Source organism: Magnolia sinica, chromosome 11 (assembly GCF_029962835.1).
Source record: "Magnolia sinica isolate HGM2019 chromosome 11, MsV1, whole genome shotgun sequence".
Classification (NCBI taxonomy): domain Eukaryota; kingdom Viridiplantae; phylum Streptophyta; class Magnoliopsida; order Magnoliales; family Magnoliaceae; genus Magnolia; species Magnolia sinica.
In genome coordinates this window covers 61,276,363-61,348,451 of record NC_080583.1, presented here as the reverse complement: position 1 = coordinate 61,348,451, position 72,089 = coordinate 61,276,363, and the positions used below count along the sequence as shown (strand labels likewise).

At 41.2% G+C, this 72,089-nt stretch overlaps 2 protein-coding genes and 1 long non-coding RNA gene across 3 annotated transcripts; 2 read left to right on the top strand and 1 right to left on the bottom strand.

Annotated features, from left to right (window-relative positions):
* The first annotated feature begins 32,042 nt into the window (after positions 1 to 32,042).
* Positions 32,043 to 33,212, top strand: LOC131218127 (peroxisome biogenesis protein 7-like). Its single transcript, XM_058212809.1, has one exon. The coding sequence runs from the start codon at positions 32,043 to 32,045 to the stop codon at positions 33,210 to 33,212; it is 1,170 nt and encodes a 389-aa protein (XP_058068792.1).
* Positions 33,213 to 36,355: 3,143 nt separating this feature from the next.
* Positions 36,356 to 37,288, top strand: LOC131218126 (peroxisome biogenesis protein 7-like). The gene has a single exon (XM_058212808.1). It carries the CDS (start codon positions 36,356 to 36,358, stop codon positions 37,286 to 37,288), a length of 933 nt encoding a protein of 310 aa, XP_058068791.1.
* Positions 37,289 to 41,541: 4,253 nt separating this feature from the next.
* On the bottom strand, positions 41,542 to 49,734 carry LOC131218391 (uncharacterized). The gene is made up of 3 exons (XR_009157688.1): positions 49,521 to 49,734; positions 42,566 to 42,650; positions 41,542 to 41,804 (listed from the first exon to the last, which is right to left on the bottom strand). It is a non-coding gene; the product is annotated as an uncharacterized LOC131218391 (long non-coding RNA).
* Between the last annotated feature and the right edge of the window lie 22,355 nt (positions 49,735 to 72,089).

Genomic DNA, 72,089 nt, shown 5'->3' with positions numbered 1-72,089 from the left:
ATTTAATAGAATGATTGTAACAAGCCCTTTGAAATATATGATTTAGCCGAAAATGAGGAAATTTTGAGCCTTAGGTAGGCCACAAACATAAAGATCACAAACAAGCAACTTGGCAATGGTTTTTAACCATCCATTTATATGGCCATCCTTTAGATGGTTTAGATTAGTGTTTTGGTGTGATTTTATTGATGTAGCTGATATTTGCTTTATTTTGAAGTATCATTAATGTGATACGTGTATGGTGGATATGTGCATAGAAACACCTTTGTTTACACATACGACTTTCCAAGGGAGTGCAAAAAGGCATTTCTCCCCATTTACTTCCAAATCCTCTCTGGTAGTGAGGATTTCAAACACACATGTGTTTGGATGAAAGTAAATGCATATAAATGAAATGGATGACCCATATTGAAGATTCCCACATGATGGACGATCCACAACAAAGGTGGGACCTACATGATGGATGGGGTAAATCAAAGATGGGTCCCGCATAATGGATGACCCAAATTAAAATGTAGCCCTGAATGATGGATGATCAAACCCATGGGTTGACAACCCCAAGTACAGGGCTGTGATGTAGTAATAACTCCATGAGACTGAGGTCGAATTCTCAAGGAATGGGAATCACAAGATAGAACTAATATAAAGGTAAAGGGTGTCTATGTTTTTAATCCAACGAAGTAGAAAATAGTTTAAAAAATAAATAAATAAAAGACTAAGGATCCTGGAATCCACTCATGGCAATAACAATATCTCATTCATTAATTTAATGTATAACTCAATTGGAATCGAAGTCCTATCATATCCAATTGGAAGATAATTATGTTAAACCAATCATCAACGCCAATATGAATATGAATTCAATTAAACGATTCGCTCATGAATTACTCAGATCTTAATCATATGGAATCAAAAGCATCTAAAGCACCTTTAAGCATTAATAGATCAATCAATTATATAGATTGAATCATTCTCTAATTTAAGCTAAATAATTATTAAATCAAAGCATTCATTGTACCCATAGTGCACAAAAAATGCGGAAATAAACAACTCAAAGATTTTAAGTAAAATCCAAATCTATTTCAATCAATTATATAGGTTGTTCAAAATAGGAATGACCAAAGATATTCTTAACTTAAAACATATGATACCATGATTAATCAACTTTAAAGCTAAAAATATCAAAATGAAATGAGGATATAATCCTCGAATACACCAATTAAGCATATAATAAGGTTAGAATTCTCATCTTTTCCTATAGTACTCATAAATGAGGTTGAAATCCTCATGTTTAACTACTGGGTATCAAAATGAGGCTTAATCCTCTAATTTATCATTCAGCCCAAAGGGACCTTCTAAGGTCACCTATCTAAGATGTTATTGTTTCCCAAGTATCTAGGGAGGGACATCATGGTGTAGGCTGTTGGAACATGTAAGTGGTTAAGATCTTCAACACTAGAGAAGTCTCTTGAATCATATTCGGACCCCTCCATATCATTCCATTTTACCACCATATCCTTGCCATTGGATCTTAGTTTGCTAGGGAAACTGGTGGCAATATGTCCATAACCCTCATAGTTATAACATTGGACTTGATTAAGTTGTTTAATAAATTTATCTTTACGATTCTCAACCATCTTGTCCCTCTTTTCATAGATCTTCCCTCTATTCAATTTGAAGATTTTCTTAAATTTTCTTTCAAAATCCTCATCCTCATCCTTATCATCACTAGTTTTATTATTAGATTCAACAATCTTATGCTTATGAGATGTTTTAAGGATGCCTAGTTTCTTTGCTCTAGATGAAGCCTTAAAGTGTAGTTCATAGGTTTGTAGGGAACCTAAGAGCCTGGAGCATCGATTTGGAACCCCCTAGATTCAAAACCCCTTGGATTTTAAATCCAGATTTGAAATCTCCTAGATTTAAAATCCTCCTATCATGTTTGACACCCTAGATTCAGAATCAACTTTAATACAAAAGTAGTTATGTATGGTATATTTACAGGGGTTTAAATTTAATTACTAAATCAACTTTAATATCTCTAAATAGTGAACGTATGTAATGTTTGACATAATGGTTGTAATAAGCCCGTTAAAATATATGCTTTGCCCGAAAATGATGAAATTCCAAGTCCCGGATGGGCCACAAGCACAAGATCATGGCCGAGTGACTAACCAACGATTTTTAACTATTGATTTACATGAAAAATGTTTGGATGACGCTGATCATCATATTAAAGTAATTATATTGATGCAAATGATAATCTAATTGTTTTGGGATATCATTATTGGGCCATGTGCCCAATAGAGTAATAGCCTACCGACACACATGTTACACATGCAATTCTTGGAAGGATTTTAGTTGTAATCCAAGCTTTCACCATGGATTTCAAACCCCCTCTTTGAGGGGATTTTAAACCCACTAGATTTGAAATCCCCAGTTACTTTATGGTGCTAAACAACCAAGGGATTTGAATTACCCTCAAATCCCCCGAAATCCATAGTGTCGAATGACCCCTAAGAGTTCTTCCACATTCATCTCGTCTATATTCCTACACTCTTCTATCAAGGTTATCTTGGGAGTGAACCTATTTAGAAGATATCTAAGTAATTTTCTATATATATGACCATCAGGGATCCTCTCTCCTAAACCGCACATGGAATAGTAAATATCATTAATTTTATAACTAAAATCGATGAAAGTTTCAGAATCTTTCATTCTAATATTTTTGAATTAGGTCGTTATGAGCCGAAGCCTCGATCTCTTTACTATGCTAGTTTCCTCATGGGCGACTTCCAATATGTCCTATGTTTCCTTACCCATTTCACATTTGTAAATACATTTAAATTGATCGGGACAAAGCGCACAGTAAATAGCATTGAGAGCTTTGACACCATAGGTATACCACACTCTCTCATCGGCACTCCATTTGGATTTATCTTTGGAAGCATTAATGGTTCAATCATCAACAATGACTTTTTCTACGGGTATAGTCCATCTTTATTCAACAATTGTCCAAACCATAGGATCAAGGGATTTTAGAAAAACCCTCATCCTAGCATTTTAATAAGCATAATTAGACCCATCAAAATATGGTGGTCATGTGACGAGACACCCATCTTGGGTAGGCATCATTCTAAGGCTCCTTGGATCAACTCAAAGTGGTTAAGCCCTCCAAGAGTTAGACCTACTCTGATACCAAATAAAATTTCACATGGTGGGATAGGATACCATGGCTATGCGTGGAAGTAGAGGTGGGCATAGGACCGAGTCGGATCGGATTGGGTCCAACTCGACTCGGACCGAAATCTACATGGCCTGACCCGAACTCAATCCGATCCAGGATCGATTCCGGGTAATCTAACTCGAATGGATCTAAACCACTGCTGGCCTGATCCGATCCTAGTCCCACTCGATTAGGAAAATTGAGTCGGATCAGACTAGGCAAGGTTCAGATTCATTTTCGATGAAAATCATTATCTTTGTTACTATTTTCGGTGTGGTCCATTTGAGCTTTAGATATGGTTTTTTTTTTTTTTCAAATGCTCTAAAATGATCACGGAAAATGGATAAAAGGTATAATAAATACATCATTGTGGGGCCCATGTAATTGATCTCATTTAAGCCATTTGTATAACTCAGAGCTCGAGGCGCGTTTATCTACATGTTACTGTGTTGACGTGCACAGCACAAAACTATCACTTACATGTGGGCACAGATTGGATACTGATAAGGTCAGTACCAAATTGCTACTGAAGTGACACCACCATGCTCTGTGGACCCCACCATGATGCGTGTGTTGTATCTATACCATCCAACCATTTATAGAGATGGTTTTATGGCATGATAAAAAGAATGAGATAAATCTAAAGTTCAAGTGGACCCACCACAGAAAATCGTGGGATCAGTCACACCCACCGTTGAAACATTTATAGGTCCCACCATGATGTATTTTTTAGATCTAACCTATTCATAATTTAACATAGAGATAGATGAAGTGAAAACAGAAATATAAGCTTGATCGAAAACTTCTATGGCACCTAAGAAGTTTTGAAGGGTGGATGTCACTGTCCCCATTGTTTTCTATGGTGGGGTCCACTTGAACTTTAGATCTATCTTATTATTTTTCTCATGCCATAAAACGATCTCTCCAATTGGATAGACGGTATGGATACAACACATGCATCATTGTGGGTCCACAAAGCTTGGTGATGTCATTACTAACCTTGTCAGTATCTAATCGGCACGACACGTACCTATAGGCTAGAGGCTGCAGCGTCAGTGCTCGTCTTCTCACGACACGTACCTACAGGCTACGGGCTACAGCGTCAGCGTCAGGCTATAGGCTGAAAGGTTTGAAATATCTGGCTTTGGGGAGTGTTGTTTGTATCTAGACACGTGCATTCTAAACACAGTCACTTCAAAAGTGCCTATGTGCCATGCATGCGAAAGATCCATACCATTTATTAATCAGATCCGACAACAAATAATACTATCCTAAAAAACAAGGGATGGAAACTGATCATATAGGAATAGGACACAAATACATGTGAAGAAAATAGTCGAAAAAGAAAACTAATGGTCAATATTCAAGATGGACATTTGTCAACCGCCTGGTGAGTTGCACTAGCCTGATTTATTAAGCAAGGACACATTCACCGATCGGCCTACATGGCTGAATGTGAGTCCACCTGGCTGACTTGTGTGTGGCCCACCTGCATTAGTTACTGTATACAATTCATCTTTTTTTTAATGATATAACATGGTTTGCTTCCAAGAAATTTCCTTCAATGGGCATTATTCATTTTAAAAACCTCCCTCTCCTTTTTAAAATAAACCATGCTTGAGAATACATGGTTATATAGTTTTGGAGAAATGATACAGTAAGTGTGTGGAAACCTCACCGTATACCTACTTTTATTTGATTTAGTTATCATCCCCTCACTCCAGATCGGGTCGGATCAGATCGGTCCGAATCTAATTGGAACAGGTTTTCAAATTAGATCGGTCCGGATTGACCACAATCCGATCTCGATCTGAAAAACTGTCAGATCTGAATGCCCTACTCGATCCGTAGCGATCAAGGCCATCGGTTCGGTTCAGAATGGGTCGAATGGGGTCGGATCCATCGGTTCGGGTCAGACATGCCCAGCTCTACGTGGAAGCTTAAAAGAGCTAAGGAATGAAGGTTATGTCCTAAGAGGGAGTTTGATTAGGACCAAATAAAATTTATGTATTTTAACACATAATTGTTTACTTCAACTAATATGTCAATTTAAGCTAAGTAAGGTAATTAACTCTAAGACTTCCAAGCCAATAGAGGGTCCAATCACATAGACTATACTAGATATACCAATTAGGCAACTAATCTAAAATTAATAGTGTACATGTGTGTATAGGATGTGCTAACTATTAACTCCTAAAATTCATATAATCATTCATACATATAATTCATTAGACAATCACATAAAAGTAATTAAAAAACTATTTAAATGACAATCCCAAACATAAATATTTATAGTGGTTCAATTTCTTTACTCCACTCCTTATGGATGTACTCTCCTTAAGTGTACCGGATTTCACTATTGTAGGTTTTAAATCAGGTTCACTTCTAACCTTTACAGCCCTACACATGGACTGTGGTCCTACATAAGAACTTATCTAACATACACTCCCACAGAGGAATGTGGAATATGAGTAGGAAATCTCCTAAGATTCTATTGCACCAAAAACCCATCATCTTGTCTAAGAATGAAATGCTCTTCTATAAGAAACCGATTTCTAATGGCTAGTTAACGACTATTTAACGGCTCTTTTGATGGGATCATTCTTTAATGGGATCGAACAATTTATCATTCCATCGAGAAAATCCAAGAATTTATCTGTTTGGTTGTTGGACTCATTCTTCGATTGGTTCGAGTACTCCTTTGATTCCATCAAGTCCCATTAACAGCCTATCAATGATATCGAGGACCACTCAAAAATTACCATTTTGGGCATATGATTTCACAATAGCATTGCACATCTTTTATCCTTATTTATCATATTTCAATTAAGCTTCCAAGGCTAATGGTTTATCAACAAGGTTTACCTATTAATGTTAGGTTCATCTAGAGGTTCAATGGTTGTTTTGGGGTCAAAGTTAAGGTCACTGAGACACCTTATTATATATGTTCTTTGCTCCTTGATGCTCCACGTCTTCTTGTGTCTTCAGTCTTCAGGTTCAAAGGGCTCAACCGACTTCATGATATATGGACTCACATTATTAGCAAAAAAGTTGCATAGATTAGTGCACGAACAATTTGGACTATTGTAAAACAAGGATCGCATATGCCCATAAAACATGTCATGATAGATGTTATAACCATTACCACTTTCAAAGATGAATATGGATAAGAGAGCTAAATATGGCAATGATGTTGAAGCTCTCAATGTGATTTACTTTACTATTTCTCCCAATGAATTTAAACATATATGTACGTGTGAAACGGGAAAGGAAGCATGTGACATTTTAGAAACCACTCATGAGAGAACTAGTTGTTTGAACCCAAGGTTTGACATCCCCAAGTGTGGGGTTGCGATGTAGTAATAACTGAGTGAGACTGGGGTCGAATCCACAAGGAATGAGGAACACGGCCTAAAACTAATCTAAGTCTGATGGTTTGTCTGGGTTTTTAATTCAATGATAAAATGAAGTGTTTTAAAACAAATGGATAAAAGATTAAGGATCAAGGAATCCACTCATAACAATTGCATATCCAATTTACTGATTTAATATATATCTCAATTGGAATCGAAGTTCTATCATATCTAATCGGAAGATAATTCTGTTAAATTAATCATTAACACTAATAAGAATATAATTTCAATTGAACAATTCTCTCATAAAGTACTTGGATCTCAATCGCAGGGAATCAAAAGCGTTTAAAGCACCCTTGAGGGTCAATAGATCAAGCAATTATACAAATTGAATCTTTTTGCAATTCAGGCTAAATTTTTGTTTTTTTTTTTTTTGTTTTTTTAAAATCAGAGCATTCATTGTACTTAGAGGCAATAATAAATCTAAAAATAAACAACTTAATGACTTTAAAGTAAATCAAAATCTAATCAATCTATTATCATCATTCAAAACAATATAATTGATCAAATAAACTAAATATTAAAATTGAACTACAAGCTTCGTTCCTTATCCTTAGCTAAGAGATTAGCCTAACATGGCTTATATCTTAGAAAGAAAAAAAAAAACTAAAACTAAAAAGACAAATTAGAATTGAGGGTAAGAAGAAGAAAAACGGCCCCATGGAAGCTCCACCACTCCTATGTCTTTCTCCTAAGATCTAATTTATTACTAGGAAGATCTTTAACAACATGTGCTGAAATGGAGCTCACTCACTTACTTGTAAGTATATAGAGTCTGTTAAGTCTGAAGCCATTTCCTTGTGTAGGAATGAGATTTAGAGTTTGAGTTAACAAACTCGCTAAGACCTTTCGTAGGCCTTCGATAGGAGAATACGTGTTTTTGTCCTTTTGGAGGACTTAAACGTTAGGTTCTTGTGTAGAACCTTGGCCTGTGTGGCCTAAAGAGTTAGGCTGCCTTGTGTAGGCTCCGAAGTAGTGATCCTTGTGTAGGACTTGTTGCCTTGTGTAGGCATATGATGCCTTGTGTAGGCTCCTAGTTGTGTCCTTGTGTAAGACTTGTTGCCTTGTGTAGACACCTAAGGTTGTCTTGTGTAGGCTCCTTAGTTTAACCTTGTGTATGTTGTAAAGGTTCATGGCTTACCTGATTTAATATCATTGGATAGTGAAATCTGGTACACTCTAGGAGAGTGCATCCACCGGGACTGGAGTAGGCACGTAGCCGAACCACTATATATGATCGTGTTTGGGATTATTATTTGCGTATTTATTTAATTATGCTTATGTACCTTGAATGATTATTGACAATGCATAATTAAATGAATGTCTAAGTTTGATAGGAATCACATCCCACGTACTCACACTATCTCTATAGGCTAGTTGCTTTACTTGTAAATCATGTGTAACCTATGTGAATGGACCCTCTATTGGCTTGTAACCTTTAGAGTTACTTTGCCTTACATATCTTAATTGATAAATTAGTTTAAGTTAGGCATTGTTTGCTTTTAATAAGTAAATATTAAATAAATAAATAAATAAATAATCTTATTCACCCCTCTCTAGGACACTTGGACATAATTTCATACTTCAATTAGCAATTCATCTGCAATTTCAATTATAGTCCCAAATAGCTCCTTTATGCCTTTCACCAAGGTTGATATCACACAATATTGTTATGGTTTTTTAATAAATATAAATATGCTTCAGCATCACAAATATCATCGTTCATTACAGACGTTTACAAGTCATTCTCATCACATTGCTATATCCACACAAGAAAAATAAGAGCTGAAAGCCCTTCGGTATATTCTGAGTTGAAATACATTCTAGGCCACGATATATATAAGCTCTTAATTATATCTCTTTAGATAACCCTTGATTCTAAAATTAGATATAAATAAGAGAATAAACTAAATAAATTTAGCATAAACAAGTAATATAAATAATCTATATGCTAAAGAAGTTAATAAGACTATATCAAGTCGAATCCAAAAGATACAATCGAGTGAACTCGCTAAATACAATTTGTAAGACTAATAAAATAGAGTCAAATCATAATAGAAGATATTTACGTGGTTTGCAGAATTTTCTATTTGGGAATCTTCCTCCTCCATGGAGAAGCTAAGAGATTCTATTGTTCATAGAGGTATCAAAAGGTACATGTATAGTCTTTACAGCCTTTTGACCTCCATAAATAAAGGCATTAAGAGACACAAATGTATTTGATAAGCTCTATGGCCGTCTCATACAATGAGATGTCAATGTATGCTTAGTGCATATAGAATGCATAATGATGCATGGGGCAAGCATGTATGTTAAATGAATAGCATGCAAATTGTTGATGCAGAAATCTGGTTAACCCTCGCTAAACCTCCAAGTACCTACCCACGAAGAAGACAAAGGAGACCCTGGCTACAGCAGGGGGACCCTTCGATGCCTAAGTCGAAATCAAGCAAACTAGGACCAGTCGTGTTGAGGGTTTACTGGTGCGTACCTTTCACTGTAGATGGGGCCTCTATTTATAGGCCACAAGTCAATCGAGAAACGCTCCATAAATTATGAATGTGCGTTTAGAAGCCATTTCTTAACCGTTTTACGAGATCATCGATGATGATTAGATCAAGTGGTCAAGATCTGAAGACGTATGTGGTAGGAGACAGAGGTTGACCACTCAAGCTGACCTTTACAGTTGTCTTGAGGGAGAGCTCCCCGAGCTGGGCTCTTTGGTGGGCTATGGTTGAGCTTCCCTCCAATATTTGTAGTTCATGCTATGGGATCATGTCTTCAACATTGAATCCTTATGCCCTGACCAAATTACCAACCTGCCCGTGAAGGCTGTGACTGAACACTGAGACCGAGCTCCCTTCGCATAGATGAGATTAAGGATGACCATCCTCTACATCTTATTGTACAATACAGGAACTCCCTTACATGTCTCTGAGATTGTGCTTCAAAGGCTTCTTTAAGATATCCAAACAGGAGCTCCGATATAGATGGGACCGTAGCAGGACTCGATGCTCATCCTCTTCCAAAGGAAGCGGAGGTATTTCATCTTCTGGTAAGCAGAGCCGTTGGATAAATAGATCTCAGCACAATATATTACTGCTTTATGGTAATTGAGAAGCTCATTAGTCATGATTGGCACTAGCCGACCACGTGACATGCACATATATCCGAGCCAACCTCATGTTTTTTACCTGTTCATTTTCACCCGGGCAACATATTAATATCAATAGAATAGCAATAAAATATCAGTAATTATACTAAACTAAATATTAAAAGATCATTACAAATAGGAAGTTAGGGTAAGTCATTAACTGCAGACTAATTAAATGGCCATAGGATGCAGAGCGGACCGCGAACAATGTAAGCCGCATGAATTATAACTGGGCCACGTGCCAGTAAACAGAACATGGATTTATGGACATGGAAGTACCTGCGCTGGGAACTTAGGTGGGGCCCACTGTGAAGTTTGTGAGAAATCCTCTCCGTCTATCTGTTTTGTAAGTTCATTTTAGTACATGTTGCCAAAAATGAACCTTAATCCAAAGCTCAAGTGAGTCGTGCTAAAGGAAAATGTGGTGAGGAAAATTCCTACTGTTGAAACCTTCCTGGGTTCAACAGTGATGCCCAGACGCCATCCATACCGTTGATAACGTCATTCCTATTGGGATGAAATGAAAACAAAAATATTAGCATGAATCAAAACTTATGTGGCCTCATGAATATTTCAATTATGGACGTTTAATTATCAAGTTTTTGGCTCACTTGAGCTTTGGATATGGTTCATTTTTGGCAACATGTCCTAAAATGAACTTACAAAATTGATGGGCGGGGAGGATTTTTCAGAAACATCACAGGGCCCCACCTGAGTTCCCAGCGCAGGAACTACCTGCGAAAGCCTTTCTCAGGAGAAATCCGCGTCCGTGGATTTATCGGTGGCCTACAGTCTAATCATCACATGGGCTTAAATTTAGTTGGCCGTAAATATGCAAAGAGCCGTGGACCACGAATATGTAAATGGTTGTTTAATGGGCCATGGATAACGAGGAGCATGGGCCGTGGGGCATTAGCATGTAATAAATGCACATTGGAAAGAGATACCTATTGAGCATTCTAAGCAGATTCTTTATACTGATAGATGTTTGCTGGATGATCATCAAGATTGTAATAGATGTTCAGTATCCCGAACCGTTCATTAGACGCTAAACAGATAGCCATTCGGACCACTCATGCTCTATTTGAATGGGCAACCGTCTAGACTCTAAATCATCAAGGGCTTAGATTTATGGTTCACGGCAAAGATGGACCAGAGAAAGCCCGATTGGAGGCAGAAATGATCCAGACTGTCAGAACCTTAAAACAACCGCATCTCACAAACTGGGATGAGTTTTTCGGCATATTATATATGATTTTGCTGTAAGAGAAGCTACTTAAGCCAACCAACCCAGCTAACCGCGTGGGGTTGCCCACGCTGGACTTACTATGAATGGGCCGTGAAATATAAATGGGCTGTGAGCTGTGAATGGGTTGTGACTTGTGAGCTGTGAATGGGCCGAGTGTTAACCAACTTGGCCGTGGGTCGAATGAAAATGCCATGGGCCATGAAGATCATACCACATTCTAGATATGATTTAGGCCCAGGACCGTGCAGCATGTTAAGCCATGTCTTAGACCGATAAATAGGCCATGATCCAAACATCGTGCGGACCTGGTTATGGAAGTGAAATGAGCTTAGATCTGGTGGGCCACACAACCATCTATTGGGCTGCACTTTCATCTAGTGGGACTGGAATCTGATTAATCATCAAATTATATACTTGGGTCCATCGAACAGGTGGAGATGTTGAGATGCGATGAGCGGCCATTCCGATAGACAGATACATGACGTGTTAAATGGTCCATCTGGTAATATGGCCGGATGGACGATTCTCATTATACATGCATTGATATGGACCTGGTTAAGACTTAGTGTGCTCTGTGCTTTGGAGAGTTACCATAGCATGTCAGTGGAAGCAGCTACTGTCTGTGAGAGATCAACCATATCACGCAACACAGGCAGTTGTTGGGACATTCAGATGGATGATTGTTGTGTGGACCAGTGCTCGGTCCCAGTTGTGATGAGCGGCTAAGTGTTGGTCATGGTCCGCTTGATCAACGATCTCCGCTATTTCTGGTGATGAGTCTCTGGATGTGGCTAGTTTGATGGACAACGCTTGTAAGTAGTCTTTGAATGATTTGGGCAGGCTTTAAACGATTTGGGCAGCTCGTAACTGATATGAACTGTAGGCGATCAGATCCACGGCTCTTTGTTTAAATCATTAGAATCTATTCATTACATGGTCCATCAATGCCATCGACAGACCACTGACCAATACCACGAGCAGTTGTTGATGCCATTCACAAATGCTCGATTCCATTGAGAAAATCTGAAAAATCCATGTTGGCTACTGGACTGTTTTAAAGTTGCCACTTGATCGCATTGAAGGATCTCCAAAATAAAATGAACATTATAAAATACAAGAATTAAATATATTTAAATATCAATTTTGGAAGCATTTCGGATGGCAATATGATTGTCTGATCAAAGAATCCATTATGCAGAAATGATATTATCTTGATTGATCTTGACTGATCTTGTTAGCTTTTGAAGAATATTGCTCCTTTTTTATGAACTAAGCCTTTCACAATGCCTAAAGATTGCAATTCATTGTCAAAAGGTGATTGTCCACGCAATTGAGATGTTACGCGCAGAATAGATGAACACATTCATCTGGTTGTGCGGCCACCTTGTTGCGCGCGGCACAACAGATACACCCAGTACCTGGGTATCTTTGATGTCTCTAATGTCTTCTGCTCTGCTCCCAAAATCTTCGAATGAATCAAATGAAGTTGGCATAGGGGTATTTATAGCCTCTCACACGTGCGCACTCCTCTATCCGCGTATTACATCTCTGTTGTGCAGGAAGTGGGCCCATTGTGCAGAATATAACAGGTCATTGTGCAATTACCATTTTTCTCATTGTGTGTCGTGCAATGAATCATTAGCAACATATCTGATTCTCAAATTCCTTTTCTTAATTTTGTGCTCCAACACCGTCGATGCCATTAAAGTTCCCATCAAGCGCGTGTGCAAAGTTGCATAAGTGCATAATTAGTTTCCTATTCCAATTATGATAGTATATATATCAGGTGTAATTCGGATTAGAGAGTGATTAAGGTGTATTAGGGCTTTCTAAAACATTTCTAAGGGATAAGGGTATAGCTAGGCTTTAAAGGAAATTCGAGGCTTGGTCGAATCAATAAGATCATCTATCTCTTGTTATTCTACTTTCATAGTACATTACTCGTCGCTTTGTGCCATTATTTTTTCCCGCAAGGGATTTTTCACATAAAAATCGATTTGTTCTTATTTGGGTTTGTTTGCATGATTACGTATACTTTCCTTGATTTCACTCTGGGTGCTTCTGTGGTTCCCAATAAGTGGTATCAGAGATGAACGACATCCTAGTTCTGCAAGGATTGAATGAAGCTCTCTTTGAAAAGTGACCAGAAACTATGTCATAAGAAGAAGGAAACAAGTTAGGTAAGAAAACTAATATATCTATTCAATTGTGTCTAATAGATAATGTCCTTTATAATGTTATGAGAGAGAAAACTATAACAAGTACATGGACGAAACTAGAAAAAATCTATGCGAAGAAGTCTTCTGAGAATTACTTGTATATTAAGTTACAGTTGTTCAATATGAAGATGAAGGATGAGCTAACGTTGATGACTCCATTAATAACTTCAATAGACTTGTTCGTAAGTTGTTGGATGTGGAGGAGATGATAAAAGATGAAGATCAAGCACATATTCTACTAAACACTTTTCCAGCATTGTGTGAGTCGTTCAATGACTCTCTGTGCACAGGTAAGATGACCATTAGTATTAAGACCATTATCCCAACCCTTCATTCGAAGGCGATGAGAAAGAAAAGCAGTGACGTGGATGCTTCTACAAATGTACTAGTTACGAGAGAGAAATTCTGAGTGATATAGTGGATCTTCACAATCAAAGTCCAAATCTAAGGGCAAAGGCAAATGAAAGTTGACGTGTTAGAATTGTGGCATGACAGAACACATGAAAAAGGAATGTAAGAATCCTAAGTTAATGAAGGAGAATTTAGAGACTTCTTCTAGAGAGGCCAACACTGAATCTAGTGAGGAGATGAATGGTAGTAACGTGTTGAATGCATCAAAACCTGGGTACTTTGATAGATAATGAATTTTAGATATATGGGCTTTTTACCACATGACCCCTCATAGGAGTTGGTTCACCAATTACAATGAGTGCAATAATGACTAAGTGTTTATGGACAACGACAGTGCATGTAAAGTGGTTAGTGTTGGATCGATGCGTATCAAGATGTTTAATGACATGGAACGTATCTTAACCGAAGTGAGACACGTTCCTGTTTTGAGGAAGAGCATGATATCTTTGGGTGCACTCGAGGCATTTGGGTGTAAACTCATCGGGTTCTATTACCTTAAGTTTTCAAATGGGGCATTCGTAGTCATGAAAGCATAGAGGAATGATAACCTTTATAGGTTGATTGGGAGCACTTCATTGGGTTGAGCTGCAGCGGATGTAATTGATTCCACGTCTGCACATATGTGGCATATACGTTTAGGCCACATAAGCTAGCAGGGCATTAAGGTACTTTCTGATCATTGTTTAATTGTATTTTTTAAAAATAATGATTTTAGTATATGCGAGTATTATATATATGGTAAATAGTCAAGGTTGTCTTTTAAATTTGGGAAACATATTTGTAAGAGGGTTATATACTATGTGCATTCAGATGTATAGGGCTGTCTTTGTATTTTCTAGTGGATGATCGTCATAGTTTGTTACATTCATTAATTGCTATTCCAAAAAGTGTGAGTTTTTTTTATGAAAAATAAATCTAATGTTTGCACTAACTTCAAACAATGGAAGGCAATGATTGAAAAATAGTTTGGGCCAAAGATGAGAGTATTGAGGATAAATAACGGTGGGAATTTACTTCTAAGGAATTCAATCGGCATTGTAAACATGAAGGGTTTTTAAGGCATGACATAATGCACCACACACTAAAGAAAAATGGTGTGGCTAAGCGAATAAATCGGACTCTCTTAAAGAGCACCTAACGCATGATGAGAAATGTTGGGTTGGGTAAGGAAATGTGAATTGATATCATTAACACACACCTGCTACGTATTGAATCAATCCCTTTCTACGACTATTGATTGTAAAATTCTATAAGAAGTATAGAGTAGTCAACAAATAGACTATTCATGGCTGAAAGTATTTGATTGCGATACTTACTCTCATGCATAGTTAGTTAAGAGAGATAAATTGGACCAATGACTAAAAAGTACATCTTTGTTAACTATGTTAATGGTGTGAAAGGGTATAGACTATATGACCAGGTCACATGAAAAATTTTCCTTAGCCGTGATGTTAAATTCGACGAAGGATTCTTGGTCCATAAGGATAAACACAAGGAGGCCAAAAAGTTGGTTGTGGACATTCAAATAGATAGAGATAAGACACAGTCTGATACTGAGATGCTGAGATGCAGACAGAGGTACAGAAACAGGCGGAGCAGCCACCTGTGAGAAGGAATCCACTAATGGATCGTAAGTTATCCATGAGATACATGGATGACTTGAATATTGCATTTTTCCTCATTACAGATGAGGAGGGTCCATTTACTTTTAAGGAGGCTCTTAATGATGTAGATAGTAAAAAGTGAAAAACGATGCGAGATAAACTCTTTATAGAAGAATGAGATGTGGGAGCTTCTCATGCGTCATAAAGCGATTAAATGTAAGTGGATCTTCAAGAAGAAACATAATAGATACAAGGCAATGTGTTAGCGAAGGGATATACTTAAAGAAAAGGTGTTGACTTCACTGAGATCTTCGCAACTATGGGGAAGTATCTATTAGATTCAAATTGACGCTGGTTGCCCAATAAGATCTTGAGCTAAAATACATGGATGTAAAGACTGTTTTCCTACATGGGGAATTAGAAGAGCAAATGTATATGAAGAGATCTTTAAGTTTCAAAATATAAGGGATAGAAAACAAGGTTTGTAAGTTGATGACATCATTGTAAGGACAGAAACAGTCTCATAAGCAATGGTTGAAGAAATTTGATTATTTCATGATGAGTCAGAGGTTTACCAGGAGTGAGTATGATTATTATGTCTATTACAAGAAATTGAGTGATGAGAAGTTTATTATCTCGGTATTCTATATTGATGACATGCTTACTGCTAATTGTAGCATTTATGAGATCGACATACTAAAGACTCAGTTATCAGGGACATTCGATATGAAACATCTAGGCCCTGCAAAGAGGGTTCTCACCATTGACATAAATAGAGACAGGAAGAGAAACGGGATATGGTTATCTTAGGAAAAATACCTTAAGAAGGTATTAGTGAAGTATGGGATTGATAAGGCAAAGCTGGTCAGTGTTTCCCACGCAGCTCATTTTAAGCTTTCTTCTTAACAGTGTCCTGAAATATATGAAGAAAAGTAAGTTATGCCTCATATACCTTATTTAAGTGCGGTTGACAGTTTGATGTATGTCATGATATGTACAAGATCGGATATTTCACATGCAGTGGCTGCTGTTAGCATATACATTTACAACTCCGACAAGCAACACTAAGAGAATGAAATTGCTAGTTCGATATATTTGAGGTACGCAAGACGTCTTGACATTTAAAAAATGGGGGACAAGTTAGTAGGCTGTGGACTTAAATTACACGTGCAGTGTGGCTAACAAAAAATTGACTTCTAGTTATTCATTTGTGCTAGCGGGTGGAGCAATCAGTTGGATGTTAAAGCTTCAGTCTGTAGTCACTCTTTTCACAACCAAAGCTAAGTATATGGTACAGGCATAAGCATTCAAAGAATGTGTTTGGTTAAGGGGGATGATAAATTAGTTAGGGCTTTAGCAAGAGGTCATACCAGTCAATTGTAACAACGAAAGAGTGATCAATCTGACTAAGAATTTTGTTTATCACTAACATAATAAAACATATTACTGTGCGTCATTATTTTATCTGATTGGTGCTTGAGGAATGAGGAGTGACTATTGAGAAGATACCTACAAGTGTAAATTCGGCTGACATGTGTTCACAACCCCAAGTATAGGGTTGCGATGTAGTAATAATTCGGTGAGACCAAGGTCGAATCCACAGGGAATGAGGAACATGGTATAGAACTAATCCAAGTCTAACTTGGTTGGTCTGGGTTTTTAGTCCAGCGATTTAGAAAAATATTTTGAAATAATAAAGATAAAAAGTCTAAGGATCCAAAAATCCACCTATAGCAATCTCAATAAATCTACTTGATTCAATGATATCTCAATTGGAATCGAAGTCCTGTCCTATCCAATTGGATGATGGAGTAGTTAAAACAAAATCTGAACTTTTCATTAATTTAGTTCCTAAATATCCATCTAATTGTAATGATGGCAGGGGATTTAATCATCCTACCATGCCCAGGAGACGATGGTGAACAATGACTTTTACATATTATACAATTCCAAAGTCAATAAGATCATATAAAAAGCCTTCATAGCATCTGCTACAATTTCAATCATAATAAATCATAGAAAACTGGAAATATATCTTAATTCAAACCAAAACTTAATGAAAGTTTAACATAAATTTGAATCAATGCAAATAAAATATCAAAATAAACTATAGGTTTCATCCCTTAACCTTAGCTAAGAGATTAGTTTGAGAAGACTAACATCCTATAAGAAAAGTAAAACAAAAACTAGAAAGATTTACTAGAACCATGAAGAAATCAAAGTGGAAGAATGTTGTTGACGCTCCACCTAGGCCTCCTCTCCCTTTCCAAAGCCGAAAATATGCTTTGGAGCATCCTAAGGACTCCTATTTATAGTTGTGGAACTTCAACTTTCTCACCAAGTTGGAAAATTTTAGAAACTACCTCAAATTCACGCACTCCACGTAAAATCTATGTACGCCTTCGATGTCATGAATAACCTTTGATTGAATTTTCAATGCCATCGAAGATTGTCCAGAATTGTTCAACAAGTTTGGCTTAAAAAATCTCAAAATTCTCGATTGATCGAACTAGCTTTGATTGCACCTTCATTGGCACTTCGATGGAATCAAAGTCTATTCTGACACTTTTCAAAAATATGTTTTTCTAGCTCCAAAATTTCAAAATATTTTTTTGCAGGACAATTTTCAGGATTCATTTTCTTCACTTTAACTTTTCGATTATCTCCATTCCTCACTCAGTTTCCTTGGATCTTTGGCATGTGAATTCTTCATTAATTACTTCCAAATCTCCAATTCTTCATTGTCTTCTTTTGAGTTCTAAATCCATCCTTTTAAGCGTATATTTATCATAAGCTTCCAAATCACCTTGCATGATAAAAACGTATATAATTAAATCAAATTATCAATTAAATGCCAAGAAAACTAATAAAATTGAGGGGTTAAATATGCAATATTTGAGTCTCAACAACATGCTTACGAAGGTAGTTCCTACATAGAAGTTCAAGTTCTGTATAACTTACTTGGGCTTGGTAAAATCATAATGAAGATGGAGTGTACACGAGAAGCGACAACGAAGTTCTGATATAAGGAAAATTAGATATGTTGGAGGCTAAGGAGCTTGGGACAATGAAGATTGAAGACATGGTGGAGATTGTTATTAATGTCTTAAAATTTTTAGTAACAGGGTCTGTCAATGCCATCAACAAACCACTCGATACCATTGAGTAACTATTGATGTCATCGACAGATACTTGATCCCATCGAGAAAATTCAAGTTAGTTGCTCGACTGCTTTAGAATTGCTATTCGATGGCATCAAAGGATCTTTGATGTCATTAATAGGGCTTCGATGTCTGTTGATGCAATATAGTTGCATAAGTATGGGATTTGTTTCCTATTCTGGCTGTGATAACATATATATCGGATGTAATCAAGATTAGGGGTTTATTAAGGTGTATTAGGGCTTTCTAAAATGTTCCTAAGGGTTCAAGGGCATAGGTAGACTTTGAAGAAGATTTGAGGCTTATTCGAATAAGTAAGATCATCTATCTCCTATAATTCTGCTTTCATAGTGCATTACTCGTCACTTTGTTCCATGGTTTTTTCTCGCAAGGGTTTTCCCACATAAAAATTAAATTATTTTTGTTTGGGTTTGTTTGTGCAATTGCGTTTACTTTGCTTGATTCTGCTATGTGAGCTTTCATAATTATAAACATTCATCATATAAAACATGAGATTAATACAGATGACAAATCATGTTAATCATATGAAGAATGAGAGAGGACGAGCATAGTATGGATGCATATTCAACACATCTATTAAGAACTGATCTGATTTAGTTTAATATAATCTAATCAGGTTGTAGCTAATTTAATTAGATCTCAACATATCTGATTAGATATTTGTCAATCCAAGGGAAGTTATAAAAGCATTTTAGATGAAGAAATAGAAGAAAAGAAGAAGGGAAGCATATCTGTAAGAGGCGATCCGCTTGAATTCATATCGGCATAATTATGTTAAATCGAACAAAGGTCCTGATCATTATTGATCATAGCTACAATGAAATAAAAATTTGATCTTCAAATTAGACATCATGATGATCAGATAATACATCTAAAAGCGATGACTTCAAATATGAGAGCTACTATCAATGGATGATTAAATCGTTGTAATCGTAATCAGAGGGTTATTTAGATAGTTTGACTGTGTAGATCATTCCTGATCTGAGATTGGTCACTTGTTCGAGAATGCTAGAGGTCGATCATCTTAAATTGATGGTCATTGATCATCTCAGGTTCCTAGACATTGAGAGGGGAAATGAAAGGAAGAAAGGTGGAAATGAGAGAGAAGAAGAAAATTAAGATTTGACTGTGTTAGAGAGTTATTTTAATGAGGAGAGTTCTCTTATTTATAGAGAATGAGAGAAGAAAGAGTCACAAGTGGCTCTCTAATAGGTCTGCATGAATACTTATTGACAATCAGCTGATAGTTGTATTTATCGACGCAACCCTTATCACGTGGGTTAGTGCACTAATTTATGCATCTTGTTTGTCAATCACATGAGTCCTTGTGTCATGTAGTCAGTTAAGCCCTTAGAAGCTAAACACCAAAGACACAAGAAGACATAATGCATTAAGGAGAGAAGAACAAGTAAATGAGGTGCCTTGGTGACTCTAACGTTGACCTAAAATGTCACGCCCCAAACCCGAAGATCGGATTCACAGGAATCCCGATCGCCGAATCCGGTGCCGACAGCCTCCGTAGTACCCTATTCTCGGCTCCCAGCGCTCATGCGCCAGATTTCGATCTTGGGATCCTACCAGGAGGATTTTTCAACGTACATTTATCTCATAAGAAGCATAACCACAAGTTTACCCAAATCACAAAAGCAACATTATCATCACAATCCGCTAATATAATCATTTGAGTACAGTGCTAAAAGGAAAATACATGTGTCAAAATCAAAGCTCTAAAAGTGAGGTACATGCTTCAAGCTCCACGCTGCTACAACCTAATATTACCTGTACGCATTTATCGTGCATAAGCTTACAGAAAGCTTAGAGGGTGGTGTAAGTGTGTGCACAAGTTAAGTGCCCAATATTCAATGCAATGCCATAATCATACAATGTCAGAAATATTGGCATATCATGAATCATACGATAGCAGAGTAAATAGAAATACTGAAAAGCTCATAATTCATATAATATCAGAGTAATACGAAAACATATTGATAAACCCATAAATACCATCAGCCTTATTCAAACTATGCGATGCAGAAATATAGTAAAAACAATATCATATAATAATGAAGCAATGTGATCAACTATGCAATGCGGAGACAATAAGCTAAACATTAAATGAAATGATGCAATGCAATATGCAAATCCTGATGAGTCCACAAATACTGTCAGTCGTATCTAGGCCATATAAATGCAAAAACATAGTAACCCAAAATGTCATATGCCGCGAATGTAATGTAATATGCGGTGTGACTGGAATGACCATGCTGGAGTGTGAAGTCGGGATGATAGTACGTAGTATCGTAGGCTATGGGGTCCATCACAAGTAACTTCTATCCAAACCAGTCCCATACCTAAATTTAGATAGTCAGACTCAATGTGGTAAACTCCTGATCTCAGGTTAGTCATGTGCCCCAATCGAAATTATGGCTATTGTGAAGATACACAATAATTAGTTACGCACCACCAGCCCGAGTGGATAGTGAATGAATAAATGAATGAGTATACAACTCCTGCTCAATAAGTACACATATCAGTACAGTTTATCTCTGGAATCATCACCGGGGTCTATTTAACTCTACGCCAGCTTGCCGCCCCTATCCGAGTGCATAACTGGGTAAGTGGAAGAGACCTCACTATCTGCCTGCCAATATCGGGCCCGGCTCGTCGATAGCGGACCCATTCCTCAAGCTGGTTAAACTCAACCTAGATATTGCCCCCTCACTCAGGCGGATAAGGTCACACCCCCTCCCAACCGACCACGACACAGTGGGAGACGCGGCCTACTGGTATACAACCCTCATGTGCTCATATATATATCCACTCGGTCTCGATGTTGGGGCATCTCCTAGCCATGGAGGTTTAGGGATTTTCACCTAGGGACATGTATGACGCCCGTATACTAGAACCAAATATTTTTGGTGTCCCATCTGGCCATCCACGATATGCCTATGGAGGCTATGGCCCCAATGTCGCTAGGGCGTACAATAATCATAATACAAGATACATGAGTCATACGAACCAGCCATGCATCAATCCTAAGCCATGTGAGATAACCTCCACCTATTAGGGAGTCTCATAACAACGTGCTCAATGACATATACAATAATTAACCACATCTCATAACAAGCATGCAAATGATGCGCATGGGCATGTATCATGATGCTATGTTGTCACATACTCATAATCGATATCAATAACTGGCATCGACAATCGACCTCGACAATGTGAACATTTAACCAACATTACCCTCAAAGAATGACCCACATAGAGCCTAATATATAATAGACTCATGGCCTCACACAAAGGCTGAATATACAACACCATGGGCCTCACTTAAGAGTTTAATACACATCACGATGGGCCTCAATTATGAGTCGCATATGCACCATATAGGTCTCGACAATCGGCCTTGACAATTGAAATCAACCTCGACAATCGAAGTCGGCCTGATACCTGACCTCGACAATCGGGATCGATCGATAATTAGAATCGACAAATCGGTCATGACAATCGGATTGATCGATAATCAGAATCGATAAATCAGTCACGACAATCGGATCGATCGATAATCAAATCGGCAAATCGGTCACGACAATCGGATCGATCGATAATCAAATCGGCAAATCGATCACAACAATCGGGATCGATCGATAATTTGAGTCGGCAAATCGGTCACGACAATCGGGTCGATCGATAATCAGAATCGGCAAATCGGTCATGACAATCGGGATCAATCGATAATCAGAGTCGGCAAATCGATCACGAAAATCGGATCGATCGATAATCAGAATCGGCAAATTGGTCACGACAATCGGGATTGATCGATAATCAGAGTCAACAAATCAGTCACGACAATCGGATCGATCGATAATCAGAATCAGCAAATCAATCACGACAATTGGGATCGATCGATAATCAGAATTGGCAAATCGGTCACGACAATCGGATCGATCGATAATCAGAGACGGCAAATTGGTCATGACAATCGAATCGATCGATAATCAGAATCGGCAAATCGATCATGATAATCAGGTCGATCGATAATCAGAGTTGGCAAATCGGTCATGACAATCAGATCGATCGATAATCAGAATAGAAAAATCGGTCACGATAATCAGATCGATAGATAATCAGAATTCGCAAATCGGTCACAACAATCGGGTCGATCGATAATCAGAATTGGCAAATCGGTCACGACAATCGGGATCGATCGATAATCAAAGTCAGCAAATCGGTCATGACAATCAGATCAATCGATAATCAGAATCGGCAAATCAGTCACGATAATTGGCCTCGATGAGAATGAACCGAACAAGGCATAAGGGAATGTCATAATGTGGACATCCAACTATCATTGCCCATCAATGTGGACATCTGACCAAAATTGTTCCCAAGGATTGGCCCACATAAGAGATTCATACATAACCGGCCATACATTCATCACATTGGGCCTCATTCATGGGCCTCACATACATCGCATTGGGCTTCATATAAGGGCCTCAAGTGTATCCCAATGGGCCACGCCCACGAGCCTCAAATACATCACAATGGGCCTTGCCCATGGGCCTTGAATACATCATATTGGGTCTCACCCATGGGCCTTGAATACACCTTAATGGGCCGCGCCCATGGGCCTTGAATATATCACTATGGGCCTCATCTCATGGGCCTCCAATTTGTCGCAATGGGCCTCATCAATGGGCCGTAAATGCATCACCATGGGCCTCATACGTGGGCCTCATATACAACAAGTGGGCTACACTGCTAGGGCCTCATATGCATCAAATGGGTCACGTATCTGGGCCTAATACACATCACAATGGGCCTCACCTCATGGGACAAATACATATCACAATGGGCCGCACCAATGGGCCTCATAAACGTCAAGTGGACAGCATCAACAGGTCGCACTAATGGGCCTCATAAATTTTAAGTGGGTCGCATCACATAAGATGGACGGCGGCGTAGATAAAACACATACATTAATGCGGGCCCCATGTGCTAGATACAGTACGCGTACAGGGGGCCATGAGCTAGTACGCGTATAGGGGGCCATGAGCTTTCAGTATGAACGTTAGGTGGATCCCCACTATCTGAAAATATTGGATGGTTTGGATGGAATCCATACGTCAAGTGGGTCCCACATATATATGGTGCGGATAAGACCCATACATCACTGGTGGATCCACGTCAGCATTGGACGGCGTGGATCAAAATACATCACAGCAGCCCCATGTCCAGATGGATGGCGTGGATACAAAGTACATGCATCGAGGTAGGGTCCACGTGAGTGGGTGGTGCAAGTACAACACATTCAGGTGGGCCCCATGATCTAGATGGTCTGGATGACCCACCATCCTAAAAATGCTGGACGGTGCGGATATATTACATTCATCAAGTGGGTCCACGTGTACGTGGCCCACCAGAGTTTGGATCATAATGATATTTGTACTTTCCTTTGTCCAGATCTGTCCTCAACAATGGCTAGGTGGACCCTGTCCACTGGACGACCAGGTGGGCCCTGCCCTACAATGATCTGAACTGTATGGACGGTGTGGTTGCATACCACGTACAGCAAGGTGGGCCGTACATGGCACCATCCAAACGAATGGTGCAATTGGAACACACAGATCGAAGTGGGGTCCATGAGCATGGCCCACCTAAGATGAGCACGCCAATGGATGGGCGGTTTGGATGTACAGAGAGGTGGATCCCACAGAACCTGCTGACGTCAATACCCTAGTAGTGGAAATCACGGGGCATGCTGATTTGCTACAACAGCAGCTGCAGCTGCTGGTCCCAGCAGATGGATGGCTTGGATTCAAGGGACCCAAGCACTGCTTACGTGGCAGCAGCTAAGCTGGCCCCACGTGTGGATGCCACACACACACAAGCAGCCCCAATAGCAAAACGGATGAACTGCGTGAATACAAGGTACATGCATCAGGGTGGCCTGGCATCGTCTAGCTAATCCAGCACCGTCCAGAGGTTTGGACAGTGTGGATGAAACACATACATCATGGTGGGTCCCACCCGCATGAGCAGGGGTGGCCCACGTCCACCAGATGGATGGACGGTTAGGATAAAACAATGCATCAAGGTGGATCCCATGTGGGACCTGCCATACAATACATATACGTTGTATATATGTAATATAATAATATATTATAGTATTTATTTATATTCTTTTTTTTTTTTGTTCAAGGTCAGCAGGGCAATAACGTCCAGCGTCCATTGATGGACGGCTGGATGAAATTCATACTTGTAGGTGGGCCCCACCCTCACACGAGCCACACGTATGAGGTGGCCCATGTCCACGGAAAATGAAGGGAAGGTGTGGATATACGCGTACATCACTATTGTGGGGCTATGGCACTATCCAGTACGGTGTCCAACACCGTCCATCTGGATGGTGCACATCACATACCTCATAGTGACCACCCACTGCCTAGAGAGATGGGCAGTACAAATATAAAACACATACCTCGAGAAGGACCGACAGAGCTTGCTGCCGTCAATGGCATCTCCAGCTGTTGGGTAGCAGCAGATGAGCTGGTTGGATAGAAACATACCTCATGGTGGGGTCCACCATTCCAACCAATGGACAGCGTGGATACATACATCAGGATGGGTCCCACCATATGTATGGCGTGGATCAAGTGGACCATACCCATCATATGAGAGAGAAAGAGAGAGAAATAGGGAAAGAGAGAAATCGGTGGAAATGGGAGGGACCCCGCCACTATCAGCCCTCCCTATACAATGCATACATCAAGATGGGTCCCACCATATGTGGGCCCTCTAATCATCAAAATCCACAAAAAAATCACCCACAAACAATGAAGATTCACCCACCTATCCTTCTTCTAGGCTCCATGGACTCCTTAGCTCATTGTCTTCAACTTTAATGGATGAAGATGAGGATTGTATGGCTAAGATGGAAGATTGGGTAGTAGGGAGTGGGCCACACAAAGCTCCTCTCATGGAGCTCTCTTGCTTGGATGTTGGGATGCTCTTGGGAGGAAATGAGAAATGAGAGAGAGAGAGAGAGAGAGAGAGAGAGGAGTGATGTAGTAAATGGAGGGTATGATGCTTGTTGACTTGTTGGTAAGAAAGGAATGAGATGAGTAAGGGTGTTATTGACTTTATGTGAGAGAGGGATGGGTAGGGTATGGGATGTTGTACTTGACATGTGAGGTGATTGATAGGATTGATTGATGAGACATTCTCTAGGGATTTGCAACGCGCGATACATTTTTTCTCGAATTGAATGCAGGTCCACATCTTCTGGCCTGGGTATCGCCTCAGCGCATGAGATGCGGCGTTGGAATCGCGGCGACGACGCGGTCGCAATGATACAAGTTTCGAGTCGAGACGACTCTGATATATAGAACTCGGCTTAGAATTGTGCGCAAACATCGGATACAGGTCGAAGGTCGCCAAAATTTGACCGGGAGGGCTGCGGAAGTCTACAGATCAGTACGGTCTAGGATACGGGCCTTATATAAAACAACCTCTTGAACCTCTAGATGATCCTAACCCTAATATGTAAACATTATTGATTATCCCTTAGCTTTATAAGACTAATTGGAACATGATTGGTAAGGCAAGAAGAGGTTTGAAGCTGCTGTGAAATCGTATGCCCAAAATAGAAATTTTTTATTAATCCCTAATCCCATCGAGAGATTGTCGATGGGACTCGATCGAATCAAAGGATCACTCAATCCAATCAATGAATTAGTCTACAAACCTAATAGATACATTCTTAATTTTCTCGATGGATCGATAATGTGTTTGATCCTATTGAAGGACCTTCAATCCCATCGAAGGGCATTTCATTTAAATGGATAAAGTCGTTAACTACGTTTTATAGGTATTGAAAATCGGTTTCTTATAAAAGGGCATTCGATTTTTAGATAAAAGGATGAGTTTTTGGTGTAATAAAAGCTTAGGATCTTCTACCTAGCCTCTAAATTTATGAGATTAAGTCATTTTCCTTGAGATTCATCAATTGAAAGAGGATTCTAACCTCAATGAAGAAGATGAACCCAATCTCCACCCTGTTTTAGAGATTAAACTTGAACCCATATTAAAATCCTTGTCTAAATCCTCTAAAACACCCATATATGTGAATCTCCTAGGAATTATAATATTCACATGTGTTGTAGGAGATTCACCCAACATCTCATCACCTTAGTCACTTCAATGAAGCATTGCATGCGAGGTATTTGATCTTGGAGCTGAAGCACTGGCAAGCATTGGCATCAACTATCAAGGAAGCATTTGAGGAGCGGATTCATGCACGGGAGAGCTCTAAAGAAGTGACTGAAGAATGGCGTGTTTGTGCAAGTAGAAAAAGGTGTCTTTCAGAATCTCCGGGGGTCATTTCGTTGAGTCTTCAAATTTTCTGATCTTCATAATTATGCAGGGTCTAACTAACCATAGAATTCCAAGAAAATATACTAGTAGTAGATCAAAACAAAATGCATCATATTACCTAGTCAACCCACTCACAAATAAGACACATAGAGTGAAAGCCCTACAAGGAGGCTTGTGAGTGCCCCATTGCATTCACAATCAGCTACAATGTACAAGTAAAATGAACAATTGATAGCGTTGGTTGCTAGTCCATATTTATATTAAATATTTCCCTAATAAAGGATGGGCAGAGGATGACTCAATAGTGGCCTACGATTGAAGTAAATCAGGCCAGAAGGCTCGAACTATGATAAAAAAAAAACAGTCTAAACGCGCACTATGACTTCCAATGACAATAACTTTACGGCTAGTTATCCATTTTGCACATTTAATATATCTTTGAAGCTATTAATAAGCTTTTATGTAATTTTATAGGTTAAAATCATGTTTAAAAAAACTTACTATTTTAAGGAAGTTCCACTTTCGATATTTAGGTTTTAAGAATCTGATTATGATCTGAATTCTTTGTTTTAAGTATCTAAGGTTGATATGACTAGATATTCTCTTACTAATTTTGATAATTTTTACAATTTAGGGGATAGAGTTTCTTTTTCTTGCATAAGAACATTAGACTTATTGTAAGCAGTCATGGATTTAAAGGCTAATCTTAAATAAAACATGATGATTCCCTCTTCACTCACACACTCACTAAGTTATTCCCAGATAGAGCATAAATCCATTGGCCAATTTCATAGGCTGAGTATATGCTTTGTCAATGTAACATGATGAACAACTTAGATCAAGTAGAAGTATGCCTCTTGGCATTTGATGCTGCAATCAAAACAGTTGGGATATGCGCAGTTCTAGAAATAATAATATCTAGATAATGAATTGTTGAGTTCAATAAAATATAGGTGGTACGATCCACCATGATAAACATACAAGTGAGATAGAAATTATATTTTCTTATTACACTTTGAATTACAAGGCATGCCTACTATATGTAGGAATCTCATACAAGATGCTTACAAATTCAAGCATTTGAAAATTGAATTTAGTCATTCAGAACAAGCAAAAGCAGTTGAGGTAAAATAGGAGACTATTGCAATTGGTGTGGAATCGGTCGTAGTGTAGCGAAACTATTGTTAATATTCCCCGGCAAGCAAAACCGCCGTTCAACAACGTGAAGCTTATCTTGTAAGAGATGAAACTGAGTAGAAGCTAACCCTTTAGTAAAGACGTTGACCACTTTATCAATTGTTCCAACAAACCAAATCTGGAAATCAACACGAGTAACCTTCTCCCATACGTAGTGATAAGCAACCTCAACATGCTTGGTGCGGCCATGATATATCGAATTTAAGGCCAAGGAAATAACATTGATATTATCACAATATAAAATAGGAAGATCCTTCAAGAATATATATAATGAGATCACACAGAACCATGCATATTTAGAATAATTTAAATGTGGTGAGCGCCAAGGAGCAATATTTTGATTTAGTATTGGATCGCAAAATTATAAGTTGTTTCTTAGCACTCCAAGAAATCAAATTGCTACTATGAAAGATCGCAAAGCCTAACGTAGAACGACGATCATGAGGATCACCGGCCGAATCAATATCAGATTAAGTTGTCGCCAAGAGGAGACTCTTACGAAAGTGAAGACCATGAGAGATGGTGCCTTTAGGAAATTGAAAGATACGTTTCAATATCATCTAATGCATGGTTTGGGGAGCATGCATAAATTGACAGACTTCGTGACCGCAAAAGAAATGTCTGGTCTTGTTAAAATGACATCCTGAAGAGCCTCCACAACACTACGATACTCGTGTGGATCAAGTAAAGGATCTCCATCATACTTAGAGAGCTTAGAGCCGGAGACAAATGTAGAGTGTAAGGGTTTCACATCATGCATTTTAATACGATATACAAGATTCAAGACATACTTTGTTTCTATTAAATACGTATCAGAGGTAGAGCGATGAACCTCAATGTCAAGAAAATAATGCAGAGAACCCAAATCTTTCATTTAAAAAAAAAAAAAAAAGTGATTTAATTTAGCAAAAAGAAAAATAAGAGTAGTAAATTGGTTGTCAATGATAATAATGGCATCCATGTAAATGAGAACAAAGGTCAACTCCATAAACGTCCGTTTGACAAAAAGCAATGTATCGACAATGAAAGCCACAAAACTAAGCCCATGTAGGTAGTTTGTAAGGCGAAGATACAAAGCACAAGGAGCTTACTTGAGGACATAAAGAGCTTTGTTCAATTTGTATACATGATCAGGACGGGAAAGATCGACAAATCCTTGAGGCTATCTCATATAAACCTCTTCACTAAGCACACCATGTAAAAAAGGCACTCTGTACATCAAGCTATTGAACAGACCATCCAAAGTGTAGAGCAATAAAGAGCACAAGGCGAATTATAGTATATTTGACCACTAGAATGAAAGTCTCTACATAGTCAATGCTCATCTATTGATGAAAGCCTTTGGCGACAAGGCACACCTTGTAACATTCAATAGAGCGATCCAAGCGCCGTTTAATCGTGTAAAACCATTTACAACCAACTAAATTATGTCTACAATGTGAAACTAATGTCTAGGTGCCCTGCTTATGTAAAGTGTGCTAGTCAACAGACTTAATGCCTGATTATAACAAGTAGGCTCAAAAGGTGCAAGTGTTACCTAAAGAATCATTCCAACGAAGCGGAGGTGATTGAGGTAAAAAATGAGACTACTCTGATAAGTGCAAAAGTGATATTAACATAACCCAAGTATTGTTAACACATCTCTCCATAAAATAAAAGGAAAGAATGGTAGAAATTTTTACAAGCTTAGTTTTTTTTCCTTTGACACGTGTGTGATGCAGGGATGGGCATCGTCTTCCTCAGGGGATAACTATTCTGAATCCACGGAACTTCTCTGGACTCCTCGTAGAGATACCTCGAATTCACAAGAAAAAATATGAAAATAAAAATAATTTTTTTAAAATTTGAAATATTGATTGATAATCCCCTAATACATGTCCCTGTTACACCATTAACATAGAAAAAAGAAAAGTTCCAAAATTCGTAATTATCAAAAATAACAAAATTCTAACTCAAATAAAAATCCCAATGCAAATAAAACTCTTCTCAAAATCTCATTTCTAAAAATAAAAAATTCAAATAAACTTTTGCCAGAAGGGTTTTACCATAATTACAAGTTGTTTCTAAAAAGAATAAAATCTAAAAATCGGAAAGTAAGAAAATATTAAAGATTTGGAGTTATTAAAAATAGTAAATTTTCCTTAAAATTTCAATTTTAAGCCAAAATGGATGGTTGGGTCAGTTCACCTCTGGTGCCCCCAACAATCATAGGTATAAGCCCGTAGCATTGCCTAGTTAAAAAGTTATCATCAATGTACTGTCCACCTTCTTTGGGTCTAAATGTGTTAGAAATGTAAAAGTGTCGTATCAGTGCATCTCATTGGAAAACAACATTTGAGGTTCAAAGCTATAAATTGTCGTATCAAGCCAGCCCGTTAGGCCTTCGATAGGTAGTGTCAGGCCCAACAAGCCTGTTGTGTCAGGCAAGCAGGCCCAAGGTGTAGAGGCGGTGGGAGATGGGAAACGTAGGGATAGGCCGAGCTTGAGCCATAAAAGGGATGGTCGAACCCAGTCCAACATGAAGCTCTGACCTTGAAGACCAACGGCTATGTTTATTTAAGAGAAATTAGCCATTTTAATCAAAATAGTAGACTTAAGGATAATCCTAACCGTTCAGTTGGAGAATAGACGGTCCAAAGTTAACCAACGACTTGTGCCAACCCTGATTTTGGTGCCATGACCCATCTATTAGGGGCGACACAGTGGGGATCCGCACATGTGCCATACCAGTACACTCAAACGATCCAAATGTGCACCGACCGTACATGTATGGCCATAACCCACACATCACACTGCATGTATGGAAGCGGATTGCCTGTGACCCCACGCACAGAGATATACCTGTCCCTGGAGCTGTGTGGGCCCACAAATATATCCGTGACCAATTCTACTACGTCCATCTATTTTAAAAGACAGCAATAGCACAGGATACTAAAAATCAGGTTAGAACGAATACACAGGCCAGCAACACCAACGAAACTGTACGAACAGAAACGTCCACCCTTGTAACCTTTTTGGAGCTGACCATGATAATGCCATCCAAACCGTTCATTGGTTATCACCACTCAGATGAACTGTAGGACCAACATAATCCTGATGCAAAACTTCTGTCACCCCAGGTATTCAATCCTCACTGTTTCGTGTAGTGTAGCCCACCTGAGTCTTGGATCTACATTATTTTTAGAATTCAGTTCTATTTTGTTCTTTCAAAACAGATGGACGGAGTGGATTTTCACTGGCATCTCTGTGTGAGCCACACAACCCCAGGCACAGGAATATCTCTCCTACGGGGGTCACAGGCAGGACGCGGATTGCGTCCTACCCCCGCCCGGCTCCTGCCGGGAACGGGCAGGAGCTTTGAGTAGCCACCCTGAAGTATAGGTCTTATCCACACTGTCCATCCATTTTTTACTATCATTTTAGGATGCAAGCCCAAAAATGAGGCATATCCAAGGCTTAAGTGGGCTACAGAATGGAGATTAAATTAATACCGTTGAAAACTTTTTGGGGCCAAAGAAGTTTTGCATAGAGCTGATATTTTTTGTTTTCTCTTCATTTAGGTCTATGTAACCTTATGAATAGGTTGGATGGAAGATAAACATCTTGTGGGCCCCAGAAAAATTTCAACGGTGAGAATCATTATCACCGCTGCTTCCTTTGCTGTGGTCCACTTGAGCGTTGGATGTGCCTCAGTTTTGGGTTTATATCCTAAAATGAATGGACGGTGTGGATAAGACCCATACATCAAGGTGGCCATTCAAAGCTGCTGCCCGTTCCCAGCTGGAGACGGGCAGGGGTAGGACGCAATCCGTGTCCGTCACAGCCAATCCTCTTGGGCAGGTATGATCCTAACTATCCAATGATGTCCTTGTTTCGATAAGAAATGTACATAAATAACAAATTAATATCATCCAACAGTTTTCGTTTTGTAACCATTTATAACATCAAATATTATTTGAACGGTTTCGATCAAGATAAAAGCATGCCAATTAAACAGTGTCTTCGTGCATGTGTATGGATGCTAATTATCCGCCAGAGTATGAAGTAACTGGTCCCAATTCAAGAGCAACGGATGTAAAGAGCGGGAAATGCAAAGAACAACTTTCCGTTTTCAACCGAAAAAACAGAAAGCACATGACCAACAAAGAACAAGAAAAAGAACAAGATCTGTTGCTTGCGTTTCCCAAACAAAGAGAGATAACCATCTTCTTCTTCACCATCATTGCCAGAACAACCATCATCAACATGAAATCATATAGATCTGGATTCAATGGCAGCTCTGTAAAATACAGCCCCTTCCGAAATTCCCAATTCATCGTCACAGGCTACGATCACGGCCAGAACCGTGGCCGTGTTAACATCCACTACTCAAACAAGAAGCCACTCGCATCCTTCACCACCACAGATCGAATCTTCGACTGCACATGGTCCTTATCAAACCCTGATCTCATCGTCTTAGCAGCCGACAAAGGAGCTGTCCACCTCATTGACATCAATCTCCCCCACAATTCCAACCCTCTAGGATCCTTCTACGGACACACCGGCATCACAACCTCAGTCGACTGGAACCCCATTGATGCTTCTTTCCTTTCAGCCTCACAAGACGGAAATGTCAAGCATTGGATTGTTGATCGATGCAGTACCATCCATTCCTACAGCCACCCTAAATCTCTCTCGCGTGTCACCTGGAATCCACGTAGCCCAAACAACTATGCAACTGCATGTAACGATGGTAACGTCCGTGTCTGGGATATACGTGATAGGAGGGCTGAAATCATCATTAAAGCTGATGATTTACCTATTCTGTGTTGTGAATGGAATAGCCATGGTGAAGCTCGAATTGCAACTACCACACTTCGCATGACTTACATTCAGGTGTGGGACATCAGGCAGCCTCGATCCCCTGTGAAACTCCTCGATGGGGCACATACAGCTGGGGTCCGTGTTGTGAAGTTCTCGCCTCATAGGGAGTATCAGATTGCCTCGTGCTCGTTTGATGGGAAGGTGGTTCTGTGGGATTATGGGGCAGAGAATGCGGTTCCAATAATCAAAAAGTACGAGCATCACGTAGCCAGCGCCCGTGGGTTGGATATGAGTAAGATAGTCGAGGGGTTATTGGTTAGTACTGGAGTGGATGGCCTCGTTCATGAGTGGCAGCATGTTCTGCCAGAGGCATGAAGGACTGGAATCCAAATACCCATTCTTGTTCGAGGAGCTGCTCTGTTTTCCTTCTTCTTCTTCTTCTTGTTATCTTTCTTGATGTTCTTGAATTGATGTTTTCTCATTCCTTTTCCATTAAAACGCAAGTGAAATGAATTAGATTTGTGGTCTCTGACTGATTTCTTACAATGTGTTCTTGAAATCTTAGATCTTTTGTACAATAGCTAATGAAATGTCATGTTTGTGCTGACCTTGAATTGATCCAGACTATTCATACGGTGGCACCATTATTTCTGTGATGATTCTTCAAGATCCTATCTGCATGTTGTGGTTTGTGCACTTTGACAGGTGTAATGATAAAAGCATATAGCCTGCAGATGGGAGTTGTTCCGCCGGTCGGAATAGATGAGAATGTCCTGAGAAGGCTGTTGTCATCCCGTCGACATCCACTACATGGGCTACCAGATGAACGATTTGGATGACTGGAAGATAGGAAAAGCTGTCCCAAATGAAAATGCTAGAAATTCGGTCATACCACACTCCTTTTTGAATTTCCAACCATAGGTAGCGCTATTTTTATACAATCCAAACACGACTCCTGGACTTAATTCACAAGGCCCCGAGAAAAGGTGTCAACTGTGATGTGGCTGCTGTGGCGTGCTGTGAATGGCTGGCTGTGACTCCTGGACGCGGATTGCGTACTGACAGGGTCTGCACCTAGGTAGCTACTGACAGTGCTATGTGCCTAACATGACGTGTGTGCTATCCACGCTTTCATCTATGTATTTAATGTCATAAGTCCAAAAATAAAGTAGATTTGAAGTTTTTAAGCTGATATTTTTGTTCTCCTCGTCGAGGTGTGCGTAACCTAGTCAACAGTGGGGAAGACAAATGCACATTACGGTGAGTCCTAAAAAATCAATGATGAGCATTCAATCTCCACACCGCTAGAAAACAGTGGAGATTGACTGCTCATCTATTTTTCCAGAGTATTTAATGTCATGAGTACAAAAATAAAGTAGATTTGAAGTTATTAAGCTGATATTTTTGTTCTCTTTGTCAAGGTGTGCGTAGCCTAGTCAACAGTGGGGATGACAAATGCACATTACGGTGAGCCCTAAAAAATCAATGATGAGCATTCAATCTCCACTGTTTACCAGCGGTGTGGTGTACTTTGGGTTTGGATGTCCATCATTTTTAGGCTTATACTCTATAATGATATGGAAAAATAGATGGCTAGCTTAGATAAAACACATTTATTTTGATAAATATTGTCAATAGCCACTTTCCTACCGATTGGCACGCGTCCGTGATTCCTTATGAGAATGCACTACTTATAGGAGAGTTGTATACGAGTCAAGCCAAGTCGAGCTTGGCACAGCTTGACTCGGCTAGTAACTAACTTTAGCTCAAACTCGGCTCAGCTCAATCCTCAAGCTTGACTGGCCAACTTGACTCGATTAGGTCAATAGCTCCGGCCAGTTCAAGCTAAGTTCGAGCTGAATTCGAGCCTATGCGATATTTTATCAAACACAGAGCACACCTTCAAATTTTCACAAAATGTAAAACGATAACAATAATATACAAGTATTTCATCAAACGTTGGGTGGGCCATATCAAAATCATGATTTGAGGACAGTTTTATAATGTGAAGTTTTTTTTTTTTTTTTTTTTTTAGTGATTTGTTTTGTATCTAGTCTTTCCTCACCACTAGCCGATCCCGCCGAGAATGTATGCACTCAAAACGGTACTTCATTGAGTCATTTCATCAAACACTTGGCAAGCAACATAAATATCAAAATAATCGAGCCATCGGGGCAATTCGATATGAGTCAATTCGAGTTGAGGTTCAATCCGAGTCGAGTCAACCTCGGGTAAGCACTCGAACTTGGCTCAAAAAATTTTCGAGCTAAAAAAATCAGCTCGATTGGCTCGAACTCAGTTTCAAACCAAGTCAAATCGAGCTTTTTTTATTCAAGTCGAGGAAGTCGAGCTTTTTTTAATTCCAGTTGAGGAAGTTAACTGTGCTAACTTAGTTCGTGTGCAGCTCTACTTATGGGGAGCAGATTAAATGATGGCTCTTATTGTGGGGCCCACCTTGGCCCACCTTAATGTACATATTATATATCTACGGCCTCCAACTGCTTTTCCAGCTTATTTTATGGCATGATTCGGGAATGAAGAATAATAAATCTGGAAAATAGTGGTGATTGAATGCCCTGTCATTAAAACTTCCTAGCGCCCATCGTAAGGTTTCTGTAATGTTATTTGCCATCCAACCTTTTGACAAGGTCAGAAAAAACCTGGATTAATGGATGAAACAAATATCAGGTTAATCCAAAACTTTTGTGGCTCATTAATGATCAATGACTACTGTTTCATACGGTATGTTCCACCTAAAAACTGGATCTGCTTCGTTTTTGGGCTCATCCCTAAGCTGATGTGGAAGAAATTGATGGACGGCATGGATATAGAATACATATATCAAGGTGGGCCCCACGGTACTTGGGTGAGGCCGAGGCCGCACCGAATCCTCTCTCCTCTTTATATGAACTTAACCCTTACTTTGACATGCATGGATGGCTATGACGTGGCTGCCTGTATCCGGGATACATGATGCTCCAGCAATCGGAAGCTGCTATGTGACTGACAGGTTGGATCAAGCTGATATTTATGCTTTTCCTTCTTTCATGTCTGTGTTAACTTATTAATAGGTTAGATTTCAAATAAACCTCATGATGGCCTAGGAAGGTTTCAACAGTGGCCATCACTGTCCCACTGTTTTCTTTGGTAGGGTCCACTCAAGCGTCGGATCTGCCTCATTCTTCGGATCGTGCCTTAAAATGATCTCTCAAAAATTATGACGGTGTGGATTCAACAAATACACGATTTTGAGGCCACAACTTGCTGACGTCACTTAAGTATCCAATCTTGCTACTCAACCTGACAGCACCTAATCCGTGTCCAAATGCAACGGACGCCTTTCCGTTTCCAACCGAAAAAACCGGGAGCAGATAACTAACAAAGAACAAGAACAAGATCTGCTAGTTGCCTATCCCAAACAAAGAAAGAGAATCGTTTTCTTCTTCCTCTTCATCTCCAACACCAACATCATCATCTTCTTCTTCTTCACCGTCCCTGCCAGCACCACCATCACCACCATGAAATCATACAGAGCGGGATTCTTTTGCACTTCTGTAAAATACAGCCCCTTCCGAAATTCCCAACTCATCGTCACCGGATTCGAAGAACGCCACAAACGTGGCCGTATCCACATCCACTATTCAACTCAAAAGCCAATCGCAACCTTCGCCACCACAGATCCCATCTACGACTGCACCTGGTCCTTATCCAACCCTGACCTCATTGTCATAGCTGCCGGCGCTGGAGCCACCCACCTCATTGACATAGCTCTCCCCCACAATTTCAACCCTCTTGGATCCTTCTACGGACACTCCGGCATCACCACCTCCGTCGACTGGAATCCATTCGACGGTTCCTTCCTTTCAGCCGGTCAGGACGGAAGTGTAAAGCATTGGGTTGTTGATCGACACAGCACCATCCAAACCTACAGCCACCCTCTGTCTGTCTCATGTGTTACCTGGAATCCCCGTTCTCCGACTAGCCATGCGACTACATGTAATGACGGCAATCTACGAGTCTGGGACATTCGTGATAGGAAGGCTGAGATCATCATCAAAGCTGATGATTTGCCTATACTATCTTGTGACTGGAATAGCCACGGTGAAACCTGTATTGCCACATCCACGGTTTGTATGACGTATATCCAGGTGTGGGACATTAGGCAGACATGCTCCCCTGTGAAAGTCCTTGATGGGGAAGATAAGGATGAGATCTTTAGGGTGAAGTTCTCGACTCATAGGGAGTACCAGATTGCCTCGTGCTCGTTTAATGGGAAGGTGGTTCTGTGGGATTATGGGCCGGAGAATGCGGTTCCAATAATAAAGAAGTACGAGCATCATACAGGCAAGGTGCGTGGGTTGGATATGAGCAAGCGAGTCGAGGGGCTATTGGTTAGTACCGGAGAAGATGGACTCGTTCATGAGTGGCGTCATGCCCTACCAGAGTCATGAAGGACTGGAATCTAAAGACTGCTCTGTTTTCTTTCTCCTTTCTTATCTTTCTTGATGTTCTTGAATTGATGTACTCTTCCATTAAAACGCATGTGAAATGAATTAGATTTTTGGTCTCTGATGGATATCTGACAGATTCCATGTGTTCTTGAAATCTTTGCGAAACAGTTTATGACATGTCATGGTTGGGCTGACCTTGAATTGATCCAGACCATTCATCCAGTGGGTCCCATTTCGGTGATGATTCATCTTGTGGTTTGTGGACCTTGACAGTTGGAACTGATTGGATAGATGGGAATATCCTGGGAAGGAGGTTGTCATCCTGTCCATATCCACTTCATGGTTTAACAGATGAATGATTTGGATCACTGAAAGATAGTAAAAGCAGGCCCGAATGAAAATGGTGGAAATCCGGTCATAGCATTGTACTATAGCTCTTTGTTGAGTACGATTAGTTTGGTACTAGTTTTCCTTCTGAGATGATTTGTTTTTGGGATGCACTGAGTTCACTAAACAGTCCAATTGTTAAGTCGGTCGATGCATGAGCTGCATTTCGTTGCAATTTTGATGAAGAGGAACTGAGCGAATAGTAATTACATGCTACAATATTCATATCGACGGTCTAGTTTCCCAATTGCAATTGCATTTATCTCCGGTTGGTTTTTCATGCATCGACCAATAGGTTGGCGGCCCCCCCTCACCCTCTCTCTCCAGCGTTTCAGAAGCCCCCTGCTCCCCATGGCGGGAGACGGGGGACCCCCTCAAGCCTCAGGAAGTGTTTTTTTAGGGTAATCTCCAGGCCCAATTAGTTCTGGTCGATCGACGAAATGTGAGTTCTACGAGGGATTCGGTGGAAGCATCATTCGGCTAGAGTGGTAGATGCTGAAGAAGTTCCCCCAAGATGTTCGACAAAATGCCAGTTCCAGAATAGCTAAGATCCAGATGGGTGGTCCTATTCAGGAAGCTCCTGCCCAAGGTGTTCAACAAAATGCCAGTTTCAGAGTACCTGAGATCCATATGGCTGTCCTTTTTCAGGAAGGTCCTGCCCAAGGGGTGTAGTGCTAGATCCATAAAGACTGGGTTGCAAGAGACTTCCCTCCAGGACAACCCTGCAGAAGATGTTTGTCGAATTGCCAGGCTTAGTTCAGCCACTGTTCGAGAGGCAGGTACAGCCGGAATGCCCAGGCCTGCGGAATTCATCAATGTGCAAGCCCTACAGATTCTTTGCCTCATGTGAATGGCCCTCTCCGAGAAGCCCAAGGAGGTTTGGGAGACCCACCCTTAGGAGTTCAGATCCAGGATGATGCGATCACCCTGGGTGAATTCGAGGCTTCTGCTGTTGACTCAATCAGGGTGATGGAAATCATGGCTACTATCCAGGACCAAGCAGTGACTGAGAGAAGGCTCCAGGTTAATTGCCCTTTGGTGGTAAGATCTAATCCTAACCGAGGTCAATGCCCAGATAGGCTTCCCAGGGATACTGCATTATCCCTTAAGAGAAAGGGAATACAATCCAGGTCAGTAGGATGTGAACCACTGAGTGAAGGAGCGTTGTTCTCCCAGGATCAGAGATATGTAGCCTCGCAAATTAGCAAATATACAAAACAGCTGTCTGTGTGTGAGTTTGCAGAAGGGTTGGATGGAGTAGCCTGTATTTCTCTATCGCAGAGCCAGAGAGGGACTAGTGCTCTTGATCAGGGTCTTCTGGTGGATCTATCTCCATTCTTTTCTAAGAATCCCCAAGCTAGATCAGGGCAGTAGGGGAGTGCTGGGAAGAAGCCTTCCAGAACAACAGCAACAAAAACAATACAATGGAATGCAGGCAGGGAGAACAACTACACCAGGAGTCCCTGTGTCAGTTGGATTCTCCAGTGCAGGACAGAGATGTCACAGTTCAGGGGGAGGTGAGGTCTTCCACAGATCTGTTTATTCCAGAAAGTCAGGAAGAAGAAAAATTCAGTCACCAGGTAGACCAGGGCGAGGGCAAAAATCCCTTAAGTATGTTTTGGAGGATAATCAGGTGGATTGGACAGGAAGACTTGGAAGACGCAAGAAAAAGGCCGTGAACATAGGATGTGTCACAGATGGATAACATCCTCATGTAGAATGTCCAGAGGGGTGGGAAATGTCTCTACCATGAGGATATCTAAGAGTCACATTTTAGCCTTCAAGCTGGCAGTAATGCCTCCACCATTAGGGAAGATAAAGGGTCGGGACATGGCTAAAGCTTGGTTATCATTCCTCTTTATCTAATGTGGGTGAGGGTGGGAATATATGGGTTTTCTATCTATCATCCCTGGTAGTGGATCAGATTGAAGTTTCAAACCAAATGATATCCTTTAAGGTAGGGCTTTGGAGCTCGCCCAATAAGGTCCTCATATCAGTGGTTTACACGAATCCCTAGTAGTGGATCAGATTGAAGTTTCAAACCAAATGATATCCTTTAAGGTAGGGCTTCGGAGCTCGCCCAATAAGGTCCTCATATCAGTGGTTTACACGAAGTGCTCTAAGAATATGAGACGACTTTTGTGGGCAGATCTAGAAGGCTTGGCTGGGCCCAGACTGGGAGCTTGGGTTGTTTGTGGGGAGTTTAATGCCATTGTAGACCAATCGGGGAGGCTAGGTGGTAGGCAGCCAGATTCCTCTGGTTTCAAAGAATTTGGTGACGCCATCAATAATGCCAACCTAACAGATGCTGGGTTCAGTGGCGGTAAATACACACTAGAAGAAAACTGGCCGGTAAAGGCCCAGAAAACCACTGGCAAAGCCTTCGCTCATGGTCAGGTAACAGCCGGTAAAGGTGGCATCTGTAAAGGCTTTACCAGCGGTTAGGACCTTTACTGATGGTTGTACTTGCCGCTGGCATAAATGCGGGTAAAGGGCAATCAAAGCGCCGGTGCACCAGTGGCATTCAAAAGCAAATGCACCTGTACGTTTCTAGAAAGCACGTGTGTAGGATAACTCAATCTCAACTATCCAAGAAACTGACCTACTGCAGCTGGGAATAAGCTCAAAAATAAGATTTGATTGGAAAATTCATATTCCCTGATGAATGAACCTCTGTGTTGAATGAAGACCGTTGTTTTTTTTTTTTTTTTTTTTTCTCTCATTGGATCCGTTTCATTGATGGTCACTTATTGAACGGCTAAGGTCATCCTTCAGTATGATTTTGTAGTTATGACACAAATACAACACGGCCACCATTTGAATGGCTACCGATGTGCATTCGCATGGATTCCATACTCCGCTGAAGTATCAATTATTTTTCTCATTTAGTGAAGGACTTTTAAGTATGTGAGATTCATGGCTATCATGGTGGGACCCACAATTCTCCTTAGTAAGACACCTTGTGACAACCAACTGGACTGGATTTTTTCAAACAATCCAGCCAATCAGCCAATCGTTGGGCGTAGGATCTAATGGATGTATGCAGTGAGTGGATCAATGGATTTGGAAAACCAATTATAAACAAAACTCGGGTATGATTTTTGCCTGTTTTTTAGTTAAAGTTGACTCGATTGCTTTTGTAAAAGAGCTCAATGAGGCCCACTACTGTGAACATATTTATTAGCCCGAATATGATCAGGAACTGCATGTGGTGCAATCCAAAAGATGCAGATTGCTTCTTTGTTTGATGTTATAGTCATTTCCCTTCTCTTCTCTACTAGAGCTGACGCGACCATGGGAATAAATATTAAAATAATATTTACATGGGCAAGCAATTAAATAGTTCCAAAAATAAAAATAAAAATAAAAATAAAAAATCCAACCATCTAACTCCCATTCATCCCTTCCTAAAGCCTACAAGACAAAATAGCAAAAAGAAATTAATTGGTATCAAAGTTAGAGATTGGAATTCAACTCAATATTGCATCCAATACATATTAAAGCTATAAGTTCAGTACAAATGAGTCAGATGAACATACACATTAAGAAGTTTATAGCTTTTTTGGGATGGCAGTCATGAATCAAACAAGCTGTTGTTTCCAAAAAAACCTGAAAATCGATTTTGCAAGTGGAAGATTTGGTTTGTTAACTTGAAAGAAAGAATGCAATAGTTATTTACTACTAGAGCTCATGAAGAAAAGAGATTTAGAACTGATGGAAGAAAAAAATAAACAGTACAAGGTGAATTGAGGCAATGTATGATGTTCGATTCAAGAAAGCAAGATGTAAAGAATCACTCCAGCACTCCAGATATCGACCTCTGGGCCGTAGTTTACCTCTGGTGCCATGTAATATGGACTGCCCACTATCTCCGTAAACCGCTCCCCTGTAGAAAATCCCCAAAGTTTCAATGCTAAAATCTCCCAACAGAATAACACAAATTGCATGAAAAACATTTCAGAATGACAGCTAATGAATGGAGGATGAATCATCCATAGTGATAGATAGTTACAAGCAAGGAATCCCAAGGCCTTACCAGGTTAAAAGAATACAGACAACCCAAAATCAATTGCCTTGAGCAAAGATGACTCCTTTTTGGGTTGGATCTGGTTGAACACATTACAGTCATCTGCATTAAGTAAATGAGTACGAGCAAGCAATTAAGTATAGATAATCTGGAAATCATCATCTTTCTGCAGAAATTGTAACAAATGACCTTATGGCCCAAATTTGAAAAATGAATAACCAAGCATCTAGAAATAACCTAGATTTCAAAGATCACTTGATCAGCTTCTTTGTTTGATGCTATAGTCATTTCCCTTCTCTTGGCGACCATGGGAATGAATATTAAAATAATATTTACATGGGCAATCAATTGAATAGTTCCAAATACAAATAAATTTATAGCCTGTCATTTAAGGGGACAAATAGGACGATATTGCAAGTTATGATAGATTGGCCATCATCTTCATTAGGAATGATCATAGTAATTTGAGCTTATGGTAATAATTACACTTTTTCAAAAAAATCAAAAATAATCTCAAAAGTCTTCATTGGGGAATGATCACATGAATTTGGAATCATGATAATAAAAATCCTTTCAAGTTGTGTAGGCTCATCATTGATGTTTAAGCATACTTATTTTCCTTGGATTTCCTTAGAACTTGTAATATTACAAAGCTCACTTGCATCCAGTCAACTATTAGTGAAAGAGAAGGCATCAAATTAAGCCAACTTAATAACTAATGAATAGCCAATTGTTGTTGAACAGAAGCACTACGTAAATCTCCAATTGAAGATGAGCCCCGACCAACAACTTTTGGCCAAAACAGAACTATTGAGCATGCACACTCAGGAGAGAGAAAAGCAGAGAATGCATTGGCTCCTTACCCCTAGCTCGAACATCAACCTCTAAAGCTATATCGGCGAATAGCTCCTGCAACAAGTTGAGTCACTGAGATTGAGATGCTAGTGCCTGCAAAGGCAAAACAGCCATTGATCAAACATGTCAATTTTCATTCCAAAAGAATATGCCCAAGCCAGAATCAACCATGGCATAATCTAAAAACCATAAAGATTCACCAATAGATAGCAAAATCCTAACCACTTCAATTCATAAAGAGTGGTTTGGGTGCCTGGAAAATATCCACTATGGAAATGAAAACCATAGGTAAATGTAAATTCTTGCGTTTGGGCCCATGTAAATACTTGGATTTAGTTTCCTGTTGGAATCCATTTCCACTAAAAGAGACATTTTAAATTCCTTGGTAGGGTCTGGCTTACATGTTGGATGAGTTTGATGTTTGATATTAAAAAAGGGGGGGTGGGGGGGGGTACACCGCTGAGTTTTTCGCAAAGGAGATTTGGTCCTAGCCATCAAGAGGACAATGATTCACCACTCAAATCCAAAGCAAATTTGAAGGAAAAGTTAGAAGGACCCTTAATCATCTATGTGGTCTAGCAAAGCGAATCTGAAATTCAAAGAATTTTCCAAGTGATATGGTGAAAATCATGCTTACAGTTCCACCTTCCTTTGTGATGTTTCTTGATGCAAAAATAAAATAAAATAAAATAAAAATCAAAGAATCAAGCCAATGTTTACACTAAATAGAAAAATAAACAAGATGTGTTATGGAAGTTTGCAGCTCATACATTTTCTTTCAAATTCATAGGTTAGAATCTCAGTCATACCATATGATTCTTGTGAGACTGTGAGTTTTGCACGTATAGTATGTTCATATCCACCTACAATCTGAAATATTTCACATCTGCACTAAATCATTAGTATTATGAAATAATAAAAACACTACAGAAATGATAAAATCAGATATGTATATTGGACCCAAGACTCCCCTAAACTACATAATGTGGACCAACCATTACTACTTCTGGGTCGAACAAATCCATATTGTTTCTCCCAATCAAGCATCATATAACACCTCTAAAGTAAGAGACAAGTCTTGCAATCGAGAAAAAAGTTTTTTTCCCAATAAGTTCTTCCTTCTGTGCAATATTCCAGGGTAGACAGTATGATCTAGAAAGCATGGCAAAAGCATCCATACGGGAGTATATACCTTGTCTATTTCAATGTCGAATGGTTGATTTAATCCATATGGGTGTAAAACATATGTCACGCTCCAAAATCGGAAATCGGGCTCACAAAATTTTCGATCGCCGAATCTGGTGCCAACAGCCTCCGTAGTACCCCATTCTTGGCTCCTAACGCGCCTATGCCAGATTCCGATCCTGAGATCTTACAAGGAGGATTTTCCACCGTACATTTATCTTATAAGAAGCATAACCACAAGTTTGCCTAAATCACAAAAGCAACATCATCATCACATATCCACTAATATAAACAGTTGAATACATTACTAAAACGGAAATACATATATCGAAAATCAAAGCTTCAAAAGACCGCTGCACGCTTCAAGCTCAATGCTGCTGTGACCTAACGCCACCTGCACACATCTATCGTGCATAAACTTATAGAAAGCTTAGAGGGTGGTGTAAGTGTGTGCACAAGATAAGTGCCAAATATTCAATATAATGCCATAATTATATAATGTCAGAAATACTATCAAGATCATGAATCATACGATATCGAAGTGAGCAGAAATATACCGGTAAGCCCATGAGTCATACAATATCAGAGTACGCAATGTAGATCATAATGAGCCAAATATCGTATACTAAAGATGCAATGCAATATTCAAATCCTACTAAGACCGTCTAGGCCATATAAGTACAGAAACGGAGCAACCCAAAATGCCATATGCCGCAGATGTAATGTAATATGCGGTGCGAATGAAATGACCAAGCTAAAGTGTGAAGTCGAGATGATAGTACGTAGTATCGCAGGCTACGAGGTCCATCACAAGGGACTTCTATCCAAACCAGTCCCATACCTAAATTTGGATAACTAGGCTCAATGTGGTAAACTCCTGATCTCAAGTTAGTTACGCGCCCCAATTGAAATCCTGGTCAATGCGAGGGTACACGTAATAAATAATTACGCACAACCAGCCCGAGTATATAGTGAATGAATGAGTATACAACTCCTACTCAATAAGTCCACATGTCATACCGTACATATCTAGAATCATCACTGGGGTCTATTACACTTTACGCCAGCTTGCCGCCCCTATCCGAGCGCACAGCTAGGTAAGTGGAAGAGACCTCACTATCTGACTGCCAATATCGGGCCCAATTCATTGATAGCGGACTTATTCATCAAGCTTGTCAAACTCAACCTAGATATTACCCCCTCACTTAAGCAGGTAAGGTCACACCCCTTCTCAACCGACCATGACACAGTGGGAGATACGGCCTACTGGTATACGGCCATCATGCGCTCATATACATCCACTCGATTTCAACGTTTGGGCATCTCCTGACTACGGAGGTTTAGAGACTTTCACCCATGGACATTTAAAGTGCCCAGATGCTCGAACTAAACATTTCTAGTATCTCATCTAGCCATCCACGACATGCCTGTGGAGGCTACGGCCCTGATGTCGCTAGGGCATACAGTAATCACAAGATACAATGTAAGATGCATGAGTTATACAATCCAGTCATGCATCAATCCTGCGTATACCATGCGCTTATATGAGACATCTCCACCTATCAGAGAGTCTTATAACAACCTGCCCAATGACATTTGTAATGGTCAACCACATCTCATAATAAACATGCAGGTGATGTGTGTGGGCATGTATCATGATGCTATACTGTCACATACTCATAATCGGTATCGACAATCAGCATCGATAATTGGCCATGATAATCAGCCTATACAATCGACCTCGACAATCAGAATCGGTAATCGGCTTAACAAAGGGCTTAAGGAAAGGTCACAATGTGGACATTCAACTATCATTGCCCATCAATGTGGACATTTAACCATCATTGCTCCCAAGGAGTGGCCCACATAGAGTCAAACGTATCATGGGCACATTGCCTCACATAAGGGCCTAATATACGTGATCTACATATGCATCACATTGGGCCTCACTCATGGACCTCATATACATCATAATAGGCCATAATACATGGGTCTCATATACATCAAATGGGCCCCAATACAATCTCAATAGGCCTCATACAATCATAATGGGCCTTACATTAGAGTCTCATACATCACAATGGCCGCGTCACATGAGCTTAATACACATTACATGGGCCGCATCACATGGGCCTAATACACATCACGGTGGGCCATATACAATCTCGATGGGCCATATCCCATGGGCCTCAAATACATCTCAATGGGCCTCGACACATGGGCTATAAATACATCACATTGGGCCACATATCAAGGCCACAAATACATCACATTGGGCCTCACGGATTGGCCATAAATACATCAAGTGGGCCACACTAATGGGTCTTGTATACATCATAATGGTAGGGCCCACCGTCTTATGGACTGTGTAGGTAGAACACATACATCATTGTGGGACCCACCATCCACGTACTGAACAGTGGACAGTGTGGATCAAAACATTCATCACAATGGGTCACACCGTCCCATGTATAAGGGACGGTGTAGATAAAACACTTACAATAGGACCCCACTGTCCATGTACTAGATGGTGGAGTACAACATATAAATCATGTGGGACCCATAGAATTGCTCAGTCTAGTAACAAATGGATGGGTTGGATATGTAACAAATACATCAAGGTGAAATCACACCGTCCCAACCATGGACGGTGTGAATACATATTACATACATGAAGGTGGCCCCACCCCCACACGTGCAGCACGTGTGGGGTGGGTCCCACACTGCCAATGGATCGACGGTGTGGTATAACACACTGCCTTTGTTGTTGCTGAACTAACATCAGCAAGTTCAGTGGATCTGATCTTTAGTATGTGTTATATCACACTGTCCTTCCATTGGCAGTGTGGGACCCACCCCACACATGCTGCACGTGTGGGGGTGGGGCCACCTTCATGTATGTAATCTATATCCGCACCATCCATGGTTGGGACGGTTGGATTTCGTCGTGATGATTTGTTACATCCAAGCTGTCCATTTGTTATTGGACTGAGCAATTCTATGGGTCCCACATGATTTATGTGTTGTACTCCACCGTCCAGTACATGGACGATGGGGTCTTATTGTAAATGTTTTATCTACACCATCTATTGTACATGGGACGGTGTGACCCACCGTGATGAATGTTTTGATCCACACCGTCCATTGTTCAGTACGTGGACGGTGGGTCCCACAATGATGTATGTGTTTTACCTACACAGTTCATAAGATGGTGGGCCCTACCATTATGATGTATACAAGGCCCATTTGTGTGGCCCACTTGAAGTATTTGCGGCCCATCCATGAGGCCTAATGTGATGTATTTGTGGCCTTGAGATGTGGCCCAATGTGATGTATTTATAGCCCATATGCTGAGGCCCGTTGAGATGTATTTGAGGCCCATGGGATATGGCCCATCGAGATTGTATATGGCCCACCGTGATGTGGCCCATTGTGTGTGTATTAGGCCCATGTGATGTGGCCCATGTGATGTGTATTAGGCTCACGTGACGCAGCCATTATGATGTATGAGACCCTTATGTAAGGCCCATTGTGATGTATATGAGGTCCATGAGCAAGGCCCAATGTTATGCATATGTAGCCCATGTATATTAGGCCCTTGTGTGAGGCCATGGGCCCATGATACATTTGGCTCTATGTGGGCCACTCTTTGGGAGCAATGATGGTTAAATGTCCACATTGATGGGTAATGATGGTTGAATGTCCACATTGTGACCTTCCCTTAAACCTTTTGTTAGGCCGATTACTGATTCCGATTGCTGAGGCTGATTGTCGAGACCGATTCTGATTGTCGAGGCCAATTTCAATTATCGAGGTCAATTCCGATTGTCGAGGTTGATTGTCGAAGGTGATTCTGATTGTCGAGGCCGATTCTAATTGTCGAGGCTGATTCCGTTTGTCAAATTCGATTGCTATTGTCAAGGCCGATTCTGATTGTCGAGGCCGATTCTGATTATCGAGGTCAATTCCGATTACCGAGGCTGATTGTCGAGGTCGATTATCAGGCCGATTGTATAAGCCGATTATCAATGCCAATTGTCGATACCAATTATGAGTATGTGACAACATAGCATCATGATACATGCCCACACGCATCATATGCATGTTTATTATGAGATGCGGTTGACCATTGAATATGTCATTAGCCAGGTTGTTATGAGACTCCCTGATAGGCGGAGATTGTCTCACATAAGTGCAAGGTATGCGTAGGATTGATGCATGACTGGATTTTATGACTCATGTATCTTGCATTGTATATTGTGATTACTTTACGCCCTAGCGACATTAGGGCCGTAGCCTCCACAGGCATGTCATGGATGACTAGATGGGACACCAAAAATGTTTGGTTCGAACATCTCAGCACTTTGGATGTCTGTAGGTGAAAGTCCCTAAACCTCCATGACTAGGAGATGCTCCAACGTCGAGACTGAGTGGATGTATATGAGCTCATGAGGGCCATAAACTAGTAAGCCGCGTCCCCTACTATGTGGTGGTCGAATGGAAAAGGGTGTGACATTAACTGCCTAAGTGAGCGGGCAATATCTATGTTGAGTTTGACCAGCTTGAGCATTGGGTTTGATATCGACGAGCTGGGCCCGATATTGGCAAGTGAATAGTGAGGTCTCTTCCACTTACCCAGTTGTGCGCTCGGATATGGGTGACATTCTGAATTAGAGTGTAATAGACCCCGATGATGATCCCAGAGATGTACGGTACTGATATGTGGACTTATTGAGCAGGAGTTGCATACTCATTCATTCATTCATTCACTATCCACTCGGGCTGGTGGTGCACAATTATTTGTTACGTATACCTTCGTAATGACTAGAATTTTAGTTGGGGCGCGCGACTAACCTGAGATCAGGAGTTTACCACGTTGAGTCTGGCTATCTAAATTTCGGTATGAGACTGGTTTGGATAGAAGTCCCTTGTAATAGACCTTGTAGCCTGCGATACTACGTATTATCATCTCAACTTCACACTCCAGCTTGGTCATTTCATTTACACCGCATATTGCACTACATCTGCGGCATATGGTATTTTGGGTTGCTACGTTTCTACACTTATATGGCCTAGACGATCTTAGCAAGATTTGCATATTGTATTGCATCCTCAGTATATAATATTTTGCCCATTATGATCTGCATTGCGTATTCTGATATTGTATGACTCATGGACTTACCAGTATATTTTCGCTTACTTTGATATTGTATGATTCATGATCTTGATAGTATTTCTAACATTATATAATTATGGCAATGTATTGAATACTTGACACTTATCTTGTGCACACACTTACACCACCATCTAAGCTTATACACGATAGATGTGTGCAGGAGGCGTTAGTTCGCAGCAGCGTTGAGCTTGGAGTGTGCAGTGGTCTTCTGGAGCTTTGATTTTTATATATGTATTTCCTTTTCAGTATTGTATTCAACTGTTTATATTAGTGAATATGTGATAATGATGTTGCTTTTGTGATTTGGGTAAACTTGTGGTTATGCTACTTACGAGATAAATGTACATTGGAAAATCCTCCTTATAGGATCTCAGGATCGGAATTTGGCATAGGCGCGGTGGGAGCCGAGAATAGGATACTACGGAGGCTGTTGGCACCACATTCGGCGATCGAAAATTTTGTGATCCCGATTTCTGAGTTTGGGGCATGACAACATGGGATCAGTAAATTGGCATAGCATATTATTTGACAAATACAGATATCTCCTGTTATATGAAACCGTATAAAAAAGAAGAATAAAGAAAGAGAGATGCAATTCATACCATGTCCAAGAGCTTTTCTTCTAATCTGACAAAAAGTAAACAATGATTTTCTGGTAGATGCCAACAATTAAGGTAGCTGCCAAATTAGAAAAGGTGACAGCAAAAGTCATTGCCTGGTTCGAACAGAGAAACCCAAGCCAACCTGCATTTCGCATATGAATTGTCAAATATCTCCATAAATGCTCCTACACACAAAGAAAAGAAAAAACAAATAAAAAAATCACTCTCTAACTCATATATCAATTCTATAATGGGCAACTGATTGTCCTATACTTAAACAATTCCATAATCAATTGTAACTGACATTCATCATCTAGCTAACTAGTAACAAAAAAAAAAAAAAAAGAGCATGACATAGTAATTCTTAAAGCCTGTAAAGGCCCAGAAAACCACCGGTAAAGCCTTTACTGATGGTTAGGGAATCGCCAATAAAGCCTGCGTCGATAAAGGCTTTATCGACAGTCAGCTTCCTTTACTGGCGGTTATGATGGCCGCCGCTTCATGTGGGATTTACCGAAAGTTTATACACCTTTACTGGCGGTTGTGCTGGCCGCCACATCAGTAAATGTCTTTCTAGCGCTATTATCAGTCTCTAAATTGGTGACACATATTCTGTAAAGCATATCAACACCATGGTGGGGGCATCCCCATTCTAACGGTTGTTTATGTGTGCTACATTGTGCTATTCGAATTTTTGGATCCACCCATGCATTCGTTAAAAATTAGTACATCAACATGCATGACATGCACGACATTTTAGACTTTAGTATACATATAATTACGATCTATAAATCATGTTGAAAGCATAAAGAAGAGCACTTCAGTAAGATGCTATAGCATTACCATTTTTCACACTTTCAAGGACAAGTACACCATCTGGAAACAACCTAAGATTCCCTTATGAGGGGTTTAATGAAACAAGAGTCTGTAATAAGGTGAGATGACTTCTGGAATAGCTTGGATTAGCTTTGTAAGTTACAGCTTTAATAGATGGATTTTGACTTGGAATTAAGGGAGCAGTTCCATGCCTTCTGGTGCAAAATAGCATTTAAGAAAATTTTAGAACCTCCCTGCTAGCTTCTCCACCTCCATCTTACACACCTCTTCCATATTGTACTAGTTTCCCTCACTATATTTCTGAAATACCAGGGACATTTGCACTACGTTGGGGCATCATTTTGCATATCAGCATTTAAAGTGTAGGTTATATCCACATTTCATACGGTTTCTCTTCTTGTAAGTTCCATTCATCTAAGCATAGGTTATTTGGAATTTTACTCACCTTCTAGGAAAGATCTTGGGCCATATAGTTATTAATCATCTCTATAAAAGCAGGTGTACCGTAGACGGAAAGGGTTCTCTTGATGGTTGTGGCAATTGCAGTCACGTCTACGAGATCAACAGCCTCACACTGAAAAAAATAAGAAGAAAAAGGAACATGGAATGTGAATACAGTTTTTATAAACGAAATAATTAAAATGGATGGGGAATTCAACTGATGAATAAAAGAACTATTACTTACATCAACATTGAAGGATCCCATTTGGAATCCGGTGAAACCTTCTTTGACGGTATCAACCAATCCACCAGTTGAAGCCAATGGTTGGTTATTATTATTTTCTTTTATTTTTTTGAAATGAGGCCATTATGCCGCACACAGGCTGAAGAGAGCCTTTTTCTTTTTCTTTTTCTAAACAGCCTGGTTCACCACCATAATTTTCTGATAATCGAACTCCTAAATGGAAAGCTATTGGGCATATTTACATTCTAAAATTCCCATGTTAGATCCATGGCTCATCAAACCAAATTTCATAGATGTACCAGATTGGCAAGAAAGAAAGATCCACTTACCTGTTGTCATGTCTAGCAATCACCTTTTTCCCTATTTAGTTATTCATGCAAGCTCGATCATGGCAGGGAAAACAATGGCAAACCAACGAGGACAGCGACCATCTTCCTCTTTAAGTAGCTTATCTGTATTTGCATGAATAAATTGCAATCCTGAAATTTTCAAAGAAGATGAGCTCATCAAGTTACAAAGGTTATACACAGTTAAACAATACAAAGTTATATATCTTTAAAAGAAGAAGGTAAATAATAAATTTAAAAAAAAAAAAAAACAGAGCATGTCAAGGGATGTGGTCTCCTACACAAGCCCTGTTAATGTCAAAGAATCTCAGCTAATGAGGGTCGTGTTAAATGTGATTTTAAAGGTTTTTTTCTCTATTTTTTCAATCAAAGTCCAGTGTACCCCACTGAAAAAGCCCCAAGGCTCAAGGCTCCTCACTTGAATAGAATTGCATGCAGCTGCTTCCTGCTTGTTTCAAGAGTTCATGTGAACATTTTGAAGTAGATACCGGGCGTTATACAAACGGTTACAGGCTTCTTCATTTGATGCATCATTTTCAAATACCCCACTGAAAAAGCCCCAAGGCTCAAAGCTTGTATAAATACCCCGTAATGGTTAATTATTACCATTTCACCCTATTTGAAAATTCATCAGAATTTCTACATTAGAAACCGATTCAAAAGAGCTAGTTTAAATTTGGGGACCCTAAGGTGATGTATATTATATATCCATTCCGTCCATCCATTTTTCCACAATATTTTGAGGCATGATTCGAAAAATGAGGCAGATCCAATACTCAAGTGGCCCACACCAAAAGAAACAGTGGCCCCAAGAGGTTTTTAATGTTAAGTGTTCGATTTCCTTTTTCCTCTGGTGTGGTCCACTTGAGCTTTGGATATGCCTCATTTTTTGGCTCATGCCATAAATTCACTTGGCATAATGGATGAGCAGTGTGGATAAGCAACATGCATCATGGTGGGACCCACAAATATTTTGCAGCATTCTCGATTTTTGTGTCTAAAGAGCAGTTGGTCAAATCAAGCATCGAGAAGAGTGATGTAAATACCAAATGAAATAATTATTACCCACTTATAGGGTATTTACTAATGAAATGAAAAATCAAACAAGCCCTTAGTGTAACAATCAAGCTGGAAACTGCCAAACCTAGGCGTGTCTAGACAAAGTTTTATGAAGCCAGGATTAGCTGGCCATGTTCCCGAGATTCTAGGTCGCTATTTTGCCTCGTGTTTATTCTGATCATGCTCCGATGAAGCTCTCCTTCCCTCCAAAGCCCCCTTCTTTCCTTAAACCTTTTAGGTTCCAGAGAATATGGTTGGAGCATGAGTCCTACATGAAGGTGGTGAGAGAAGCCTGGAAAATCGATGTCAGGGGGATCCAATGATAATGCTTCACAGCAAATTGCTTAATACAAAGAAGGCCCTCAAGGAATGGAACACAGTAGTGTTTAGGAACATATTTATCAAAATAAATAAATAAAAAGCTGAATAAGCTGTCCAGAAGGCGGAAGAAGTTTCCCGGGTAGATCAAAGTCCTCATCAAATTACATCCCTTAATGAAGCCAAATACTCTCTAGCTCGGTTAGAGCTTATGGAAGAAATCTTTTAGAAATAGAAAGCGCACAATAGGTGGCTAGTAAAAGGGGATAGGAACACAAAGTTCTTCTATAATTCTGCAAAGGACAGTAAAAAAAATGTCGATTCTGGAAATTGAACTAGATAATGGCACAGGAACTTCTGTTTTAGAAGAGATTAAAGCAGGTGTGGTGTCTTACTTCTCCGCTATTTTTACAGCAGAAGATGCTCAGCCTGATGAAGCCTTCCTAAATGGCAGACCAGCTCTTGTCTCCGGTGAACTCTTCCCTTATGTCTGATCCCTCCCAAGAAGAAGTTAAAATGATGGTAGAATCTCTGCCTCTTGATGGAGCTCCGAGGCCTAACGGGTTCTCTGGTGCTTTCTTCCATGGTTGTAGGGACATCATCGAGCAATATATTCTCTAAGCTGCTAAGTTTCTTTTCCGAGGTGGACAAATACCCACAAGTTTCACATCTACTCTTATCTATCTAATCCTGAAGTCTGCTTCGCAGCTAAGTTTTTTGACTTCCGTCCGATTAGCCTATGTAATTATATTTATAAGATATTTTTTAAGATTATTTCGTCCAGGCTAAACTCTTTGCTACCCAAGCTAATTACAGAGGAGCAATCGGCCTTCGTCAAAGGGAGATCTATTATAGAATGCATAACGTTAGCCCAAGAAGTCTTAAGAGATATTGACAAGGGAGTGCAAGGGAGCAACCTTTTTTGAATCTTGATTTAGAGAAAGCTTATGATAGGTTAAATTAGAGCTTCCTCAAGGGATTTTTATCTCACTTCAGGTTCAGCCAAGCTTGGATTTCCATAGTTGTGAAGTGTTGGGTAAATAGTTGGTTTTCAGTTTTAGTGAATGGTGAAGCGTTTGGTTTCTTCAAATCTGGCTGAGGGCTGCACCAAGGGGATCTTATTTCGCCAAGCTTGTTCATCATCACTTCGGATGTTTTCAGTTGTGGCTTTAAGAGGCTGGTTGAAAGGGGCTTCTATCAGCCGTTTAAAGTTCTTATAGGTTGCCCTTCCATCTCTCATTTATTGTTCATCGATGATACCTTGATCATCACAAATGGCAATTACAGGTCCCTCTTAGCGTTAACAACTTCCTTTCAATATATCAAATAGTTTTCGGCAAAAAGGTTCACAAGATCAAGAGCAACTTTTTTTATCTTCAAAGATGGAAGTGAATCGGGTCAGATTGATTATACGACTGTTTGGCATCTGAGCTTCAGGGTTGACTTTCAGTCATCCGGGAGTCCCAATATTTAAGGGCAAGGTGTGTTGGGCCCCCTTTCAGTCATTGGTGGATATAGTTCATAAAAGGGCGCAGACTAGAATGAAAAATGCTTATCCTAAGCTGGTAAAGTGACTCTTATAAACCATGTTCTGAGTATTGTGACGAGCCATATTGTCACACCCCAAACTCGGAACCAGGCTCACAGAATTCCCGATTGTCGAATCCGGTGTCGAGAACCTCCGTAGTGCCCCATTCTCGACTCTCGGCACCCATATGCCAGATTCCGATCCTGAGATCCTACAAGGAGGATTTTTCAATATGATTTTTTTTTTTGTAATGAAGCATAACCACAAGCACAACCAAATCACAAAACAACATCAATACATATCCACTATAATGAAACATTTGAGTACAATGCGGAAAGGGAAATACAAGATGATTAAAAAGCTTCAAAATAATCAGCTACACACTCTTGCGATCCAATGTCACTAGCACACAACAGCCGTGCATAAGCTTACGAAAAGTTTAGAGGGTAATGTAAGTGTGTGCGCAAGACAAGTGCCAAATATGCAATATCAAAGTAATGCAGAAATATACTGGTTAAGTCCATTAATACTATCAGTTGTACCAAGGCTATGCGATGCAAAACATGAATGCTATCAGCCATACCAAGGCCATGCGATGCAAGGCATGAATGTTGTCGGTCATACAGAGGCCATGTGATGTGAGGCTTACGTAACCAAATGTCATATATGAGATGCAACGCAAGCATGCCAGTCCTCATCTAAATCCACATAACAATACATCTCATCTCTATAATATCACCGGGGTTTAGTACACTCCGCACTGACTGCCGCCCCCTAGCCGCACAACCCAACGAGTGGAAGAGACCACACTACCTACCTAACCAGTAGTTTGCCAATCTTACCTGGCTCATCGATAGCGGACCTATTGCTAGCTAGTTAAACTCAGCCTAGCTTATAACCCTCTCACTCGGGCGGATAAGGCTACACCCCCTTCCAACCAACATGACACAGTGGGAGACATGGGCTACCGGTATTCGGCACTCATGCGCTCATGTATCCACTCGGTCTAGACATTGGAGCATCTCCTGGTACCAAAAAGTTTTGGGACTTTCACCTAAGGACATCCTATGTGACCACAATGCTAGAACTAAGTATTTTCGGTATTTAATTCGGCCATCCACGATGTGCATGTGGAGGCCACGACCCTGATATCACTAAAGCGTATAGTGATCATGTCACACAAATGCTAGATGCATGAGTCATACCATCAAGTCATGCATCAAACCTACGTGTACCACGCAATCATGTGGGGCAACTTCGTCTCACAGGGAGTCCCATAAAATCTCAGCACAATGGCATATGTTATGATTAATCATTCCTCATATCAGGCATACAAATAATGTGTATGGGCATGTATTATTATGTTATACTAAATATGTTCTCAGTGTATCCTACTAGACTAGGTACACTAGCATGGTTGTCAGATATAAACAATAATCGACCTAAATACATGGCAGGGTCCACAGAGGGATGGCGGATCTAGTCCAACCACCAAGACAGGCTCTAAGTAGTGGAAATATCAACCTGATACTATGTATTCTTCCATTTACGGCAAGGGTAATAGGGAAGGTGAAACTAGGTACAATAAGTGGGTTTCTTCACCCTAAATCATGCAATGAACCGGGCCCTTCCATTGGCCCAATCTGTGCATAAGGTGGATTCTGATGTTAGGATAATTACTACAAGGCATGGTTGAAAACTCCATCATCAATGGGGGCCTAACGGTTTGGGTTAGCCCACTACGTTAAGGGTGGAAATGGGCTTAATAATGGGCCCTAAAGAAATCTACAACGATAGACATTTAACCACTATTATCTAAGGTGCGGTCCATTTGGAAATTGGAATCCTAATGGGCCCTTGGCCCTCCAAATACCTAGGAAATGGATGGATCACATGTACACATTGCTTATACATGGTGGGTCTACATAAGGTGGCGGGGCCCATGGCCTAAAATGGGTAGACGACGTATACATAACACTTACATCATGGTGGGCCTCATACAATCACAATGGGCCTCATATACGGGCCGCATATACATCACAATGGACCTCAAACATGGGCCTCAAATACATTACAATAGGCCTCACCACTTGGGCCTCAAACACATCATTATGGGCTTAATCACCTGGGCCTCAAATACATCACAATGGGCCGCATCACGTGAGCCAAATACACGTCATAATGGGCCGCATCACATGGGCCTAAGGGGCAGCCCATGATCCACAGAATGGATGAACGGTGTGTACATAACACATACATCATGGTGGGCCTCACGTCCAAGGGATGGACGACGTCAATATATAGCGCATAAGTCGAGGTGGGTCCCACCGTCCAAACTGCTAGATGGTGTGGATAAGACCCATACATCATGGTTGGCCCCTCATTACACCGTCCAGAGATGGATGGTGTGGATCAACGCATACACCATGGTCAGGCACACAGAACTTGCTAACGTCAACCCAACAGCTATATGGTTGGATGGTTCCCACCATCCAGATGGACGGTTGGGATACAACACATACCTCATGTTCAGACCCACATAACTTGCTGACATCAACACAGCTGGGGTCCCCATCGTCCAGATGGACGGTTAAGATAAAATACATATATCATGGTGGGATCCACTACACGAACGGTGCAGATAAAACCCACATATCACGGTGGGGTCCACATCAGAGATGGACGGTTGGGATGTAACACATACCTCTGATCAGACCCTCAGAACTTTGCTAATGTCATTCCAACAGCTATACTGCAGGTGGGACCCACATAACTTGCTAACATCATTCAAGCAGCTATGTAGCTGGTGTAAGCATACACTAGCCAATACTCTATCATAAAGGTGGGTCCCACATGGGCCCACCATATATATATAATATTTTTTTGAATGAACAGCAGCGTTCAAGCCCTGGACGGCCTAGATAATACATCATGGTGGGGTCCACGACCACGTCCAGTGATTGGACAATGTGGATACCACACATGTCATAGTGAGCCCCACTGTCCTTGCTAGCTTAGATGCTGGGGATAGAATACATGCATCAATGTGGTGACACGTGGGTGGGCCACTAGGATCTGGATCAAGTTGATATTTGTTGCCTCCCTTTGTCCAGGCCTACTAGACGGTCTAGACAGTAACCGTCTAGCAGCTCCTGGCCCATTCGGCCATTGAGTCTGGATAGTGCGGATGCACCACACGCACATCATATCAAGGTGGGCCATACAATCAGGGGAAAGAGAGAGAGAGAGAGAGAGAGAGAGAGAGAGAGAGAGAGGTGTAGCAAAGGAGCTCCACCACTATGAGCTCCTCTAGCAATTAAAATACATAGATGAAGTGGGTCCCATTACATGTAGGCCCACCAATCAAAATCAACGGTGGAGATCCCTTCTCCACCAAAAATACAAGGTCTAGATGACCTTTTCACAGTAGGAAAATAAACATCATGATGGGGTCCATGGAAAATGGCTCTATTATGGAATGAACATATGAATCATGGTGGGCCATCGGCCACACCTAGGGTCCAAAGTGAGATTAATACCATCAATCGGCAGCCCCACTTGACCCATCATCAAAACACAAATTTAAGCCTATAAAACACCTACTGTTGGATCTTCTTAGTTTTATGGAATGCCAAACTCCTTGGATCTCTCTTTGATGGAAGATGATGAGGATTGAAGGGCTAGGATGAGAGAATTGGGGGTAGGAAGTGGGGCAAAACACAAAGCTCTTTCTCTCCTTAGAATGTTTGGATGGTCACTATTTTGGGTTGCTTGGGGAATGGGTAGAGAATTAGAGAGAGAGGGTGGTTGTAAGAGATAGGTGATGGGTATTGGGTGCGAGTGACATGAGGGTTGACTTTGGGGAGGGTTGCTTGTCTTGGGGAGAAAGAAAGCATGTGTTATGATGGGATGTGTACTTGACTTGTGATTGATTGATTGATGTGATAAATTATAGAGTTTCTCTCAGAATTTGCAACGCATGGTATTTTCTCGAATTAAATGCAAGCCCACAACTCCTGGCTTAGGTATCGCATCGGTGCGCAAGATGTGGCATTGGAACCACGGTGACTGTGCAGTTGCAATGGTGCAAGTCTCTTATCAAGTCGACTCAGATCTACGGGATACAACTTATGGTTAGCGCAAATGCTGATTACAAGTCGTGGGTTGCCAAAATTCGATGAGGAGGATCGTGGAAATATAAGGAACGGTATGGTCTAGAATACGAGCCTTGCAGCTCTTCCCTCTTAATAAAAAAATGTCATCATCGAAATTTATAGTATCATCCAAACTAAACTTAACTCATAAAAAAGAGAGAAATCATGGCATCATATATAATCAAAACACAATACAACATACAATCAAACATTGAAGAGATGGGGATAACGCTCATGAATCTTAGCCTCACGCTCCCAAGATGTCTCATCCATAATATGATGACTCTACTATTATAAGACCCATATCCTACTCTGTACTATTCCATATGCTTCCGCAGTCTTTCCGGTCAAATTTCGACAACCCTCGACCCATATCCGATGTTTGCGCGTGATCCTAAGCTGGGTCCCGCATACCGAAGTTGGCTCGAACCAAAATTTGTATCTTAGCATGCCGTGACTCGCGCACCGATCCGATACCCAGGCCAGGAGATGTGGGCCTGCGTTCATTCCAAAGAAATGCCGTGCGTTGCGAACTTCGAGGGAATCTCTACGACATGTCACATCAAATCAAGTCAAGTACACTACCTTACCTCCATCCCACCTTACCCAACGACAAGTACAAGTGGCCTCTCTCTCTTTTCCCACAAGTCAACCCTCTCTCTCCCCTCACCATTCCTCTTTTTACAAAATTCAAACTCACCCATACCTCTTCATTATAACCATCACTCCATCCATCCCTCTTATTATTCTCTTTCTTTCATTTTTTCAAACACTCTCCCAAGCAAGAATTCCATACGTCCAAGCTCCCTTCCACAACAACAAGTGTGGCCCACTTTCTCACTCTCTCACCTCACATCTCAACCATTCATCCATCATCTAACTGCATCAAACTTGAAGGCAAAGAGCTAAGGAGGCTAGGGGAGCAAGAAGAAGGAAGATAGGTGGGTGATCCACCATTATTTCTCATTTTTTTGGGCCACATGTGGTGGGACACATTTGAAGTATGTATGTAAGAAACGGAGGGCCCATAGTGGCGGGGTACTTCCTTTCCATCACCGTTTCTCTCGTTTCTCTCTCTCTCTCTCTCTCTCTCTCTCTCTCTCTCTTTCTTTATCCTACCCATGTGGGCCCCACCGATTTGTGTTAAATCCACTCTATCCATCAATTGGTGTGGCCCACCACATTTTAGGCGAAATCCACCGTCCACTGTTAGGACGATGGGAAGTCCGACATGCTAAGCCACATAATATATAAAATATTATATTCATATTATATTAATATATATATATACATGCATGGTGGGCCACGTACATGTGGGACCCACCATGATGCCTGTGTTATATTCCAGCATCCAGGGACGGTGGAAGTGCCCAGCCGCTGTGGGGCGTGGGTTATGGCTAACAGAGAAGTGTGAAGTGACATTGGGGTGTACTAAGCATGGGGGCAGGCCACTCATGCAGGCCCTACCTTGATGTATGTATATAATCTACGTCGTCTAACCCGTTTCCCAGCCCATTTTAAGCGTTGAGCCGAAAAATGAGGCCAATCCGATAATCAAGCGGGCTATACCATAGGATATGGTAGTGTTTACCATTAAAACCCATCTTGATGCTTTTATTTGCCAAAAACATGATGCATATTGGGCTTGATGGGTTTGTATTGAGCCATATAATTCAATGGTTGGGCCGAATTTCCTTGATACGGGCCCCACCTGTGAAAAACCACAGGAAAATAAAAAAATAATAAAATAATAAAAAATAAAATAAAATAAAATGCATGTGCAGCAACTGACGCTACTGCTGTCAGAACGCACGCACGCAGCACTTGCGCGCTGATGTGTGGATGGACTGTCAGGGACCCACGGTCCCAGCCGTGGGCCCCACCATGATGTGTGTGGAACATCCACTCCGTGCATTTGGTAGGTCCCTTTTAGGACAGTGGGCCCCCTAAAAATCAGCCCTATCTGAAGCTCAGGTGGCCTATATCATCGGAAAGAGCAGTGATGGAACGACTGCCATTGAAACCCTTTTTGGGTGGGCAGAAGTTTTGGATCATATGAAAATTGTTTTTCCTTTTCATCCAGGTCCGTGTGACCTTACCAACAGGTTGGATTGCAAATAAGCATCATGGTGGGCCCCACGTGGGACCCACAGTGATGTATGTGTTTTATTCACACCGTCCACTAACCGTGGATGGTGGAACCCAAAAAAAATGTGTATGTGTTTTATCATTGCCGTCCAGCCATTTGGCTGGGCTGCTGGACAGTCAATGGACCCCACCATGATGCATGGGTTGCATCCAAGCTATCTAACCATTTTGAAAGCTCATTTTATGGCATGAGCTAAAGACTGAGATGAATCTAGGATCAAGTGGACCACCCAGTAAAAGGCAGTGGGGATTAAGCTTCTGCAATTGAAAATCCTTGTTGTCACAAGAGTTTGGATCATTAAGAAATTTGTTTTCCTCTTAATCCAAGTCTGTGTGACCTCACAACTAGATTGGATAGAAAATAAATGTTATGGTGGGCCTTAAGAATTTTCATGGTGGAAATCATGGTCACCACTGTTATTTGGAGTGTGGTCCAGTTGATCCTTTGATATATATACATATGAGGCCCATGTGATTAGGCCCATCTTGATGTAGTTGTGGCCCGTTGTTGAGGCCCACTTTGATACATATGAGGCCCATGTGATCGGCCCATCTTGATATATTTGTGGCTTGTTGTTGAGGCCCACTTTGATATATATGAGACCCATGGTATGAGGCCCATTTGACGTATTGGAAATCCATGGATCGAGGCCCAATAGGATGAACATAAGGCCCATTGTAGTGTGATTCCACCATGGTATATGTGTTGACAATTATAGCGGGCTATGTCTTGGGAGCAATGATGGTTTGACATCCACATTGTATGGATAATGTTGGTTAAATGTCTGCATTATCACTCTCCCTAGGGCCGATTGTTAAGCCTATACTTGTAATGTGCAGGCCATTTAGGCCCATCTTCGTTATGAACAGAGCCCAACACCACATAACTTATTTAGTATAGATCTATGATTCATGCTCATACGCATCATATGTATGCGTGATATGAGGAGTGACCGATCATAGCATATGCCTTCGGGCATATTGTTTATGGGCTCCCTGATAGGCGGAGTTGCCCTTCATGAGTGCGCGGTATGCGCGGGATTCTTGCATGACTGGTAGTGTGATTCATGCACTTCACATTTATATAACATGATTACTATATGCCCTAGCTACATCAGGGTTATGACCTCCATAGACACATCGTGGATGGCAGGATCGGATACCGAAAATATTGTTAGTAAGCATCGGGGCGTCATAGATGTCCCTAAGTGAAAATCTCTAAACCGGATGGTACCAGAGGATGACTTCAATGTCGAGACCGAGTGGATATATGAGCGCACGAGGGCCGAATACCAGGAGGCCGCTAATCTCACTGTGTCATGGTCGGTTGGAAAGGGGTGTGACCTTACTCGCTTTAGAGTAGGGGGCAATATTAGGCTGAGTTTGACCAGCTCGTGAATGGGTCTGCTATCGATGTGCCAGATAGGTATTGGCAGACTATTGGCCAAGCAGATAGTGAGGTTTCTTACGCTCACTTAGACTGTGCGGCTAGGAGAGTAGCAGTGCTATTTGGAGTATACTAAACCCTGGTGATTATCCAGAATGAGAAGTGTACTGATACATGATGAGGATTGAATGCTTGAACTGCATCTCGCATCACATGGTCTTGACATGGCTAATAGCATTCATATCTTGCACCGCTTAATCTTGGTACGGCTGATTGCATTCATGTACTCATCAGCATGATTCCGTTTTTCTCTGACCCTGCATTGTAAGCACGCTTATATTGCGCACACACTTACACCACCCTCTAAGCTTTCTATAAACTTATGCACGATTGATGTATGCAGGTCACGCTAGGACACAGCCGTAGCCTTGTCGCATTTAGAGCATACAGTCTAGCTTTTGGAGTTTCTGTTATTATTATCTTGTATTTTCCTTTCGTACGTATTATACTCAAAAGTTTTTTATCATAGTGGATTTGTGATAGTGTTCTTGTGGTTATTGTTCGTGGGTTATGCTTATGGTTATGCTCATTACAAATCAAATTAATATTAGAAATCCTCCTTGTAGGATCCCATGATCGAAACATGGTAAATAAGTGTTGGGAGCCGAGAATGGGGTTTTATGGAGGCTGTCGGCGCCAAATTCAGCGATCGGAAATTTTATGAGCCCGGTTTTTGAGTTTGGGGCGTGACAACTACACCTTCACTAAAGGAATGACCTTGGTCCAAATGACTTGCTCCTTTCGATCAAGGATACAAACTGGCTGCTTAATGTAAGAAGCGTCCTCATGAAACTCCAACGGCTACCAATCAATAACAGGAATGATGTCTGACTTGCACTTCCGCAACATAGATACATGAAAAATGTTGTGGACACCAGACAACTGAGATGGCAAGGCAAGCCAATAGGCCATGGTACCAACATACTCAGTGATCTGAAAAGGTCCTATGAATCTCAGGGCATGCTTGTCTTTCGCTCTAAAATGAACTACACCCTTCATGGGTAAGACCATGAAATACACATGGTCCCCAACGATAAACTCCATGGGACGATCAGTAAAACTCTTCTCCCAGCTCTGAGCTGTGCGCATCATTTTCCTGATGATATCGATGGCCTCCGATGTCCATTGCACAAGCTCGGGACCTAAGAGACGCTGCTCCCCAATCTCGATCCAACAACTCGGTGATCTGCATAGTCTATCATTAATGCCTCGAAAGGAGCCATGACAATGGTTGCCTGGTAGCTGTTGTTGTATACGAACTCAGCCAATCGTATGTGCTTGTCCCAGCTACCTGAGAAGTCAATCACATAGGCCTGAAGCATATCCTTAAGGATCTGGTTGACCCTCTCAGTCTGCCCATTGATCTGCGGCTGATACGCATTGCTGAGCTGCAAAGCAGACCCCATTACTCTCTGAAAGCTCCTCCAAAACTGAGACATAAACCTTAGGTCTTGGTTAGAAATGATTAAAACTAGAACGTCATGCAATCTCACAATCTCCTCGATGAATATCCTCGCAAGCCAGTCCAAAGGCCAGGTCGCACGAATAACAAAAAAATGCACCGACTTCGTCAGACGATCAACGACAACCCAGATGGCGTCATGACCGCGCTGAGTCCTCGATAAACCCATGGTAAAATCAGTGGATAAGTGCTCTCACTTCTACAACGGGACACTCAATGGCTGCAATGGACCTAGGGGTCTCTGATGATCGGCCTTGACAAGTTGGCACATGTCACACTCAGCCACAAAACTAGTAATCTGACACTTCATTCCCGCCTAAAAATACTGCCTCCTCATGTCACGGTACATCTTCATGGAGCTCGAGTGGATAGTAAACCTCGATCGGTGTGCCTCGGTCATCAAATATCTACGCAACTCTAAATCTTTCGGGACACACAATCAGCCTCTAAAACGGAGTCCACCATAAGAACCGATCTGTCAATCTGCCTGCTCCTCGTATGTGGCCTCTGCTCGGTAACCTTGTAACGACTCATATGTTTGCTGAGCCTCGATCACCCTTGCGACAAGAGAGGGTTGTGAAATTACGGTAATGACCGCTTTAGTTGATATGAAAATATCCAATATGTTCTAAAGGGGGGTGAATAAGACTTTTTAATATTTTATGGTTATTTAAAATCCTATCAATCTTATCCTAAGTAAATATGCATGCATCAAGATTTCTTCAGAGTAACTCTAATGGCTTCTAAGCCAAATAGAGGATCCAATCATAAAACTATTTGTAAGATAAACAAGATGCCAATCATAATTTATGATGGATGTGATTGTTTGTGAGATGCGATCTCAGATAATCAAATATGAAAGAATTTAAGGAAATCACACAAGTAATGGAAGACAATAACAATCTTAAACACAGTCATTTTTATAGTGGTTCAACTACTTGTCTACTCCACTTCTGGCGGATGCACTCAACCCTTGAGTATTCTGGATCTCACTAACGGAGGTTTCACAACAGGTTCACCTCAAACCAAAGGTTTTAAATCAGGTTCACCTCTAACCAGTACAACCTACACTTAGGCTGACACAACGTGTCTACACGGCACACTTTATGCTCCCATGAGTAAGGGTCAACACACAACACCTGAATTTTAGGCCACACAGCCTAAGGATCCACACAAGGAACCTCACCAGTTTATGCTCCCATGAGCAAGGGTCAACACAAAGCACCCAAGTTCTAGACCACACAGGTCAAGGACCTACACAAGGACCTAAGAGTTTATGCTTTCCACAGAGCAAGGGTCAACACAAAGCACCCCCACGTATACTCCCGCCGGAGGCCTTCTATGAGGACTTACAAGGGGTGAAAAACACCTTAGACCCAATCCTACAGAAGGAATGATCACAAGGGTCCTATGAACTCTAATAACTTATAGATAAGTAGATGAGCCCCATTTAGCACGTTGATGAAGATCTCCTCCTTTGATGATGAAGAATCTTCAGCTCTCTTGAACCGCAACTCAGAAGATGTACCAATACAATGTGATAGGTTGGGTCAAGGTTATAATGGAATCCTACTCTATTAAATGTTTTCCTATAAGGAAGATAGAGCAATTCCAATCATCTATGCATTTAAGGCGTCCTAGCTTAATGATTTTCCATTAAGGTAGTAGCTATAGGATCCTTGAATGTTTAACTTCATTCCCCAATCCACTCTATTGAATATCAATGATGAGGGTGGATTGGAGGATGAACTTCCATGAGCGAAAAGGCTTAGGGTATATGATCTAGGGTTAAACACACAAAAGCACTCTCTATTTTTCTCTCTACCAACAACTAAGGGCAAGCTCTTATTAAATAGGCAAAAGGTTCCAACAAATATAAAATGGTCACATTTTTTTATGGAGTTCGATATCATCGAGCAGGGTCAATATCATCGAGCGTATACTCTCGATAGCATCGACTGGCCGCTCGATGACACGAACTCAACTGTCAAACGCTTTTGAAATATTTTACCAACTGGTCGAGGAAATCGATCGTGCGTCGATGTCATCGAATTTTGAACTCCAATTTCATCGACACGAGGTTCGATTCCTCGACATTTGAAAATATGAGAGCACTTGCCTTTAAAATATTTTAGGTATATGATATGATCGAACGTCACTCGATATCATCGGAATTTGAATATCGATGATATCGAGGACAGTATCGATTCATCGATAATTCTAAGAAATTTTCCTATAAGCTTGCTGGATAGTTTTTGTCCACTTTCGATGACATTGACCATGCTTTGATATGATCGATATTTGCATATCGATTTTATCGAGTTACCCTCGATCTAAGAAATATAACCTGAAAAACTTGCTGGATAGGTTTGTGTCCCAATCTGATATCATTGAAGGGCTTCCGATATCATTGAGATTTGAATTCCGAGGATATCGAGGAGCTCTTTGATATATCGAGGATTACATGACTTTCCTTGGTAGTATTTTGGACACTACAGATCTGATGTGGATTTTATCGAGTCTACTCGATGGACTCGAGTTTCAAATTTCGATGATATCAAACTATCTATCGATACATCGATAATTCCATCTAGATATATTTGTGGTTGCTGGACATCTTATGTCCTCATTTCAATAATATCAAGGGAGCTTCGAGGACATCAATAACAAGGTTTAATTTCATCGATCCATGTATCGATAAATCGACAAAAGGTATAAAACTTAAAGATTTTTCCTAAAGTTTGGAAAAGTTTTCTAACCACAAAACCTTAGGGTGTTCTATTCAATTTTAAGGGATTTAAGTACCTGGTGTTTTGGGACATGGGATGTGAGGCTAAGATTTACCTGTGGCGAGTTCGGGTACACATCCAGTTGAGGCAGACGCTTGATCATTCTTCCTATGAGGCTTTATTTTCTAGCTGACTCAACACTCACTCTAATTGACAAACAAAGGCACTTTTAGGTTGAATCGACAGGCTCGATAGCTGAATAATGGTAGATTACAGACCAAAATCGAAGTCGTACTCTATTATATCCCCAAGCATCCTCCACTCCTTGACCATCATATATGCCACCAGGTCCCATGGCTGACAGCTGAGAGCATCCGCCACCACGTTCACCTTCTCAAGGTGGTACTGAAGATCGACATCATAGTCCTTCAGGAGCTCCATCCAGCATCTCTGCCTCATATTCAACTTGGACTACGAGAAAATATACTTTAAGCTCTTGTGGTCAGAGAAGACCTCGAACCTAACCCCATAAAGATAACTCCTCCACACCTTCAGTGCGAAGACAACTGCAACCAACTCTAGATCATGTGTGGGGTAGTTCTGCTCATAGACCTTGAGCTGGCGAGATGCGAAGGCCACCAGTTTCCCATGCTGCATCAGGACAATACTCAAACCAATATGCATGGCATCGGTAAAAACCATGAATCCATCACTCCCAAAGGGAAGAGTGAGAACATATGTGGACGTCAGATGGTCCTTCAGCTCTGTGCATGCTTACTCACATGCATCACTCCAAATAAACTTGGTGCCCTTCCAAGTTAACTTGGTCAACGGGGCTGTAATACAGGAGAAGCCCTCAATGAAACGCTTGTAGTAACCTGCCAAACCAAGAAAACTGTGGATCTGGCCCCACTGACGCACGACCTTAATCTTCGAGGGGTCCACTGCGACTCCCTCCCTCGTCACCACATGACCGAGGAACTTCATCTCCTCCTACTAGAACTAACACTTCTCTAGCTTTGCATAGAGCTGATGTGCGTGAGGGTCTATAAGGTAATCTTCAGATTCTACTCATGCTCCTCACTGGTCCTTGAATATATCAGAATGTCGTCGACGAATACCACAACAAACTGATCGAGATACGGACGGAAGACCTCGTTCATCAACTACATGAATACTGCGGGCACATTGGTCAGTCTGAAGGACATGACCTGGAACTCAAAATGACCATAGCGTGTTCTGAAGGCTATCTTCAGGATATCCTCCTCTCAAACCTGAACTTGATGATAACCGGACCGCAAGTCTATCTTCGAAAAGAACTGCGCCTCTTACAGCTGATCAAACAAATCATCAATCCTCGGGAGTGGGTACTTATTCTTAATCGTGACCTTATTGAGCTCGCGATAATTCACGCAAAGCCCTAATGAGCCATCCTTCTTCTTCACGAAGAGTACCGGTTCTCTCCATGGCGAACTGCTCAGACGGATAAATCCAAACTCGTGCAACTCATTCAACTACTTCTGCAGTTATAGGTGTAGTACTAGGCATGAGATCATTCTGAAGCTCGGTGTGCTAGTAAGACAGTAATCCTAGAATCTCCTGGAACACATCGGGAAAACCACAGACGACTGGTATCTGGTCGATACTTAAAGCAACTGACTCTTTAATGGCACACGAAAATAGGCAGGAAAGCTGCTCTCCTCTGGGCCTGCTACAATTGGAACTTGTCGCGCTGGGTATACAAAACGTGACTATCCTGGCAAAGGAGTCCAATATGGCATGGTACTCGACAAGCCAATTCATACCCAGAATGACATCAAACTCGGACATCGGCAATGCAAACAGATCGGTAGGGAAAAAGATATTCCTAACCAGATTGGGACAAGATGAGTAAAATCGGCCCAACACTGCAGTCTTCCCCAAGGGCATCGATACCAACAAACCCTCACGAGCAGACTCTAACAGTAAACAGATCGATCAATAAAAATCCTCGGCCACAAAGGAATGCGATATACTGGAGTCAAAGCATACACAAGCTATGCATGCATAAACAAGGAGAGTACCCTCGACGACCCCTCCGGATGATTGAGGGTCCTTCTAGACAACATAAAATCTGCCCTTGGGCCTACTGGGGAGGTGCATGTTCCCTCTTAGGTCTCTGCTGCTACTGCTGCTGCTACCACTATGGCGGGCTGACCTGCTGCGGGGGAGTTCTCGAAGGCTGGTGCTGCGGTTGCTGCTGCTGCTGTTGTGGAGGCTGTTGCGGTGCCCTCGGCTGCTGGTGCTGTGGATGGGGATACTCATGTCTACAATGTCTTGTCCTACCGCATCCAAAGCAAACACCTTGGAACGGTCCCGGAGGTGTTGCTGGAGGTGCTGTTGGTGCTCGAAATGCTTCGTGAGTCGTGCATCGCTGATGTGGAGATGTTATTGCTGCTAGGAGCTACCAGAGGGTGCCTTCCTCTTCTAGTCTCCTCTTCGGTCACGAACCATCTGCGAATCAGCCCAATCTGCCTCGTATATCTAGGCCCTCTATACTACCTGCTTAAACGTTGGAAGCATGTGTCTGACAACACTGTTCCTGAGCCAGAGCGCAAGCCGTTCTCGAAATGGCAGGCCTTCTACCCCTCATCATTGACAAGATACGTCACGAACCTCGACAGCGCGACGAAACATGCCTCATACTGAGATACGATCATGTCTCCCTACACCAGAGTCTCAAACTTAAGTGTGCACTGCTGTCGGACGTGGTCAGGGAAGAACTTTCGGTCAAATCGGTCAACAAAATCCTCTTAAGTCCACTCAAAATCAGCTCCTGTTACTCGGGCTACTGATGCCCACCAGTGCTCAGCCTCGCCCTGTAGAAGAAATACAGTTAATGGGACCTATTGCTGGGTCGTACATCTCATGGTGTCGAATATCTTCTCCACATCAGAGCAACACCTCTCAGCTGCTGTTGGGTCTAGTTTGCCCTATAAGTGTAGGGGATTGAGCTATTGAAATTCTCGAAGGAGGGAGCTAGCATGCTCCTGCTCTGCCTGGGCTGGCGTAATAGCGAGCCGCCTGCCCTACCCCTGAAGGATAGTGGTCATTACCTGTAACATCTACTGCAGCTAATCTACACTCAGAGGCACTGTCGGGGCTATGGGAGTCACTCGAGTTGCTCTCCTAGGCGGCATGTCTTACAAGAAGGAACAGGGGCCGTTCAACCTTGAGAACACTTGAAGGCTTACACGTTAAGGGTCTATATCAGAAAATCGCTAAGTTATTAAGACTTGAGACCTATTTATTTTAAGTTCATAGCAGATATGTGATGTGATCCTCAAGTATTCCCAAGTTATGCTCTGATACCAACTTCTGTCACGCCCCAAACTCAGAAACTGGGCTCACAGAATTCTTGTTTGCCGAATTTGGCGCCGACAGCCTCCGTAGTGCCCCATTCTCGGCTCCTAGCACCCATATGCCTACTTCTGATCCTGGGATCCTACAAGGAGGATTTTTAATATGAATTTTTTTTATTATAATGGAGCATAACCACAAGCATAACCAAGTCACAAAACATCACCACATATCTACTATAATGAAACATTTGAGTACAATGCGAAAAGAGGAATACAAGATGATTGAAAAGCTCTAAAATAATCTGCCACGTGCTCCTGGCTCAGCGCTGTTGTGATCCAACATCACCCGCACGCAACTGTCATACATAAGCTTACGAAAAGCTTAGAGGGTGGTGTAAATGTGTGCATAAGGCAAGTGTCTAGTATACAATATCAGAGTAATGTGGGAATATACTGGTAAGTCCATGAATATTATCAACTGTACCAAGGCTATGCGATGCAAGGCATGAATGCTATCAGCCATACCAAGACCATGCGATGCAAGGCATGAATGCTGTCGGTCATACCGAGGCCATACAATGCGAGGCCTACGTAGCCAAATGTCATATGCGAGATGCAACGCAAGCATGCCAGTTCTCATTTAAATCCACATAACAATACAATTCATCTTTGGAATATCACCAAGGTCTAGTACATTCCACACTGACTGCCGCCTCCCTAGCCACACAGCCTAGTGAGTGGAAGAGACCACACTATCCGTATGACTAGTAGTAGTCTACCAATACTTACCTGGTTCATCGACAGTGGACTCATTTGCAAGCTGATCAAACTCAACCTAGCTTATAACTCCCTCACTCGGGAGGATAAGGCCACACCCCCTTCCAACCGACAATGACACAGTGCGAGATGTGGCCTGCTAGTATTCCATACTCGTGCGCTCATGTATCCACTTGGTCTAGATGATGGAGCGTCTCCTAATGCCAAAAGGTTCTGCGACTTTCACCTAAGGACAATATATGTGCCCATAGTACTAGAACCAAGTATTTTCGATATCCAATCCGGCCATCCATGATGTGCCTGTGGAGGCCACAATCCTGATGTCGCTCGGGCGTATAATGATCATGTCACACAAATGCGAGAGGCATGAGTCATAACATCCAATCATGCATCAAACCTGTACGTATCGCGCGATCATATGGGGCAACTCCGTCACACAGGGAGTCCCATAAACGTCTTAGCCCAATGACATATGTTATGATCAATCATTCCTCCTATTAGGCTTATGAATGATGCATATGCATGGGCATGTATTATGATGTTATACTAAGCATATTCTCAGTGTGTCCTACTAGACTAAGTACACTAGCATGGTTATTAGATGTAAACAATAATCGGCCTAAATACATGGCGTGGGGTCCACAGAGGGATGACGAATCTATCCCAACAACAAAGATAGGCTCTAAGTGGTGAAAATACCAACCTAATACTATGTATTCTTCTAACTATGGCACAGGTAATAGGGAAGGTGAAACTAGGAACAACAAGTAGGTTTCTTCACCCTAAATCGTGTAATGAACTAGGCCTTTCCATGGGCACGATCTGTGCATAAGGTGGATTCCGATGTTAAGATAATTACTACAAGGTATGGTGGAAAGTTCCATCATCTATGGGGGCCCAATGGTTTGGGTTAGCCCACTAGGTTAAGGGTGGAAATGGGCTTAATAGTGGGCCCTAGAGAAATCTACAATGGTGGACATTTAACCACCATTGTGTAAGGTGCAATCCATTTGGAAATCGGAATCCTAATGGGGCCATCAGCCCTCCAAATACCTAGGAAATGAATGGATCGAATGTACACATTGCTCATACATGGTGGGCCTACATAAGGTGGCAGGGCCCACGGCCTAAAATCGATAGACGACATATACATAACACTTACATCATGGGGGGCCTTATACAATCACAATGGGCCCCACATACATCACATTGGGCCTCATACACGGGCCGCATATACATCACAATGGGCCTCAAATACATCACAATGGACCTCATCACCTGGGCCTTAAACACATCACAATGGGCCTCACCACCTAGGCCTCAAACACATCACAATGGGCCTAATCACTTGGGCCTCAAATATGTCACAATGGGCCACATCACATGGGCTTAAACACATCATAATGGGCTGCATCACATGGGCCTAAGGGGCAGCCCATGATCCATAAAATGGATGAACAGTGTGTACATAACACATACATCATGGCGGGCCTCATGTCGAAGGGACGAACGGCGTGAATATACAGCGCATATGTCGAGGTGGGTCCCACTGTCTAGAGTGTTGGACGGTGTGGATAAGACCCATACATCATGGCTGGCCCCTCATTACACAATCCAGAGATAGATGGTGTGGATCAACGCATCTATCATGGTCAGGCCCACAGAACTTGCTGACGTCAACCCAACAGTTATATGGCTGGATGGTTCCCAACATCCAGATGGACGGTTGGGATACAA

Excerpts from the sequence above, each read along its gene's own strand:
- LOC131218127 (XM_058212809.1), top strand. The coding sequence starts at position 32,043 with ATGTGTATGGATGCTAATTATCCGCCAGAGTATGAAGTAACTGGTCCC.
- LOC131218126 (XM_058212808.1), top strand. The coding sequence starts at position 36,356 with ATGAAATCATACAGAGCGGGATTCTTTTGCACTTCTGTAAAATACAGC.